This window comes from Polyodon spathula, unplaced genomic scaffold (assembly GCF_017654505.1).
Source record: "Polyodon spathula isolate WHYD16114869_AA unplaced genomic scaffold, ASM1765450v1 scaffolds_829, whole genome shotgun sequence".
Classification (NCBI taxonomy): Eukaryota; Metazoa; Chordata; class Actinopteri; order Acipenseriformes; family Polyodontidae; genus Polyodon; species Polyodon spathula.
This window is the reverse complement of record NW_024472316.1, coordinates 12-56,125: the sequence shown is the minus strand read 5'-3', so window position 1 is coordinate 56,125 and position 56,114 is coordinate 12. Positions and strand designations below refer to the sequence as shown.

The following is a 56,114-nucleotide window of genomic DNA, read 5'->3' as shown; positions in this document are numbered from 1 at the left end:
AAAAAAAAAAAAACATTTTTAACAGAAGCGTAGGGAGTTGTTTAACGTATTTCTTTGACATTTGCATTAATCAAAAACTCCACAGTACCTACTTAACGTTTTAAATATTGCATAATTATATGATTTATGATTTTTAAACTAGTTTTATTACTTTTTTTTTTTTTATATTACTGTATTTAACACACAGGAACCCGGCTCTCAGAACATTATATTACTGTATTTGTATTATTCAATTCCAATATATTCAAACTTGAATGACAATGGATGATAGACTGTGATACGCTGTTGCTTATCATATAGAGATAGACACATCAGCGGTGTAAAAGTCTCTGCATGTGCACATTTCTTGAACTCCGTTTTTTTCCTTTGGCAACAAAATCTGTTATTGATTGAAGCGCTGTTTCCTGAGCATCACTGCCTTTGTGTGATCTCTCCTACTTACCACAAACATTGATTTATTTATTCATTTACATTTTAAGTTTAAACAAGATGCTACAATCAAGAAAAATGGGTGAATAAAGAATGTAAGTTATTGGGCTGGGGTGGGGTGATACAGATGAGCTGCTAATATGAAAGCAGAGGTCCAGAGGGTAGGTCAGGGGTCAGGCAAGCAGGGTCATAACAGGAGGTCACGGGCCAGATGTGTCAGTAGGATGGGCTAGGGAAGAGTTTTGAGGGAAGAGCAGAAACTACAGAGTGTGGGTGACTGTCTATGATAAGTGGGAGTCTATTCCAATGAAGGGGAGCAAGAAGGGAAACGGGATTGGGCACAGGGCGAGGGTGGGACAGAGAGGGACAACAGTGATTGGGAGTGTGAGGGACGTGGAGGAACACAGGGGATCAATGCAGCCAGATAAGGTGGACAAGACCATGGAGAGATTTATGCACAAGGGTAAGGAATTTGAATGGGCAACAATAATAGGCAGGGAGCCGGTGTAGCTAGAGGTGGCGAGGGGAGGTATGGAAGGAGCTGGGGAGGTTGAACATGGTACAGGCAGAGGCGTTTTGAATTTGCTACAGTGGTGCAAAGGCATAGAAGGGGAGGCCAAGGAGGAGGGAGTTACAGAGGTGGGTGAAGACGAAAAAGTGTACCAGGAGTTTAGTAGCAGAAAGGAAAATGGAGAGGCATTTTTAGCCGATGTTGAACAGATGGAAATGGCAGGTGCGTGTTATGGCCGAGATATGATCAGAACGGGAGAGGGTGGAGTCGAAGATGACGTCAAGGTTACGAGCAGAGAGGGATGGAATGAGGGGGAACGGAGGGAATGAGATGGTGGGGCAGGGCGGGGGTAAAGAGGGGAAGAAAAGGATTTCAGTTTTTGAAGGGTTGATGAGGAGGTATTGTTGCGCCATTCAAGACTGGATAGCAACCAAGCAAGCTGATATATGGGCGGCAAGGTCAGGGGTAAAGAAGGGGAACGAAAAGAAAATCTGGGTGTCGTCAGCAAAGAAATGATGGGGGAAGTTAAATGAGGGAATAAGAGCTTCAGGGGGAGAGGTGTACAGGGAGAATAGCAAGGGTCCCAGGACAGAGCCCCAGGGAACACCAACAGAGAGGGGAGGGCAGGGAGTGAAGCTGTTGAAAGCAACAGCAGAGGTCCATGCAGACAGGTATGACTGCAGCCAGTCAAGGGCTGAGCCAGAGATACTGAGGTTAGAAAGAGTGGAGAGGAGGACGGGGTGATCGACCGTGTCAAAGGCAGAGGAAAGATCAAAGAGAAGGAGAATTGAGGAGAGGTCAGCATGGGAGGAGTTGGCCAGATGATTCTGGGCAGTGAGGAGGGCGGTCTCAGTGGAATGGGAGGGACGGAAGCCACATTGAAATCGGGGGTAGATATGTAGCGTGATAGGCATGGGTGGACTAGGCACTCAAAGAGCTTAGAGAAATATGGGAGAAGAGAGATTGGGGGGTAATTAGCAGGACAGGTCGAGTTAAAGTGGGGGTGTGAAGGAGGCAGGGGGACAGGGTCCAGGGGGTAGGGTGGGCCTTGGAGATGATGGAGGAGAGTTCAGGTCAGGATGTGGGGGGAGTGTGGGTGTGTGTGGGTGTGTGTGTGTGTGTGGGGGGGGGGGGGGGGGGGGGGGGGGGGCAGTAAAGAGGGCATTAGGAGCAAGTGGAAGTGGACTGGGAAGCTGGGGGTGGGGGCAAGTCTGGGGGAGAGTCAGGAGGTGTGGGTGAATAGCACTGATTTTGGTAGTGAAGGTGAGGGGAAGGACTTCCAGGGTCGCTATGTGATAACATGTTGTCGTACAGGAAGCTGTAAATTTGCATCAATAGTTTAGTTTTCTTTATCTTAGGGCATGTTTGTTGATGGTCAGGTATGTGATCTTGCCTGTCACAGGGCTGCCCTGGGTCCTAAACCTTGCTGCCTGTGTGAGATGGAGATTGCAGTGGGGCCGCGTTTTTTTCGGTTTCAACATTTCAGTTCAGTTTTATGTTTACATTATCATTTAGTTTTAGTTTCAATTAGCTCAATTCGGACAGATGGATTTCAGTTCGTTTTTTTTGTTGTTGTTTTTTTTTTTTAAATTCAGTTTCAGTATCTGTACATATTTTAAGTTCACGCTGAGTGATAGTTGCTGTGATATTTATTTTAGTGAAACTATATTAATACAACTCAGAATATTCGTTTATCATGTTTATTTTTTTTCGTTTCAGTTTCGTTTTTTTTTTTTAGTAATTCAAAAATATATATTCATTTTTGGACATTTTCGTTAGCTGAAAAAACACAGCAGTACATTACTTGTGCAGAAATTAAAGTTTTTCTGATATAAATGGGGTTTAACTGTAGTGTTTTTAGCAAAATACAGGGGGCGGAGTCTTTCTCGGGAGTCGTCCGGGACCAGTGTCCCAAAAACGGGAGAGTCCTGGCAAACACCCGGGAGAGCTGGCAGCTCTGACTTCACTGACGTAGGCATCGTCTCCGTGGCACCTCTGCGCGCTCCCGACCTGGGGGCGGGGACGGGGGGGCGGGGTTTTAACCCATCCCTGTGCGCTGATTGGTTGTACTCGTTTAAAGGCGGGGGCGCGGAGACGCGAACGAGCACGAAAGGGGCGGACTGTCTTAAGAGGGAGCGTGGAAATGACGCGCGTCGCAGGCTGAGGAGAGAGAGAGACGGAGAAGCGGCGATAGCGGGTGAGAGATCCTGTTTAAATTAAAAAATACAATGAAATAAAACACGACTGTTAATGTTAAAACTAGCAGACTAGACAGCGGAGGCGAGCTGCAACAGCTCCCTGCAAACAGATGCGCTGTTAGGGAGGGGGGACGCGTTTCTGTGCATGTCACGGATTTCTGTGTTTGGAGGATAACAGTAAAATCTGTGTGTGATTTAAAAAAAAAAAATCATTGCAGCGCTTAAAATAAGAACTGAACTACTACCCCCCTGTATGCACCAGCTCAGGGGCGAATAATTCACGCTGTAACGACGCTGTTTGAATTTATTTGATCCCTTCTTACTTTCATGGGGTGTTTGTTTTATTAAGTAGCTCACAGTATGTGATTTTCTAACGCAGTGTGTGAGTTGGTTGGGATACTCCTGTCTTGCTGTCCGGGGGAGGGTGGGCGATTTCTTTTAAATTCAGTGGGGCTTGTTCTCTCGTTTGTAGAGAGCAATATTTAGCGGCTTTGCTCTTAGGAATGCCCTGTTTGCTGTTGGGGTATTGCTGGTATATTCTCACATTGCAGTGTGTGGCGGTACTGCAGGAGTGTGTGTTTGCGTTTTATGGTATAGAGTCTATACAGACAGTTCAGAGACTGCAAGCTACCACCGGGATCACTACCGGCCTCAAAACACGGTTACCAAATATTAACTTAATCACTTTTTATCTAGTATTTTAAGAAACTGCAACATTGCTTTGCAATGGCCAACTCCCTGTACTAGGGGTCTCCAGCCCTGGTCCTGTGGGGTCCGTGGCGCTCCTGGCTTCTGTTCCAGCTGTACCCTACATTAATTGGACCAATTAAGTAATTTAGAGTACTGTTGGAACTAAAAACCAGGAGGGATGGGATTGGTGACCCCAGCCATGTGTTAAAATACAAGTTGGTCAGCTTTCCAGGGGGAGTCCATTCCCAGTCCTGGAGGGTTGTTCCACTGCAAGTTTAACAGGTACAGTGAGATAATCGGCTACTTCAGGGTCTGGATGGAGTTTAATTGGTTCAGTTTAACGAGTTTAAGCTGGGTTGGAACAAAGACCTGGAGTGGAAGAGCCAGCTTTGGCCAGCCCTTGTGAAAGGAATGCAGGTCGCTCACAGGTCGGCTGTAGCGTTTGTACACTCTGTGCGCACAGTGGCGGTTCTTTTCCACATGCATGTAGCCTTGCACACATTTCATTTTGTAGTGCATTGTAAGCAAGTAACAGCACTCTATGGAGAGGTCTTTGTGTTTCCTTTTTTTAGTGGTTAATGTTTAAGCGTGTTGAAACATTTATAAAATGAAATGCAACCCTAAGAGCCATAGTGTCTGAAATACACTCTGGGGAAAATTCAGATCACCTGGGTAGCCCTCACTGTGACTTCTTTTTTTGAACACTCTGTATCTATGCACTTTAGCTGTGGGGCTACAAAAATGAAATAGGGTTTCAATATAGATTAATTTTAGATCCAGCTGAATTTCAGTCTTTATTTTAAGATTTGAATAACGCAAGACAAGTTTCGACTCTCGTACAGCTGTAGCTAGTTGGCTTAGTGTTTTGCAAAAGAAATTCAGCTTCTAGGTGGCGCTGCTGGTTTATTCACTTGCCTGCTGCCTCTGAGGTTAAAATCTGACTGAGTAGCATCCTACCAAAAAATGTAGCTGGCTTTCCATTTTTGTTGGTTTGAATAGGGTCCTTATGCTTGCTTTGAGAGAACTGAATCTGTTTAGCCTTCAAAGAAGAGTTGGGGGGAGGAGGTTGAAGTGTTTCCAATCTGAAAGGGAGTTGATTGAGTTAACACTAGCCAATACTTCAAGCACAGCACAGAAAGCAGGATCAGAGGACACAGCTGGAAGTAGAGAGACTTAAGACAGGAAGGAGACACTACTTCACACAGAGTTGTGAGGGTATGAAATGGACCACCTATCCCTGGGATCCTTTAAGACCAGATTTGACGAGAGAGATGAAGCCGCTCCTAAGAACGTGACGAGCGCGGATGAGCTGAATGGCCTCTCATTCGTAACTTTTCTTATATTTCTTACACAGGTTAATGTTTCCTGTTAAGTTATTTTACTTCTCGTGAGAAGGCTAAAGAGGTCACCTAGTTACGCAAGATTAGCACATAACTGAAGTCACTTTACGAATACTAGAAGCTAGTGTGAATTCACTCATTTGGTATCACATTTTGCTGTTCTGAATAAGAACTTCCCCACAATAGAGAAGCACAAAATCAACCCACTTCAGGCCATGACCTTCCAGCAGTAATCCAGGATATATGTTTTTTTGTTATTTATAATACCAGTAGCACAGCATGACTACTGGTAAATGCATGGCAGGTTGGACGGCATACTCTCTCTCTCTCTCTCTGGGGACTGACGCAGGTGGTGTTTACTGTGGGTGTGTTTTGCTAATCTGCTTTAGGTTTCTATTCCCTGGACTTGTGTGAGGAAACGAAACTACGCTTGGAGCGTCACTGCAGCAGGAGTTTGCTGTCTTGCTTGTTCAATTTTACCGGGAAGTGAACTCTTGAAGGTGAGTGTCATTAATTCAATGTTGTATATCCACAGAGGGATAGGAATAAGACTCCTGTTGCATAAGTTTCCATGTTTTGATACGAGTTTGATTAGCTACAGTGTATATAAGCAGTTGTGTTTTGCAGAACCGAATAAAATAATGTAATAAAAAAATATTTTAGAAAGATTACATGGCTAAAAAGCAAATTTATTGCAAACTGTAAAATGCATCAAGTAACACAAGGGGTTTTCTAATAGGTCTGTGCTACTCCTTCCCTTGCAAAACAATGGAAAAAAATTCTCTCCCAAGATCACCAAGGAGAGGAATCATAAATAACATCAGTAACGCATATATATATATAAGGTTTATTAAACCCACGTATTAATTTACACAATGCGCATCCAAAATATTACTCTGTAAATAAATCAAATGAATAAACAATATAAACCCATACTGAATTAGAAAAATAGCCTTTCCGTCCTACTAGAGAGACGGCCGTGCGTACCGCGCGCCCCTTCCCCAGAGACGGCCGTGCGTACCGCGCGCCCCTTCCCCAGAGACGGCCGTGCGTACCGCGCGCCCCTTCCCCAGAGACGGCCGTGCGTACCGCGCGCCCCTTCCCCAGAGACGGCCGTGCGTACCGCGCGCCCCTTCCCCAGAGACGGCCGTGCGTACCGCGCGCCCCTTCCCCAGAGACGGCCGTGCGTACCGCGCGCCCCTTCCCCAGAGACGGCCTTGCTTGCAACCAGGCAACACCGCATCCCTCTGCGCCTCCCAGCCCCACCTAGCACTCGGACAAGCCACAGATTATCTAACAAACCCAGTAAGCTTACTTTTTTACCCAGTCTACAAAACACATACAACCTGTGTCTTCGATAAGTGTGCACCCTTCTAAAGAAAATAAAACTGTTGCATTTAGTTTTTATAATTTTTTTTTTTTTTTTTACAGTGTTTACTTCATTGCGGTTTACCAGAAAGTGTTTTATCCACAGGTCCAAAACAAGCACAGAACACATAACATCTTTGATACATTTTACATAGGCGCCTGTTAGTATACCAGATTTAATATTCAATGTCCAATTTTATTAACTAGTTTTATACAGTCCTGCCAGCAGTGCACCATTGTTTGTAGTATTATTTTTTAGATGGTGAGGGAGAAAGATAATGGTTCCCTCATAAACTCTTAGTGAAACCAGGATTGGATCAAACTGCTCTCCAGTGGGAATTCTGCTTCCCTCCCTGAGTCTGGCACTAATCAGTCACTGAACTGTTAATTAAAGAGTACAGGCACACCAAGCTCTAAAACATCACAAACTGAAATGAACTATTGCAGTCTTGAGTATCTGTTAGTGTGGAGCGGAGAAGATCTTGCAGTGCTGTCTGTCGGCTTTATGATTCAAAGCAGTGCTGTGTGTGCCCTGGTGTGATGTGCAGGGTGGGTTCCAGACTTTGAAGTTGCTGGTCTTCGCCGTGGATTCTGCAGGGAACGTTGCATTGATTTGTTGGTCACTGCTGGCCAGGCACCCAGTGAGCTCAGAGTGGAGACCTGCAGAGCTGGTCTTTGCCCTCCAGTAGGTTGTCCGTGGTTACTGTGGAGCTCTGGGTTGACTGGCTCGGGGATCGGAGGACGACCCTTCTCTCCGGTTGTCCTGAGCTGCAGTAGGGGTTGCTGTGGTGAGGAATCCTAACTGAACATTGTATATTTTAAAATGACTGCCTCAAACCTGTTATTAGTTAGTCATATAGGTACAAGGCTTTGAGATTCAAACCCAGTATCTCCTGTTCCTTCCCCTCCCATTTATCAAGCTTCAGCTTCTGTACTGCCTACAGATATAGATGGGGGAAAAGTTGCTTCATTTAGTTTTGATTTCTGTTTCCAGGTTTCTGCAGAGCGGAGTTGAGGATCCAGTGTGTGTGAGAGAGGACGAAGTGTCTCGCTCTGAGCTGCAGTGCATGGCTTCTGATTCAAGATTGTGAGCTTCCACGGTTTGTAATACGAGCTGCTTTTGGCATTGCGCAGGGCAGTTCAAACGACAACCACAAGCCAACTTGAGAAGGGGGAAAAGAGGATTTTTTTTTTTTTTTTGTAACATTTGCTCCTACGAAACAATATACGAAAGTTTCAGGGCATTAGTGACTCTGAAGCCTTTTGGAAACCCCAAGGAGTCCCAGTGACACTTCTGTGGCCTCAATCTGGTCCTCATCTCGGAGTGAAGGAGAGCGAGGAAATTCGAAAGCCAGGAAGTTCATTTAAGGATAGCAGCATCCTGTTGGGCGCGTGTTCAAGTTGTGGAAAGCAGAATGTCCAAGAAACCTGCTCAGAAGGGTAAGTAGATTCCAGAAACACTCTCTTGAGGAGATCTGCTCTTCGAAGCCAGAGGAGAGCAAGGGGGAACTTTGAGGGAACAGGATTGATTTGTTTGGTTCAGAGACTAGTTGATTTACAGGCTTATATTTTATAGTTTATAGTTCAGACACTTCCCTAAGGCTTTAAATATGTTTTGATAGACTACATGTTTATTTTATTTGCTTAAATTTTTTTACATGTATTTGGAATCGCCAATTACTTTTCAAAGTGTGCAGCCGTCCGCTTCTTTTCACTCTGCGGGACCGTCATGCAGCCACCTCGGAGCTACAGTGTCAGAGGACCATGCAGTTCTGGGCAACTTGCAGGCAGGCATCTCGGCCAGTCCACTAGGATCACTGGTGCGCGGTGAGCCGAGGACACCCTGGCTGGAAACTCCCATCTGCTGTCAGCAGTGGAATAGCCTGCACCTGAACCAGCGAGCTCCAGGCTATAGGGCTCGTCCTGCAGTCCACGCGGAGCGCCTTTACTGGATGCGCCACTCGGGGAGCCCAAGAATGATTAACGTTTAAACCCTTACAGCTTTACACACTTATTTCAAAAGTTCAAGAGCCATTTTATTAATTTTAAATTACACAAAACTGTCTAATTTCTGACGTTCAGAAACTGTATTGCATGTAAGATTTAGATTCCAGCAGTGAGCAGTATTGCTGTGAAGAAGCTGGTTGTAGGAAATGTAGTACGTTTTGTCATGTGTGCACCCTGAAGCTGATGTTGGAAACCTGTGCGGGGCTTTCAGATGCCATCCTGGCAACACAGTTGGGTGTAGCCGGATCTAAACTGTGATTGACGTGCCAAAGCCTAAAAAAAGGTTTTGTACCTTCCCAAAAACAAATATTACTGTGCCTGTGGAATGGAGACCAACCCGTTTCATGCAACCATGACCAGTTTCCACCGCCTGGCACTCCCGGCTACAGCTGCCCACGACAACAGAAGAGGGTTAAAGTTCTGAAGAGAGAGAGCTAGGAGGGTCCTTTCAGTGAGTCCATCTCTGGAAACGCAAACACCTTGTCTCGGTCGGTGCACTCCTGTCCAGTGGCTCTGGTCCCTGTAAGAAGTGTCTTCTGTTTGAGTGTGCAGCCCGGATGCTTCGCTGCTATTAATACTGCCCTGGAAATCTGAAATAAATATGGAAAACAGATGTTGAAAAACAGAAAAGGGTTTATGTGCTGCGTTGGATTTATTTTTTTTTTTTCAATTTTTGGGCTTCGGGAAGAGTTTTTTTTGGTTTGTGCCAAGTTCAATATTCATGCAGTGCTTTTTTTTTTTTTTTTTTTTTTTTTTTTTTAAACCATCTACCAGTTGTCCATTACCCGTGTGTCATTTTTGAACACAGTGACTGTTTTAATGGCTGGGGGGTGTAATGATACACTAATGTCCTGGTACTACTAAGTGAATCATTCTAGGAGATGCATCACAATAGGATCTTTTAATAAGATTAAATGATTTCATGGCAGACCATTTCGTTAAACTGAAACGGGACGGGGACAGTGTGTAGTCTTGCTCACTATTAAACTCGCTTCGTTCAAGAACCACTTGGTGAACTGCAGTGACCGACGTTGCTTTTGGTCTTGTATCGTGATCCGTACCTCTGTTCCGGTACGATCCGTCATGCAGCGAAAGAAGTAAGAATATAAGGGCACATCTTCTCTTTCTCACTGCGTTTGGAAAATGGCTTCTGAGAATTTTTCAGTTAATACCAGAAATACCGTTTCTTGTAAACTACTGTAAATAGTGTGAAAAAGTCAACCAAGCAGCATTGTCCATTGCAGTCCAGCTTCTCCTCTATATACTGGTCAACCAGTTTTTATAAAACATACCAAAGTTGGAAAACAACTTTTTAAATAGTAGCTACATCCTGAGTACGGTCCTAGTTTTTGTGACTTCTTAATAAGTTTCTTGTTGGCTATCTCTCCCGCTTCACGTCTGTCCTCTCGGCCAAACTGCACGGATGACATGTCCTAAAACAATAAGACGCACAAGAGCAAAACTTGTACGGTGACATTCTATCACCTGCTTTTAGCGTTCCATTAATATCTCAGTGACGCAGGTACAATGGAAAACATTTTTGCAGATTTCCACTGTTCTTTGAAAGCACACTTTTAAACGCTGTGTGCTGTATGGAGATAGTTCACTGTGCAATGTACACGTAGGCCACAGCATGGGGTGGGGGCAGAACAATGACACCTGTTTCAGTCACGGGGAATTCTACACAGTCTAGGTACAGTAGGTAAGATCGTGGCTGAAATTTAACCATGACCTAGTTGGAAGTGGAGACTTATGAAAAGTTATGGAGTGGGATACCTAGCCATATTGCTTCTGCTCAGTCATTGATCATTTAGGGACTGACTTGACAGTTTTGAGATCAGTCCGCTCCTGGGAACTGGATGGACTGAAAGGCCTCCTCTGGATTATAAATTCTTTTGTTCTCATGTTATAAACAGCAGCTGTTATAAACGGTAAACTTGCCTATCATTTAGTACCTACTTTTGCAAAGTTCCATTAGTCAGTATTGCAAAGTTTAAAAATGTATTTGCCAAAGGTGCTCATTCCATCTCCACTTGTGATGCTGAAGGCTGTCTTCTATTAAATTTAACGAGAAATGTGTCATTTCACTTCAAAACATGCTCGGGTGCCGCTGTGACTATCAATTTTTAAAAGTTTTACTTTTAAAATCAGCATAGCAAACCTGATTTTAACGCCTTCAGCAAGGATCTCTCTGGGCGGGTGTGTGTGTTTTTGAAGGGTTTGGATTTTTAAAGTAAAGAAATGAAACTTGCCTCTAACCCTGAAACGGCGGGTTCTCGTGGTCTGCTGCGTACAACTAAGTGACAAACATATTGACTGAGGTCTAATCGGACCTCGAGCAGGGAAAACAGGATCCTGTTTCCTGCACTCTCCCCATTCGTCAACAAAGACGCAAAAACAAATCCAATTATTTGGCTTTGGCACCAGAGACCCTGAACTCCTTTCGTCTTTAGTGACAGCTGCTACCAGCACTCGGCTGCTGTTGAGTGAAGCAGGAGCTGATAAACCTGAAGGCATCCTTACACCCGCTAGTGAGCTGGGCTGTGTCTTTAGCCCTGCTTTCCTGCGCACGCTTTCTGTTCAGTCTTTCAGAAACTCAAAGGGTTTTGGGTGGTTGTGTTTTGTTTCTCTGCCTCTGCTCGTCAAAGACTTGTTCCTCTGATGGTTTTAACACCTGCTGTGCAGACCCAAAGCAACACGCTGCTTCTGAAAAGATGACCACACTGAGCCTCGTTTCATTTGGGTGTTGTGCTGCAAGGCACTCTGGGGAGGGAGGGAGGAGGGGGGGGGGGGGGCATGGTTGATAACAGCATTCTTTTGAGCCTGCTGTGAGCAGGACAGTCGCAGAATATAATGGGATGGGACCTTGCTGCCTTGTATCAGAAACACATGCTTATGTTCTGTATATTTATTATCCCTGGCAGGGGGATGTAGTGGAGGGCCAGTTTTATTCTCTGTTTTTAATGAGGAGACTCCCACAAGTGCAGTGGTACCCCCAGATATGACCCCCTTTCTACCAGTGAGGAATGATCGTGTATGATATTTTCTCTTTTTACACTCAAAACTGGGTTTCTGGCTAAAGGCTTCTGAGGACAAGACTACAATCCCACTTCCCTGTCATTCTGTAAATCATTATTTCTTTTCTAGAAGTTGTCTTGGTACTATGTAGTTCTCCAGCGTATATATTTGAATCCACAGAGTGTCTCAAGTCAGGCATCATAGGTTACTCCCCTAGTACTGACTCCTAGTGTATTTTATGAATCGCTTGTCTGATGCGAGCAGCTGTTTCAAATGATGACGGATTGTATTGGTCTGTTTTGTGCTTCTCTGCAGTGATCTTTCTCTTCATATTGATGACTCTTGTTCTGTATTCACCGCTATGGTGGGGGTGAAAGTTACTGCTTTATGTCTCATCACCACTGGGCTCAATTCTTCACTGGGCAGATTGCCCGTATAATACAGTAACTATGGTGGAGGCAGTTTGCTTTTGACGCGACCATAGGGGAAAATATAGGCCGTTCTCATTTAGTCATGTGATGTAGCCTAGAGTCCATGTACTCTTGAAACCCTTAAAACCGGTCATAAAATTATTAATGTGTCAGCACCATAAATGTTATACAATAGGCTTTGTGTTCTATATTTTAACCTTTCCGTTTCCTGGATTGCATTCAGCACATGCAAGAGGCTCTCTCTAATGGGAGCACGGCTCTTCAGTTTAATACTGGTGCCTTTTTTTAAATAGCTCTTCAAACTGCATGACCCCACAGTGCTCTCCCCTGAAGTGACTGAATCAAGGACACATTCAGGCTGCTCTCCGTGTACAGCCTTGTTTTCCACTGCATGTGTTTGATTTATCTGCTGTGGCATTTTATTGCACTATTCCTACAGTATAAATCGCTGTTAACCCTTGTGCCTCTGGGGGGGTCTGGGTGTGATCGGTAGAGTGTGGCAGTGCCAGGGGGCAGACTTGAGCTCGGTCACAATCGCAGCATAGCAGTTTGCTGAAACTGCATTTACAATCAGTGCTGTTTTGTTCGATCAGTTATGCTGCAGTAATTATATTTTACTAAAATAGCAAACTACATGCGTTCACATTTTAACCCCTATTTATTCCAAGCAAGAATCGCAGGCATAAATTTAGGAACTTCTAACTTTAAAAAAAATAAATAAATAATTCATCAAACAAATGGGGTCTCTCTTAAAAAATGGTTAAATCCAAGATTAATGATTGTGTGACAAATGCACAAGTGAACTGCAATTGATTGGCTTTATATGGAAGAGTGACAGTTTACACAGGTGTTCCAAGGTTTAGCTACATTTGAATTGCAATGAATTGCAGTCGTGAGTGAGCCCAGGTCTGCAGTGAACGATGGTCTGCAACACAAAGCTGCCGCCGCACAGTTTGTGACACTTGAGGGCAGAGGACCCGGTGGCAGGCAGGGCAGGTTCAAGTCCAGATTGATTTGCAGAGCCGGAGGGGGGAAGATGTCCTGGGGTCTGCTGTACCTGGGCCAGTCCTGACAGCAGCTGCCCTCTTGCATCGCATGTCATGAACATAAAATTCACCAAAACCTGAAAATAAAATAAACGGGGTGAACAGGCTTACTCTGCACAGGCACTCCTGTGAATCTCCAGACTGTAAGAATAGTTGTCTGTGCCCTCCTCAGTAGACCCAGACAGCGGAGAGAGTAACAGTAGAAAGCGCCTTCATCCTGGTGCAAAGTCCATCCAAACCCATAAACTGGTCTTTCGAAATGTGAACTAACAGAATCCTGAGCGAGACCCTGACGCAGTGCAACCCGCTGCAGTCGCTCGGAGTGTGAGGCGATGTAGCAGAAAAAAAGACCAGATCTGGTCTAGTTAAGGCTGTGCCTTCAATTCGGAAGCACTCGACAAGGACGTCTGTTATAAGAAGATATTCTTCACACTGCAGCTTTCATTCATTATTAAATGAGGAGCTGGCTGTGCTGTTAAACTCTGGTCTATTTTAAGGATCTAAACCGTGGCGGATCTTTATACCGTCCTCGTATTGGAGTAACCAAATGACCTAATTTTACTGCATTTAGCACTATAGAAACACAGCTAGTATTTATACACCTTCCACGATTTGTGTTCTGTGTCTGGATGACCTCTGTTTCGTGGGTCTATAAATCACCCCAACGGGGCCACAGTTTAGGTCATTGAAATAGATCCCGATATCTTGAACGGATTGTCTGATTCTAAACTAGACTTCTAGAGAACTGGGGAATTGCATAAGATGCTGTAAGATACTTACATATTAATATTTATCGTCTGTCAGCACAGTTGTGGGTGTTGCTAGGTGGACACGTTTATCGATGCTGTAAATATCCAATGTGATTTGATAAGGCTACCAAGTTTAATGACGGCTGTGTTTTTTTAGTGGTGTTTTAATTGAAGACGCCCATATTCTGATTGCGTTCACTATCTGCTCTGACACGCTCTCGGGTACCTTGTTCCCTCAGCGTTCTGTCTCAGCTGGTCAGGCTTCGTTTGCAGTCAGCTGACGGAGTGTGACGGAGCTTATCTGCAATGCAAACGGCACACTTTCTGAGCAACAGGTGCTGTATTGCGTGCAATGTATCTGTGAATGCTGGGTGGGACCACGGAGCACAGCTGTGCTGCGTCATTCCAGGATCTGCACTTGCAGGCTCGGGAATTAACCCTGCAGTGTGTTTTGTACACCATTGTGTACCTTCATCTTGTAACCTGAATGTCGGTGTCTTTAAACACTCCACTGTAAGATTTCAGTAGTACTAATGTAAACCCTAGAAGTAGACGAATGAAAGCCAACATGTGTGTCTAAGTGCGATGGGGAAACAGTCCCACGGACTGCTGAGGCTGTTTCAAACGCTGTCCTGAGTTGACTTTTTAATTTATGAAACAAACAATTCACTTTTATGGATCCAGTGCATTGCAGCGAGAGAGATCTCTCTTGGTACTTGTCTAATGAGTGTGTCCACTAATGTGTGTTCCTCTATGCTTGGGTGTTGTTTTGTGTACAGTTTGGGCTTGAATGTTTATTTTCCAAATCTCTAATCTTTTAAATGTGAGTTAGTAGTTTAAGCTGTATTTGCATCCTAATAGAGACCTACTCATTTTAAAGACTGGGTTTAAGAATGTTTCTCTTTTGCTACAAATCAAGGAAATTTTAAATGGTCTTGCTGTCCGTGTAAACTTCATACTCTGTGTTTTTATACTAAAGGTTAAATGAGTGGAAATAAAAACACAGCGATAAACTAGGCGTCTGCAACAGTGAAACGCAGTTTGGATCAGTCAAGATATGAAGGTAAAAAAAAAAGTGATTTTTGTAATTGACAGCTTTTTCTGATTTTTTTATTTTTTTTAATTGGTAAACCAAATAGGCTCAAGTTTATTTAACGCAACGTCACGTGATCAAAAATAACTCAAACTTCAAGACCTATGTATAGTCAGCTGAATACCGGTTTTGTGTGTGTGTTTATGTATAAATAAAATGGTGCTACCTATTCATGTCTTTATTGTCACGGTCCATAAATAAAGTAGACCTCAACATTGCTTCAGCAGGACCAATGTCATTAAGAATGCTTCCTGCAGCTACCGCAGCAGAGCTCCACTCCCTGTGTTAAATGCATGCTCCTGCATGATGTTATACTTAACAAAACATCGGTGTGTCTGCACTGGGTAACTTGAATAACAGCCTGGGGGTGCAAGTGTGTGTGTGTATGCAAAGAATGTCTATACCTTTTTAGGAATGACCCGAAGCCTGAGGGAAGGGATCCCCTGTAGCGCGGTGTTTTTAAAAGCTGCATTGCTAGTTTAAGTTTATTGTTCAGGCTAGCGTTGCTCCTGCTGACAGCGTGCGTTTTGATGGACTCTGGCAAGGCGGCCCGCTAACCCGAGGACGTGTACGATTGAAAACCTTGCCTGTGCTTCACGGGCTGTTTTGATTATGCCTGCTTGTTCAAAGAAAAACCTTCTGCACAGATGGAGGCCGTTTCTCTGTCTGCAACAGACATGGTGTGCAAGATAACTGCCTTGATTTTGTACCAAACTTCTGTTGTACACTCCTGACCTCCTGCAGAAGCTTTGTGTTGTATTTGACTGTAGTTTCAAACTTTTAAACAAATCTTTGCCCTTTTTCAGGTTGAGGACCCTCTGTTTGTGCACTTTTGACATTTTTCATGCATCGCAATGGTTCTGTGTAGCAGGGCCTAGAGCAACATTCTGCCTGTGGCTCTTGCTAGGTGGCATTATAGCGACTCGTGCCTCCCTCTAGTCTGGTAGGCTCGTGTTAGGGAGTGTACCTATTTCTTGAGCTTGTAACCTTTTTTTAATAAGCTACTGAAAAAGGAATTTGTTTCGTTGTAGCCAGGAGAGGCTTGGTATACTGAAACTGTGCTCTCTGTCTGTCACTGGAGATGATCTAACGAAGCAGGTCTTTGTCGCGTGATTTAATGTGGTCCTTAATTTTTAATGAAATCTTAAGTAGCCATCATCTTTCCCAGGGAACTGTGCAATATGACGGTTTCCAGTACAAGATACTGGCTGCAGACACCAGAGTGTGTGAAGTTTTTATTCAAATGGGTTTAACCAGGTAGTCTTGATAACATTAGTACTTTTCATGACTGCTGTAATTGAATTGTGTGTTGACATGCAAACAGATTTTTTTTTTCTTTTCTCTCCTAGATCCTACAGGAGTGTTTTTTGACACCCACTCCAAAATGGTGATGTCTCAAGGAGGAAGCTTTGAGAAAATGAAGGAAAAGGTAAAGCGCTGGGCAGGAAGTGATCTGGCTGTTTAATAAAGGGGTTTCAGCTAACCCAATAATTCCCTAACTCTTACCTGTTGTGCACCTCCAGATGTTATATAGGTCTCAAATGTGGACCGTCAAACTATGATTTATTGCCTTTTTTTTACGAATAAATCAAGACTAAACAAGTCCTTGATAATGTCGTGACTTTTGCAGTGAGCTCCAAACTACCTGTGTTTCAGATCGGCGCTGTGAGAGCAGTCGTGCCCAACAGAAGCAACAATGAGATTGTTCTGGTGCTGCAGCATTATGACAACTGTGTGGACCGAGCCGTGCAGTCCTTTGTGGACGGTAATGCCCTCTCCCTCCTTCATTACCCCCCTGTGACTCTCCCAGCAACAGGGATACAGTGGGGCTGCAGTTCAGCTGCATGCACTTTGTGATGAAACTTGCTATAGGCTTGGCACAAGCTGGTGAGGGTGTCTGAATCAAGGTCATGATGACGGTCTTTCGGATGAGTTCTGGCCTGATGTGGGGGGACCTGAAAGAGGAAGGTATTCGACTCCAAGGCTCGTTCGGATCCCAGTAGCTAATTGATCCCAGAACTTTAGCAAGTCTTGAACTTTAGGATCCCAGTGAGCTCAAGTGGGCGCCTGCAGTACTGGCTTCCTGAGGCTGGCAGCTCCGACACCCGCTCCTGGGTGCAAAGAGGTGATTGTCCTGGCCGCGGAATCGGAGGACGCCCCCTGACCTTCGGCTTTCCTGCGCTGTTGTGTGAGTTGCCGTGGCGATGAGAGAACTTCTAAAGGAGAAATAACATGTGGTCCTTTAAACCATGGACACAAATATTGACAGAGTCTAAAGCAAACCAAAATCTGACTCTCTGTTTTTGATTACGGAAAATGTTTCAGGTCTCTTATGTTGTACAGAAGTTAAGTTATAACATTTGAATATGGTTTTGAAGGACCAAGCAGGTAGTAACTTGTAAAATGTACGAATTACTATAATGGCCACAGCACAAAGGTTTATACAAGTCCAATGTATATTTTTGTGAAGAGAATAATGTTTAAAGACTATGAATAAACCACACTTTGGCGTGGTTGCAGTTCTCTAGTTTTTTTGTGTGTATTTCACACAAATACATAAGAATGGAGATCCAGTCATTAGTATGCTGTACCACTGCAGAGGGCTGCAGAATCAATCAGTCAGTCTCAAGGTGGAGCGGAGCCCCAGTGTTATGACTTTGCCAAGGGTCTCCATGCTGATCAAAGCCATGTAGGAATGAGTTCAACCAACCCTTCCACGCCTCCCCCTGCCTTCCTCCCCTACAGCCGATGCAGGGACTGAGCGGGAATCGAAATTTAGGATCTTGTGGTTGCTCTAAGTGAGTGTGTGTAATATTTTTGATATTAAAAAAAATTACACACAAAACAGTGGAACTTGCATAAAGTATTGTGGTGTAACATACATCCCCCCTCTGTTGCTGTATCTGCGAAGTAGAGCGGTCCTGTCCGTATTGAGTTGCAATATCAAGAGTGTACACAACGCTATACAGTCTGTAATGTTTTAATTGCAGATATGTGCAAAAATGTGAGCTACAGATGAATGAACGATTCAGATACTCTCTAACTTCTGCTAAATGTTAACAGCAACTTTCATCACAGTTGGATAAGTGTTTCTCCAGATAGATATGTGGAAAATGTAAAAGACAGATCCTCCACTGTATCCCTTTCACAGGATTTTATTCCCAGGGGCGGGCGGGTGGGTGAATTTTCGTTGTGTGTTGCAAAAATATTTGTTAACCTTGTATAGCGTGGCATTGTAGAGAAGAACTCGAATACAGTGCCTGCTTATAGTGTAAAGTGTTGATCAATATCTGAAAGGGTCATTAGGGTTTGAGGAAGTTTTTACATTAATGTTTCATATTGCAAAAATAGTTTTGATTTTAATAACTTTGCATAGCATGTGGCAGTCAACTTAAATTCCACTGCTCTTATTACACATAATGTAGCAACTCTGAAGCATTGAATTCTAGATAATAATGTTACTGTAATGTGTTTAACTTTGTCTAAGCTGTCCGTGTATCCCATTGCATAAATGAATCTGATTTTTGGATGTAGTTTGAATTTACATTAGCCTTACAGTATTTGAGTACAGTAGGGTATCATGATCCAAATTGATTCCACAGGGAGCTTTGGCTCTGGTGCTCCTAAGGGTTAGGTAGACAATCCAGGACTATTACTCCTCGCTGTGCTGCACCAGACCCTACTGGTCAGATGCCTGGGGCGCTCAAAGCGGACACCCGGTGGGCTGGACTTTGTCCTCCCCATGCTGGTACTGGAGATCCGGGGTGTAGGCCCGAGTATCTGGGGACATCCACTGACCTTTAGCTCTCCTGAGCAGTGGGGGGGTGTTGCCGCATTAGGCAGGGAAGACTGGCCACAAAAAAAGATGCTACGCATGATGTCACTACTTTTTAATTTCTAAACAAAAATCCTCTTTCATTTTATTAATACTGTCACTGTGCTGTAGCTTCTGTACACGGAGGGGGTGCCAGGCCTGTTCCCCCTCAGCTCGAGTTCAGGGTCAGGCCAGGCCTCTCGCACGTCTTGTCAATTAATGTTTGTTTTCCCACCCAAACAGGCAGCGCAGTGGATATCTTGAAAGAGTGGAATGTAACTGGCAAAAAGAAGGTGCGTCTCAAATGGGAACATGCGTGCTGAAATCCAAGGGGAGAGTCATGAGAGTAAAATGTAGTGTCCAGCACAGAGCTTGGTGCAGCATTGCTGCAATGGTAATTGATTAGCACATATCACAAGTGTAGCATCTTCATGGTAAGATTCGATCTGAATTGTGATTGTGTGGCTGTTTAAGTATGCAGTGTGTTGGCGCCTGAATCATATGAGAATGCAGGATTGCTGCCCTTGAAAGAAGTCCTTGAAAGCAGGTTGTTAACATCCCAGAGACCGGTCCTGGTGTTAAATGTATCTTCATATAAAATGTAGCTTGTTCTCTTGCTTGCATTCTTTTAGATTCAGTCCATGTGCAGTTTATGCTGTTTCATGCAAATTCAAAAGATGTTTTTACACATCACAAAGAAACCATTTTACACTTTGCTTCCCGTTGAACTTAAGTCTGTGGAATCAATTCTGTCCGTTTCAAATGTTTAATTTGAGTGAATCATTCCTTCCTTTTAAACACTCCGTAGTGATGAATTTAGAAATACTAAAACCAATTCAGTGACGGTCATTTTGACTGGAGCTCTATTTGCAGACGTTGAAAAAGACTTCTAATTGAAACACTTGTCATTTTGAATTGAAATTTCTTTTAGCATTTCCAAATTGAAGTGAACGCAAGATAGATTTCAAAATGAGATCTGGTAAATATATATTCGCTCAGGACCACCAAACTTAATTATTCTGGATCTCTCAACGCTTTTTGTAAAAATAAAAGAAGCTACATACTCCTAATCAATTCAGTGCAGAGCGCCATGGGAATACTAGCTGTTTCACTGAAACCCACGGCAAGCTCCAGCCATTATTGTGAAGTGTCACCGGATAGTGTTCAAAGCCTTGGCTGTTCCTGCAGTGACGTCTCCCCTCTCCCGTTTCAGCCCAAGAAGAAGAAGAAGAAGCCCAAGCCAGCTGCAGTGTGTGTGGAGGGGCAGACTGACCTGGGACAGGCACTCAATGGGCAGCCATGCCATTCCGCTTCCCAGACAGACAGGGTGAACGGTTACCATGCCAACGACTCCCTGAACGACGGGGAGTCTGTGGACTCTCTGAGCGAGCAGCTGGACTGCGTCTCTGTGGACGCCCGGGACCTTGAGGACTTAGAGTCGGCTACACCAGAGTTGCCGGACACTACAGGTGAGAGGGAGGCAGGGGACAAGAGGATTTAGACTTGGGAAGGAGGTGCTTCTTCAGAGTGGTGAGGGTGTGGAATGGGCTCCCTAGCCACGTGATGCTGAATCTTTGGGGCAAGAGGGCTACAAAACGAGAAGATTACTCTTCTACCAAGAGATCAGCTGCACATTAACTTGCTATAAACAACCATTTTAAAAAACGATACAGCTAACTCTGCTATCCGTGCCTTTAGCGCACAAGACAAGGGTTATAGCAAGATAATAACCTAGTGGTTTTTGATTTGCTGAGTGGCTTTTATAATGTTATCAATCCCCTTAAATGTATATTTAGGAAGATGGGAAGCTATGTGGCCCATGCTAATGCCATCGGCTCTCTAGGTGGAGGGTTCTTGTAGAATGGCATGTTTGTTCTGCTGCCCGAGTGGAATTGAGCAGAACTGTGCCGGTTTTGTCTGGCTAAGTAGGGTGAGCAGCAGCGCATCTTTCACCCGGACCCTCGCTAGATCCCTGGGCTGTCGCAGTCCCCTGGCTATGCTGTGATTGAAAGTTTGAGTGTTTTTACTCCTCTGATGTCTCAATTCTTCCTCCTTCAGGTTTGGTGAATTGATATTGCAGAACAAGGATTATTCCCTTCACTCTGTTATATTCCTAGAGCTTGAGTTCAAAGTGCCCTGGATAAGCACTGGATATTGATTGTGTGTGGGCAGCCAGCAGTGGACTAGATATCTGTTCCATGAAGTCTGCTGCGAGTCACTCGTACTGTAAGACTGAGACCTGCAGCACAGGAAGTAACATGGTGTCATGGAAGTCGGGCATCGTTGGTGTAATGTCGGCAGTCTCTTTCGGGTGTGAAATGTCTTTTCAGCAAAGAGGAATGAATTCAGATCATTTAAAACATCCTGATGGGCAGAATATGTCTGTGATGCCTGATTCATAGGAGAACCTGTGCGTTCAAAACACCCGTTTATGGGAACAACAAATGTTTCCTCACTCGTGCAACCCCTTGCTTATTAAATATCTTGGTATCGCTGAATAGATGATCTCTTTATTAAATATTTGCATGAGCACCCCAACTCACAAGTATAGCGGTACTGGAGGAAACCCATACAACTCAACCAGGAGTGACAGGGCTGCTACAGTATTCAGTGTCGTTTTGTCTGGCAGTCCTTCGCCAGAAACCTGTTGGAAGGTGAAAGCAAGAGAAAAGCATCGCTGCAAGTGTGGGACAGGAACTCCTTTTTATTTATCTTCTCTCTCTTCTAGTTGCGGATTTTGAACACGGCAAACCTGGAGTGGAGCTCCAGAGCCAGCCCCCTCAGCAGCCCCATGCGTCCCGGGTTCACCAGAACCAGAGGAGCTCCAATAAACAGCACTCCCGGACCAGCACCAGCACCCAGTCCTCCCCGGCACTCTCCCTGCCCCTCCCCGAGGACTCTCTGCACGGCAGCGCAGCCAACAAGAAACTGGGTGAGTGCCGATGACCAGATACACACGGGGCAGCCTTCTGAAACTGCTGTAATATACAGCACACCCTGATACATACAGCGCAGCCTCCTGAAACTACTGTAATATACAAGTTTTTTTTTAAATGTATATGTGATGTTCTGTAGATGGCGCAGCTTGATTCTATGATAGTATAACCCCCCCAATTCTGTAAGACTTGCACAGCAGTGATGGCGTGGGGTATATATTGGCGTAGGGTGCTGTTTGACACCAGCTTTACACACAATCACGGTCATCCAGCAGAGACACTGACAGGGTTGATATCAGCTTGTGTCCTACAGCACGCTATACTGTACAATGCAGAGCACAGTACTAGTGCTTGACTGACTGCACTATTGAAGCCTCTACTGCAAACCCTTTTATATCCATGGTATGCTTTTTAAATCTTCAAGTAACTCGGTACAAGCTTCTGCCATAGCAATGATGGACAAACTGCACGACTGTTCTACGGAGTTTAGTTTTAAAGTTGTCTTAAATGCACTTCAAGGTATTCTATCCGTTATCGGGGTGAAATGATCTCTGATGCGGTTCATAGGGCTGAACGAGTGCATGTTGAAGTAAGCACGGTGGCGTTTCATACATCCTGGTCTGTAGCCTGTGTGCCGGCTGAACCTCCTCGCTGAATGTAACTTGTTGCAAAGTCAGCTGGTCGGCACAAAACTACCACAGAAATTAAATATCGTTCTCGGAAGCGGTCGTTTACATTTTCATTCGTCAGTCTTAAGCTTGGACTGAAGAGGCTCGATATGTTTATGAATATTGCGGGAGTTTCTAAACCGCCTTTGTACTGAAATGGCATCTTTAACTGCGGTTTCAACGCAAGTGTAAACATACACCCCGTTTCGAACTAAATAATAATAGCTAGGGATTATATAAAATGAGGTCTGCTTGTTTCAGTGTCCTTTAAGAAACTGGCTTCAATTTAATGACACGCTCATAACAGGAGTATCGTGGGAACGGCTTGTTTTATAGAAACTAATGAAGACTGTATTCTATTCTACATCACAAAACATGGGCATTGTAATGTGTTTCCTACTGGAGCACCCTTTTGTAGACTTTTTGCAATGTAGTAATTTCTTGGCATTTGCGGTCCTGTATCATATGAACAGTAGAAGCATCCAATAGGCTGCTGAAAGCTGGTACATGGCACTAAAGTGCCCTCTGGTGGTTGTGTATTGGTACAGCACACTCTATTCTGTGTGTCCAGTGTTACTCTTGTGTGTTTTGATTCCCAGCTTCCAACATCGACAAGTCTGTGAAAGACCTGCAGCGCTGCACGGCCTCCCTCACTCGCTACCGCGTGGTGGTGAAGGAGGAGATGGACTGCTCCATCAAGAAGATGAAGCAAACCTTCGCCGAGCTGCAGAGCTGGTACGTTGTCACTTCTCACCCCAGACACAGGGCCATGACAGTCGGGAGAGAGAGAGCGAAGCTGCTGGATGCATAGAAGTCTTCTCGCATTAAGGCTCCTCTTGATAGAGGGAACGTGTCCAGTTCTCATGCCCCTTGTGCGTCTTGTATATCGCGGCTTTCCAAACCGGTCCTGCTGTGTCTGCTGGTTTTCAATTTACTGAACTAGAACCCTTCATTCAACTGCATTTTCTAAATTAGACCTTTTAATTGTTTTCAGATCCAGAACAGTTGCATATTTCAAGTTGGCTATGACATTTTATAAGTAACCTGAACTCGGCAACTCTGTCAGAATGGAAAACAATTAAAGCTCTAATTAAGCAAACGATCGGTTGAATTGAGGGTCTGGTTAAGTAATTGAGAGCTCGGTTGGAATGAAAACTAGTTGTGTAATTCTTGGAGTTATATGAACTAGCACGTGACAGGAAGTGTAATGCTAATTCTGAAGGGAATACGTTACTACAGTAAAGTGTCGTCTGTTTCTGATTTTAGTTTTTTTGTTTATGCAAGCTTGGAAGAAGTCAAGCAGGCAGACTGTGTGGTGAAGCATTAGCCTAAATGTTTTGCATCTGAGTGTTTTGAAGCTGTGGGTAGTTTTATTTGTTTTGGTGGGTTTTTTTTTTATTGTAAATCCTGAGAAGGCTGTAAAACAAACGTGACAATGTGAAAACACTGCAGCGCCTTGCAGACCGTGCCTCTGCCGGAGTTGTGCTTTCACTTGGGTCTCTCTGGTCCTGCGGTTTCCCAGAGTTATTTCTCGATTTACATTCTAAATGAATGAATAGTCAAATTGTGGGGATGTATGGAGGTGTCCTGATTTTTGAATTCGCAGCATGGCAGGGGGTGGGCGTCTCTGACGTACTTTTTTTGCAGCTTGTGTTTTGACTGCCTGGGTCGACAGCTTGCAAGGCCTGTCCCTAACGCAAACAAAATCACAAAGCATGACAGAGTCCCAACGCCTGACCCTACAAACCTGCACTACTGAACACCAAGCTGTAGTGCTTTCAAATGCTGAAGCGCCTGCTGGATTCACTCTGTACTTCAGACATAAAGAAAACCCTGGATTTGGTGCCCAGTCTGCTGCTTTGCTGGGCTAGACTTCACTTTGAATAACAAGCCAGTATGTGCCAAAATGCTGTCGCTGTGGGTTTAAATTCTCAAGTCCAGGTTTCTGTTAAACGGCAATAAAAAGGGGTCAAGGATATTGTACGACTCTCTGCCAGGAGCTATACAATATCTTAATTGAAGCTTCAGATTGTATCGTGATTTGAAAGGGAGTGGTGTTTATTGTACAATAATTTTTTTCTTTTAATTAGAGTGCTGTGCTTATCCAGTGAAACCCTGCTAGGCAACCTCAGTAAGAAGGTCACTTCACAATTGAAAGTCCTGCATTACTGCTGATCACATTATAAGGTTGTCTCTGTTTCCACACTGGAGACCCACTGTAAAGGGGATGTGGAGGCGGTTGTACGGATCTTGCATTTCACAGATGTGTCTCTATCTGGAGAACCGCTTCTACAGTTGTTAGGAAACTTTGGTATGCACATTATTGCTAATGTCAGGGATTTAGGGTTCCGAGTAGGGGCTGTCTTTGTCTGTCTGTCCATCTGTGTGTCACGCTTTCAGTGTGTTTGCATAGATCTCTAACTGCTTCTCAAATTGTCATCCTTCTATACTGTGCTGTACTTGCTGTTGATAGTCATGGTTGGTGGATAAGTGAAAGCAGAAGTTTTAAGCAGCTTGAGCTGTGGCTCGGATTCGAAAGCACGCTCCATTAACCCTGCACAATCCAGTATTAAACATCAAGAGGTTTAAAACAAGACGTTATCAACTGGGCTGAAGTGGGTTTAGTTTCAAGTCAAACACACACCAGAGCAGATTGCTTCAAGGCCCAGCAAGTGTGTTTAACACTCCAATTGCTCGTCCGTGTCGGGACTGAGATCTGTTCTTACCAAATACGATCTTCACAAACTCGGATTATTTTCAAATGGGGAATGTATCCAGAGGTTGCTTCTCTAAAGAACATGTTGTACTGGGGCCTCACAGTAACGCGGCGTGGTTATTGGGGAAAGGTGTGGTTTTAGCAAGGCTGCAGTTTCCACGGCTCTAACTTCCCTTTTGTTTCTTGTCAGCTTGATAGACCGGGAGGTTGCCTTGTTGGCAGAAATGGACAAAGTCAAAGCAGAAGCCAGTGAGTATAACTATGCCTCCACATTTCCAGCAACGCTCAGCCTGTCTGAAATACTAAAAGACGCTCAATCGTTTCAGTGAAGTGTTTTTGACAAAGTTCTGTTTTTTTTGGGGGGGGCCCTTGTGACTGTTCGCTGTGGTTGTGAAGCTGTGTTTGTGTGTGTTTTGCTGTGGTTCTGAAGCTGTGTGTGTGTTTGCTGTGGTTCTGAAGCTGTGTGTTTGCTGTGGTTCTGAAGCTGTGTGTGTGTGTGTGTTTGCTGTGGTTCTGAAGCTGTGTGTGTTTGCTGTGGTTCTGAAGCTGTGTGTGTGTGTGCTGTGGTTCTGAAGCTGTGTGTGTTTGCTGTGGTTCTGAAGCTGTGTGTGTGTGTGTGTTTGCTGTGGTTCTGAAGCTGTGTGTGTGTGTGTTTGCTGTGGTTCTGAAGCTGTGTGTGTTTGCTGTGGTTCTGAAGCTGTGTGTTTGCTGTGGTTCTGAAGCTGTGTGTTTGCTGTGGTTCTGAAGCTGTGTGTGTGTGTGTGTTTGCTGTGGTTCTGAAGCTGTGTGTGTGTGTGTGTTTGCTGTGGTTCTGAAGCTGTGTGTTTGCTCTGGTTCTGAAGCTGTGTTTGTGTGTGTTCGCTGTGGTTCTGAAGCTGTGTGTGTTGCTACAGCCCCCAGCTACAAACTGATGGGAGTTTTTGCCTTGGTTGATAGTAACTATCTTTCTAGAAACCAGCTTTCCATTTCCCGTCCCCTGGAGAGCTGGGAACTGTTCTCTGGGCTTGATTTGTCTGTGAAAGCAGCTTCCCTTCTCGGGTGTCTCCCTGTGAATGCTGTCTTTGTGCAGAAATAATCCCAGAGCTCTGCATTCCATCATAGCCTTCCTTGCTGGGGACTGAGGGAAATCCAGCCCCCTCTCGGCACTCTGCGGGAGAGTAGAATCCCATGGAGAGTCGCTCTCCTGTGCTGGAATCAATTTACTGGCACCATGGCTAATACATCTGTACCTGCTCAAGCAATGTGGCGTTTTGATATAGGGCTGTTTGCCAGAGTCAAAGTATAAAATGGTCGACCTAGTAGCCACTTGTAATTTAAAACTGCATGGAGGTTTTTTATTTGGTTTTTATATAGATGAATACTGTTCTAAAATGTCATCCCAATGTTTCTACATGCCTTTGCAACCCATTCCATCCCCTCTGTACTGCCTCCTGCCCTCTACTGTCTCTCTCCACTTCGTTTCCAATGGACAAACCCTCACCATTGCTTTTTTTAAAGACTTTTTTTAAAGCCCACCCCTAATTTTTATTCTTGCTTGTGTAAATGCTTGTTCTCCATATCCCAGAACAAACACAGCCCTACGTTTACCAGTCCCATTGTTCTGTGCCTTTTTAATGAGCTTTAAACTGACCAATTTAAGCAAATCATACTTTTTGAAGCTGGACTCATTGGGAGCTCTTTGGTAGTAGTTCCAAAGAAAAAGCCACGGCATGCAGATTGTGGTGATTTTCTGTGCTTTTGAATGGGTCTCGCATCTAGTGAATCATTAAACTTGGCACGCGCTAGCAGATCTCTGTGCGAAAAGCAGTTTGAATGACTGTCTGAGTCCTGCCTGCAGAGTGCCGCTCTAATCTACATACATGAAACGAGTGGCTTCAGAAATATGAACTCAAAATTCAATGACTAATGTTTTGACCATACATGGACCAGAAGCCTCAACCCCAGTGTGGATGGGTTCTGGACTCCTGCTGGAGTAAAGCCCCGGTCACACCTAGAATGAGAACAATCACTGTTGACGATGGTTATCGTTTCGATTTTTTTTCACAGCTGGCTTACCTCTTGAAATTTGAGGGGTGACCCTGTAGAGGCTATATCTTGGGGAACCAGTCACCTGAAATTGATCAGATCATGGACCCTTTGTTACAAGAAGTTATTGAACAGCGATCGCATCACGGACGTCTAGTTGATAACTTTTAATTTTTGTTTGTCATCTCCATGGAAAGAACCGAATTCAGATTATTTTATTAGAATGAGATTGACAGGTTCCGATGGACATGCGGGCATGTGCACTACGAAGGAGCGTCGGGGGTTGACCCTGCGTCTGTGTTTCAGTGGCGATCCTGGACAGCCGTCAGAAGAAGGCGGAGGAGCTGAGGAGACTGAGTGAGCAGGCCGTGGTCATGTCTGTGGGACAGCTGAGTGAGCTCCGGGCAGATATAAAGGTAGGGCCGTGGAGGAGCCTGCAGGGGCTGTGTTCTACACTGGAGCACCCTTTCTGCTGGGGGAGTGAGGGAGCAGTTCAGTCTCCATGCTCAAGCCTGCCCTGGACTGGAGGGAGAACATGTTGGTTTCAGAGTCCTGCACTGTGTTTAAAGGTTTTTTTGGGGGGGAATCAAAACTGATGTCTGTTTCAATAGTCTGCCTTCCTTGTCATCTTGTTACTGCAGGAGTTATTTCCCTGCCAAAACTATAGAATTGCAGAACTACTGTATTCTAGCATGGTTCTGTGTTGACAGACCCAAACATTGAGCTCCACCATTGCAAATTGAAGCGCAAGAGATTTAACTGAAATAAAAAGGCCTTCAAAAGAAGTATAACAAGTACACATTTTATAATAGGCTGATACTAACAATAAGGGACTTGAGTTAAAGGTGATGGCAGCAGAGTTGGGGTCATTTCCTTTTTAAAAATCGATTTCCAATTCCATCGAAGGAGTCAAATTTATATTTTAGAGGCATGATTGGTGCGATTTGTTCGAATGCTTTCATTTGGAGCCCATTTAATTCTGAAGCAGTGACTTCAGTTTTAATTAATTTGTTGCCACAGCGAAGCTCATTAACAGAATACTGCTGTTTGCAGTTTTGATCAGCTGTGTGTTGGAATGGATTTAAAGGGAATGGGAATTTGGAATTGATTTTAAACAGGAATGGACCCCGACCCTGGGTGACAGAATTGGAGTTGCATCAATCATAACAAAACGCTGATATTAATATTGGTATTCATCTTTGAGAACGAATACCCAAACAGAATGTGCCCTGCAGATACTTCAGACTGGAAATGTTAATTGCATGTGTTGTAAGGCTGACTTGGATCACAAACCATTTTAATCTCCAATACAATACTCCAATACTCTATGCTAAGCGTTGCACGTTTTGGTGGAATGATACGATCTCAGTTAGTGTTTAAATCTGTCACGGATGGAGTTCAGTCCGCTGTGCTTCCTTTGCATGTTTCATGCAATATTACCCGTACAGTGCAGGAGTAATCTGCAGGAACACACATTGACCTGTATGTGTTCTTAGAACACTGGATCACGTGTTTTACCGGGAATGTTTTCCAATCCGCTCGGTAAAGTTACTTAATTAGGCTTTGTAGTTCCGGAACTCAGTTTTCATTCTTTGTCAAGATGCTTTTTTAAAAAAATAAAAAAAAAAAAAAACGTACATAAGGTACGAATTGTATCTTGATTGTGTATTTGAAAAAAGAAAGAAATACGTTTCCTAGCGCTCTGTCTGCTAGTTACTGTCTCAGCAATGCCTGCTGTGCCCCTGTCTTTTTGGGTAATGCAGGGTGCAGCTGTAAGCCTGACGCGGTTTCTCTTCTCTTGCAGCACTTTGTTAGCGAGCGGAAGTATGATGAAGACCTGGGGAAGGCTCTCAAGTTCACCTACGAACTGGAACCAGCTAAGAAAAGCATCATGACGTTTGGACAAGGTATTGTGGGGATACTGCTGGCCAAGCTGCCAGCGTCGTCCTGCTTTCCAGTCTTGCGCTTCATTAAGAGATGATGTGACTCTGTGTGACGTCCAATATAAATACCAGTGCACACTTCGCATAACATCTACACAACACATTTTGATGTCTGCGATCGCTTTTAAAAATGTCACCTGTACATGCACACCTCTCTTTAAAGAGTTCTGTAAAGTTCCTGTTTCTTTTTCCCCCATGTAAATAACATGTCCCGACTGTCTGGAAAGATTCAGATCCATTTTTTATATTGCAACCGTGCCTGCTTAATTAATTTACTGGTGCAGTGTGACTGATTTTGTCTTGGTTTACTGCACTTCCAGGATACAAAGGCTAAAATAACATTTTCAAAGCTTGTCCTTAGTCTTTCGTTATCTGACAATCCTGTTAATCTCTGAAATGACTACATTTGCTACATTTTCATGGTGACTGTCTTAGAAAAATATGCTGAGGGAAATTTTTTTTTTTTAAATCTATTTAAAGATGGTTTGCGTACTTGACAGTTTTTTCTCTGCTTCTACGTTTCTATGTACAGCCACACTGTCTCCTTGACTCTGTTTCTTCTGTTTTACCTTTTTTAATTGTGATTTGTTTTAAAGTTATAGCTGCGCCTCTCATTTAACAGTTGCTAACCATTTCAATAGAGCAAGGGGCCTGTCGGAGGAACTCTGTACCCATGCGAGCAGGTCTGTACCTCCTGTGCTTTCTCTCCCTCAGTGTACCATCCCCAGACTGGGTACTCCAACCGCTCCCGCTGCAGCTCGGTCTCCTCTGCCTCCCTGTCCTCCCCGAGCACCCAGGACTGCCCGCCCTCTGTGCCCCAGGCCTCTGGGAACAGCCTCCCGAGCAGCAGCAGCAGCAGCCCTCGACAGCCCGCACAGCCCCAGAGACAGGTGAGACTGAACCAGCTGCATCGCAGCGCTCCCTGGCCAGGCTGGGTCTGTGTGCTGTCCTGGAGATGCCTCTCCATGACTAACACTCCCTGGGGCTACATTTTTAAAATGCTAAACTTAATAAATTCAATGACATGTTTCAACTGGTCTTTTTCTGGTTATTAACATTATTAAAAACATTAAAGTAATTCCTGTATGATCCAGCACCTCTGCAAACAGACATTCTGTATTCAGAAACCAACTGGGATTTGTCCCTGTCAAATCCTTATTGAGAGGAATGGTGTGATCCTCTGTACAGTCTGTCTCTTCTAGAATGCAGCTCCATTTGTAAGTCTTGTGTGCTTTAAATCAATGCAAATCTGACTGTGCAAAGTCCATGTCATTTATTTTCTTTCCAAGTTTAATCAAGTTCTATAGTTTTGATACATCCTAATCTATATAATGGAGAAATGTATCCAATCCTTGAATTGCTTGGCCAGCTCTTCGACTGAAACTGACAAGGTATTTTTTAAACCAGCAGACTGTAATTGCCAGTGCCAAGCGGTGCCTGAATTGACAGGTTTTACTGTAAATAAGTCCTCTTGAGATTCACTTTGACACAATGAAGCACCGCAACGTTCAGGCAAAGCTCTGCGGCTCCGTCACCCGACATGCAGGCAAGAAGGGCTTGTATCTGAGCAGCTTGCAATATTCGCTTCGTTTTTATACGTCTTCTACTTTCAGCTTGTCGTGTACAAGAGCCTAGAAGTGTTCAGGAATGTTTTGATTTGGGTGATTTTGAGTGTTTCTAATTTTGGTTTTCTCCTGGCAGGGTTACCAAGGTAATAGAAGGCCGGGTCAAGGTTACCAGCCTCCCGTTCAAAGGTCGAACGGGGCGTTGTACCAGGGCCGCTACGAAGACCGGAACAGAAACATCAACAGGCCCAACTTGCGCTACCAGAACAGAGCCCCGCCCAGCACGGCCAGCCCGGCCAGCCCAGCCAGCCCTTACCCTCCCACCAACGGGACTGCGCCTCCTCGCCCCAGACAGGACCAGCCCAACGGGCTCCCCCAGCGCCCTCCCCGAACACACTGCCCTCCGCCAGGCCCCTGAGACACCAGCGATGGAAGAAACCCAATCGAAGTTTACATCTTGCAGCTGTTGTGCCACTTTAGGCCCCTTTTTCTTCTTTTGAACCCCTGTCCCCTATTGCTCCCTTCAGCTTTGGTTTGTTGCGTATGTTTCAATCTACAGTTATTCACGTAAAACTACATCTATATACCTTGGTACCTTTTTTGTCTATTTTGCCTTTCCTAGTTTTTTACAACCACAATGGATATTTGTATCCAAGACTTTCATTCTTGCAGTGTCTGGAGAACACCTCTGTACCTTCTGAGTGTCGCATTGCATTCAGAGAGATAGTGGAGGTGTGTGAGGGGAGTGAACTGATTCCAGGATGTCTAATGACCCACATTCTTAAAGAAACAGCGAGGGACGTTCATTAGCACTAACCCCTGCAGAAAATGTCCTCGCCCCAGATCCGATTTCAGTGGGTCTTGATTTGAGTGCATTAATTGGCCTTGCATTCCTGCCTTTAACAGGGAATGAAACTACCTCTTCATTGCCTTGAACACAGAGCTGTTCTCTGCTCTCTGTCTCACTCTCTCACACACACCTCCAGGACTCGCTCACTGCACGAGGTAACGGCTCATTGATTTAAATCCACAAAAACAGGACCCTTCCTGAAATATTCTTTCAGACCTGAGACTCCACTGTTTCAAACCCCTGAAGTGGAAGTGCATTTAGCCACATGGGTGGTGTTTGGATCCAGCCGTTTCAGATCAGTTGAATCGCACCCTGTTCGTGTCTATTGAAGTCGTCTTGGTAAAGGTTTGGGATGGATTCACTGTAGATGGAGAGCAGGTTTATTTTGGAAAAGGCATCAGTTCTGGGGAGGAGTGTATCTTGTAAAGACCCTGTGGCTCCCCCTGGTGGTGCTCCTGCAGCAGTTCAGCCTGTTGGTGTAGAACTGTGTGCCAGTCTTAGGAGGATACTGTCTTAAATTTTTTTTTTTTTTTAACATTATACTGAAGAATAATGTTGAGCTAGTTGTGGTTTTCTTGTATTTTGTCTTAGCAAGTACAGATTGGTTAAAAACTGGAGTGGCTCAAAGTGTTTGCTGTGATTTATATCATTGGGATCAAAGACCGTTCCTGCCTGTTCATTGTAGAGAAATGCTGTGTAAGCATGGCAGTAGATGGTGTTGATCCTTAAGGAAAAGCATTGTTAAGACTTCAGTTCATTATCTGGCTCCACAATGGAGACTCTGGTATAGATAATGTAGCTCCATGGTTCGCCTGATGTGGCATAACTGTTAGGGGAGTTGGAATTCGACAGTTCGATAAGTTAATTAAATCGACAGTTAGATAAATTAATAATAATCTACAGCTGAAGTGTAATAAATGAAGATATGAAAAGCTTACAAATTGCAAAAAAAAAGGACACATGAACACAAACATCTAGAATTGCATCAAGAAATACTTGAACTTTCTGCTTCCTTTAGCAGACTGGGAGGAGGAGAATTCGCTGTTCTTTTCCTCCTGTCTCCAGTGAAGCCGCTCTCACACTTCAGTGCCTTAGTTACAGTCTGCATTGAATTCCACTTTATCTGTGCTGGGTATTTCTTCAACTTGATTGTGTTTTTGTCTGTGCATTTAAAGTATGGTTTTGTGGGGGGAGAAGCAACAGTAATTCTCTTGAAGGTGTCCCTTTTTATATCTTTGGAACCCTTTTCAGCCCCCCCCCCCCCCTTGTTTAGTAAGCCCCTCTGGTCCATGCTGCTTCACAGCTATCAGAGTCCTGCAGGGCTGTCTGTGCTGGACAGCTGTAAAGAAGCAGTGTGGCACAGAAGAAAGCTCTGTAGGAGGGTGTGTGCAGCGTGGAGGAGAGGGGTCCTCTGTACTGCAGTGCTGTCAGTGATTTTGAAAATGTACAAGTTCAGCACTCTGGGGAAGCAGTGAACATGGAAGCTAATTGACAGTAGAATGGGTTTTAAAACCGGTCCGGTTTGTCTTTCAGTGCAGATTTGGATAGAAATTATTGGGTCACAAGGATGTGAATTATTATTATTTTTTTTTTAAAAGCTGGGGAACAAAACAAGCATTGTAACACTATATTACGCATGCCACTTTGTAAATGATTAGGCTCAGAACAGTAATTGGTGACGTTCTGGTTGCCAAGTAATGAAAAAGCTGTAATTAGCTGTTCTGTTGTACTGCTGTGGATCTGACAGTAACAATAAATAAATAAATAAATAAATAAAGCAAGCCGCAGATAGTGATTGGTGCACTCCACTGGCATTCTTCAGTTTTGCTCGAATAAAACCAAGCTGTAGGTATTGAGAACCGCAGCTGTTAAAAATCCAACACACAATCTACAGCTGTTGCACAGACCTGCCACCAAAAAATAAAACAAACCCACACTAAAAACAATAACAATACCAAAAAAGAAAAAGGGTGTTTTGGGGTCTTTTGAAGTTACTGCTGGATGCAAAAAGGCACCTTTTTGAAAAGCTTAAGCAAGGGCTGAGCGCTGGCATTCAGGATCAAACTTGTCACTAGATCACAGAGAGTAGATCGGATTTCCTCCTGTGTGACAAGTTGCATGACGTCTGTAACCCAGTGAACATATGAGGGTGGGGCAGTGTGCTTCCAATTGAACAAAATAAGGCTTTGGCTGCAAACGCCAGGGTGCTCGTGGCCAGAGGGATATGATCAGGCAGGCATGGGGTCTAAATCAGTACAGTAAATCTGTTTCACTTGGAGAAGAATAGAGTCCCAAATATGATGTGGAAGAGGGGAGTTTAAATCCTGCTTCCAGGCAGTCCTCAGCGTAGTCAACAAAGGGGCAGGATAAGGAAAAGACAGAAAGGTACCTTTTGTATAACATGCCCTTACTATCCTCCTTTCAAGTAAAGAATCAATGGGGGATGTGGGAAGGAATATGGGCACAGGATCTGCAAATAGCAAAAAAAAGTGTCCTTTGTTAAATTTTACTGAAGGAAGCAAAGTTACTGTCAATGTAAAGATCTTTCAAACATTGTAGACCCTTTCTATGCCAGGTATAGGAGGCGGCATCAATGGGAGAGAACATTGATATGGACTGGAAACCAGAAGGCTGCCTGCACTGGTTCCACGTTTTAAGGGCATTTTTTACTAACGGGTTGTTGCTAAACTGGGGAATGGAAAGCGGTGGAGAGGAAGTTGGCAGTGATGGTAAGGAAGGAGGCTGACGAGAAGCAGCTTGGCTGGGCCCGCCTGCTGTAGATGGGAGTGCAGCCACTGTGTAATACAACAAATATTTGCTGACTAATAATAAAAGTGGAAATTAGGCAGAGCCCACAACCTAGGTGCTTTGGTCTCTGAAGGAAGGACGTGTGAATTCAATGATTTTTTCTTGTTCCATGTAAATGTCGAGGTGAGTTTAGTGTTAAAAGAAAGAAGAATTTTGGGATGAGGCTATATGAATTTAGGCAGTGTATTCTTTTTAACTGAGTTAATACGGCAGAGCTGCCCAGTGTGCAGTCCTGTTTTATATGCTCTAATAAAGGAGTGGAATTGAATTGGTTGGCATGGGGTTGTGTAACAGTAATTACTAATTATGTAAACTTTTCATATGAAATTTTAAAGGCTGAAGTTGTAAATTGATCATAAATTCACTTTTATGTCAATTGAGTTTATATCCAGAAGATTTACTAAATCTATCAAAGATCGACAGAACACGAGGAAGGGCCGAGGTGGAGTCAGACAGGTAAAGAAGATTATCAGCGTAGAGAAATGCCCTCTATTCCAATCCTACCCGAGCCACACCCTGACTCGTACATAGGGCATTCATGAGCTTCTAATTAAATACTGGTTTGGGGCTGGAAATGTATTACTTTATAATTGTGTGTTTTAATAAGAGCATAGCAACCTTATGAAACACCAAGCTGTGAGGTCTCAGATAATAAAGGTCACTTAATTGCAAAACTCTAGTGTAGCTTTTGAACAATAATGTAGCATGCTCATTCACAGCGGCAAGGACAGAAGAATGTATTGTCAAACACAAAACACCTTTCTGGCGCAACACCTTTTTGTTTTGTTCAAGAAACAGTCTGATTGTGTACAGACTCCTGCAGCTGCAGCACGATGGCACACACTGTGCAGCTCTGAGTTTGCCTGTTGCAGGGGCAGCTCTCAAACAAGAAGTGCCTTCCGTTGTCTCCAGGTCCTGCCACCCCCCCAAACATGGGACCAAAGACCCCTCGTCCTCCCCTCCCTCAGTGTCTGGTTTTCAGTGCACAGGGCAGTACTGGACAGCATTAAGAGTCTCAAGTCATTCTCCTGATTAGGAATGATACTGTTAATAAAATGATGTTCGTAAATGCAAACCAGTGTCCAGGACTGCTTTATCCTGCATGCACTATAATAATTTCTTGCTAGTTTATGTCCAGTGCTGTTTTTAAAAGCAGGTCTGCGCTGGTTACTCGATTATTTCTAAGGTAAACTCAAAGGCAAAACTGAGTGGGCACTTCAACGCTGACCTGAACAGCTGCCCTTCAGCACTGGGTCTCAAGCAATTGTGCTGTTTGGTGGTTCTCCGGCTTACTGGGAGGCAAGCAGAGACCATTTCACATGTGGATCATATTCAAACCACAAGGAAATTATATTATGATTTGCAAAGAAACACATTTGTATGTGATGAAACTTGGTCTGGGAACATTCTTGCATTTCATAAGGGCATCTTGAGCTAGTTATAAGTTTTGGCCTATAAGGTTGACAACTGTCCCTCTGTACAGTTGAAGAAAATGAATTCAGTTAACTGTATTTTGCTACCCCTGGTATATATTATTTATTTATTTGGCGGACGTAGCATTTTCCCCTCATTGACACAACATTTTACAAACTTCTTACCAGGAAATTGAATTGTGATACCTAAGGTTGTATATTTCAGATTGCTTCTTGATGGGAAAGTGTAAAACATGCACGTTTAGAAACCAATATGAAAGCTGAAAGAAGATTCTCTTTCTACCTCAGTGTGACTCACTGTGTTTGAGGGGGCATAATGCTCTGTCATCTTTCTTGTTAAACTTTTGGTAACACGCACAACACAAATTAGAGTAGCCCAAAGTCATTTATTAAAAAAAGACACCAAAAACATCTGTACAGCGTCCACTTTTGCAACTGCCCAGAGCGCTAGCACAAGAGATCACACGACGAGACAGGGTGTGAAGTCCTTTTATTTGCTCTTTACAAAGGCGTTGCTTTTGCTCCATGTTAAACCTGCAGGTGTATCCCGCGCTGTCAGGAAATCCTGCCAGCTCCACCTGCAGGGTCTCCTGCTTATCGCACGCTTTCAGAATCAACAGCACCCCCTGCTTATGGGTTGATGGAGGTGTGCAAGATAGCAGAACAAACAAAACAGTGCCACCTTGTGTTCAGTTACAGCAATGCTGCTTCTCTAGTAAATGTCTTCCTTTTTTTTTTTCAGCACCTTGGAATCACAGCCAAATTCTTCAAGCTAGCCCCTAGAATCTTCAATTTTTCTTCAGCAGGTTTTCAAATTATTTATAACACTCCGCAGTCTTTTGAAGCTCATCCACACACATCCTCCCATACAGACGCAGTGTCATTCTTTCAGAATATTTCCTGACTTGGAAAGGCATTTGGTTTTCTTCATTTGCGAAAGTAACTCAAGAACTTTTACAGGTGGACGTCAGAGTCAGAATTGCACTAGTTGCTCTTAATATTCATCTCAACGCCTATATACATTCTTACACAAGACCACAGATATACTCTCCCACACACACGTGTCTGCTCAGACTGGCTGTGACGGCGCCCCCTGCTGCCTCACTGCAGGCTGATCTTGGCTGCCTCTGCCTTGATGAGAGCAATGAGCTCCTGGTTGATCAGGAAGACAAAGCGAAGGCCAGCAATCTGAGAGAGAGGAAGACAGCAGTTCAGGGAGTCCGCTTTACAAGAGAGGTCTTGAGAAACATAAAATCAATCGCTGTTACAGGTTTGTCAGAATGCCAGCATTATCTTATCCTGTGTACAGATGCCACCTTCTGTACAGAACATGCCAAAAAACATGAAGTTTGAATGACCTGGGTTTTAGCACGAGTCCTTCTTGTTGCCCAGAGTCCAAAAAAACTACTTGAAAACATCCTATACTCTCTTGGATCCTAATCTGCATCATGTCAGGCAGACAGGCTCAATGCAGCGCATGGTATCACACCATAAAATCCTTTGTATGTGCAAAGCAACTTCTGTACAAGACACTCTCCTCTAACGTTTGAATCACGTCTTAAGCTAGCAGGTGCGTCTAGCGGAACCCTCAGTCGTCAGTGTAAGACAGTCTCTAGTGTATTTCACTTTAAGGGGTCTCGCCTTCTAAGTAACTTTTTTGACTCATGACTAGTTTTTTAGTTTCTTAAAAAAAATACTAAATTGTTTTTATATGACTTCATGGGTAATTATTAACCTTATAAATTAAAAGCAATTTTTAGTTTTTCTTTTACCAACACGATCTGAAAATGCCACCAAAAAATAAAAAAAAGAAAAATAAAAGAAATCCGAATCGTCAGTAACACCTAAAAGCACTTTTTTGTGTACCTGTGTACAGATGCCACCTTCTGTACAGAACATGCCAAAAAACATGAAGTTTGAATGACCTGGGTTGGTACTAATCTTCAGCAAAGCTAACATTAGCCCAAGACTAGTACGAATCAGGACATGCGAAAGAACCCTTTCTGTTTAATAGCAGTTGGTATTTATAATCAGCTGATACTCTGCGTGTGGAGTCCTCATTGCATCATTCAGCACAGCTCAAGCAGCCAGGACCACAAAGGAAGCCGTCCTGTGCAAAGCAACTCGTAACAAGACACTCCCTCCACACAATGCGTTTAACTACAGTGCCAGCGGCCCTTCGCAAGGGAAACAGCCAAGGCTTTCAAAACCTACGCCCCGATTTTGTCAGTAGATTTAGTTTTATCTTTGAATCTTATTGCTAATGTGCGGCAAAGGGAATTCAGAGTTAAATACAGCAAAGAAAGAGTTATACCAAACAAATCCAACAACGGATTTTTAAAAATAAAAACTGTGTGATACAATAATCAGAAGGATTGCAAACATTACAAAAAAAAAAAAAAAAAAAAAGGGTCAGTAAGAAAGTTGAAAAGAAAATGTTTTGTGCAGCACTTTTTAAGTGCAGCTGCTGGTTTAAAGATGCGCGTTATTAAAATGAGCAGCTTGAGCACAACGTGAAGCAAAGCCGATGTGAGAACAGTGCTGCTGGCTTCCCCTCTCCTCCCTCACCCTCCTCTCCTCACCCTCCCCTCCTCCTCCCTCACCTCCCCTCTCTCTCTCACCTCCACCACACTGTTGTTGTTCAGTTTCCACTTGTTTCCAGACAGCACCGGTCTGCCGTCGATGTAGATCGGTCTCCGGCCCTCGTTAGCAATGAAGAAATCCCCGTTGTTCTTCAGTTTGATGATTCCTGCAGCCACGAGGATGGAGCGTGGAGATCCACTTTATTACTCATTAGAAACACTGAAAGGCCTCGTTAGGAGCTTTAGAATCACTCGGGGTCACGGGGGGGATACATTTAGTGTCAGAAGCGTCGCTTAATATTACCTCAAACTGCTCCATCAGCAGTCATGTAGGTCACAGAGGTCTGGAAGATGAGAATGCCGCCCACATGCAAAACTGAAATATTTCCCAAGGAAGCTGTTGGGTTTTCTCTTTGAATCCATTTTTAATGTTAAACAATATCATCTTTTATTATGTATCTCAATGCTGGGCAACATACTGAAGACTGAAGAAAGACAAATTGGCAATAGACATAACTGTAAAACAGTAAGTGGATTTGCATAGAGTAATACTGAAATAAACTTCATTCATGGATCATTTCATTAGCTGGAATCTCTTTAAACTCATTGCACTGTTTATAAAGACAGTCCCGAGTGGATTTCACTGCACACACCCCCCACCCCCGATCGCTCACAGTACCTTGTTTTCGGGAGATCTTCCAGGCCGGTCCCTCCAGAGACAGGTCCACATCTATCTGCCTGTCCTTAGTGGCTCGACCCAGAGTGATCTGCAGGAGAGAGGCAGAGCATCCATTCAGACAAAGCAACTGGTCAGAGCAGGGGTTCAATCACACACAGCAACGGGTCAGATCAGAGCGTCCATTCGCACACAGCAACGGATCAGATCAGAGCGTCCATTCGCACACAGCAACGGATCAGATCAGGGGTTCATTACTATGTGAAAATCAAACACCGAACTGTAGTGAGTGTATTTCTGTCTGCAAAACGACAGGGAAAATGTCTCTCTGCAGTGCGCTGTCACGTCTCGCGGCGTTTAATCGGTTACCTCTCGTGACCTCATAAGGTAGCGCACCATCCTCCCTCGCAGCGCTGCCAGCGTCTGATTGTCGAAGTCCGGGGAGTTCATCCCTAAAAACAAGACCACATCCATCTGTCTTACCAAACATCTTAGTACAGCGACCGTCTTCAATCGATTTGCACTAGCAATCTGGCTCAGTACTAGCCGTCTACCATCAATACATTTTACTAGCTGCACACAGAGGGTTTACTGTGACTGGCAAACAACCGCTTCGGAATTACAAAATTAAAAACAATTAACACAATCAAATCTTAGATCGTCAAAACAGCGATCTGTTCGTCTGATCGTCCACCGGACACTACATTTACATTTCACAAGCCTGAAGCGCAATGCATGCTGGAGACCGCAACAGAAACTCGCACTGCAAAAAAACTGCAAACACACAAAGCCTTTGAGGCACACGAGGCTGTATGCTACGCAACGAACCCAACTGCGTTGCTGTCAGCATGGAAGAGGTCAAGGAGTCAGACTGGTCACTGGCTCAATGTTATAGTTAAATGGTTATTAGTAAGGCACTAAATCAAACATACTAAAGCATCACTGATTCACTTTCAGCCTTTTTTTAGCATATTTCTGCCGGTTTTGGCTCACCTGTGATGCTGTCCACCAGCACCTGCCAGCGTGGCAGTTCCTGCTCCAGCTGCCTGATCTCCCTCTTCTGGTGTCGATCTGCGATCATCAGCTCTGGGAGGGAAGAGGTTAAAAAGTAAGGGGTACACAAAAACACAGCGCCCCCACATGCTGCCACAACTGATTCAATAATCTACTTGGTGTGTTTAACACCCTGACAACGTTTAACACTTAGAACTTTGAAGTCCGTTTCAAATCTTTTCTGTTCTGTACCTCATCATGGATCGCTATTGCTGTGTTACTGGTTTGACAAATGTGGGCAATAACAGACTATCAGTGCACTAGAGCGGGCATTTTGAAACAGGGTTTAAAGTTAGAAGTGTAAAAGGTTGTCAGGATGTTAATGAAACATGACAGATCCGTTATCTAAACAGTTATAGCACACGACGTGGAAAGCTAGATTTTTCAGAACCCCTTGCTCATTAATATCACCACCGAGCTTCCATCATTAAGATTGCAAACAGACAGGCTGCCTTACCGTGCTCCAGGACTTCATCCCTGCTGTCCCTGCACAAAGGAAACACAGCGGTTACTCGAGAGGCGACTCAGACAGGGAAACACTCTCTCGGGACGGGGGGGGATCGGAACTCACTTGAGCTTGGTGTCGTCCACCAGCTGCTCTGCGTCCGAGAAGTTGAGCACCTGGTCTCCTCTGGGCAGCGGCTGGACTGGAAACACAGCAAGAGCCAGTGAGCGCAGGTGCAAACAGTCGTACACCAGAGAGGGAACAAATCAACTATAAAATCAGAGCACTGATTCAAACGCAAAATGCTTGTGTGTAGACTCTCCACGTCTTAAAATACAGCACATTACACAGAGCAACAGGATATATCCAAATCACTGTTAGAAGCAAGAAGAGATTCAGTAGATTCCTGCCATTTCTCATCTCAAGACAAATACAGCGCTTTAGTCCAGCACTGTGTAAGGACAGAATGTGTATCTGGGTAGCTCGCTGTGTGAGGCTCTAAACAGGGAGCTGGGAGATTGATCAATCAGTTTAATTGAGGCACGTAATATAAAAGCCATGGAGATCAATAATCGATTCAATCAATGCATTGTTACATCGTTCAGAACAAAATCCTTCCTTCGACAAACGAAATATTAATAGTAAAAAATACCTTTCTTTTTTTACACCCTATCGACTCACTTATTTTTCATGAAGTTGTATTTGTCTAAACAAAACGTTTGTAATCATTATTTTTCAAAAGCTGTTGAAAAAAAAAATTTCACGCATGTCATTCATAATTTCAATACACGATGAAAACTATAAGTGTTTTCATGCACAGCCACATTTGCTAAGTGGCATTAATATCAAGGTGAATTGCAGCATTTTGCATTGAAAAGACATGACGGTGTCAATAGTTTTGAGCACCACTGTGCATATATAAATATACTTAGCAACAAATATAAAGCATTCATAATAAAACCAGGGAGCTCTTGGCACTTGGGTAGGAAGTCCCACATTGTGTTTAAATAAAAGACCTTTACACAGCATTCTAGAATCACTAAGAGAGACTAAATTTTGCACTGCTGTATGTTTTATAGTTACAGATAAAAACTTGTCTAGCTTGTCTTTTGAGTGTGTGACATGTTTGCCGGATTCGATGGAAAGCCAGTCTGGATTCTGAGCCTGCGTTGGGGAGCAGGTGGGGCTCACTCACCGGCCTGGTCCTCCAGCAGGTAGTACTGTTTGAGGAGCTGCCAGTGCACCTGCAGGCTGCGGGCTGTGCGGGACGGGTAGAACACGCCCGGGTGTTTGCTCAGCAGCTCCTGGAACACATCCAGCTTGGGCTGGCTGGTCTGAAACAAACAGGGGAACAGGGGGAGCTGTCAGCACCAGCAAGGAGGCTCGGAAGCAACCTTAACTAGCGATACAGTCCGTACAGCACTGTGGCAAAGAGACAGGCATGAGCATTCTTGTACCTCACCCATGACCGAACCTGGAAAAACAAACAAACAGTCACACGACCCCAACACACAGGTCCAAGTGAAGAGAGCTGCTGGGTTTTGACCGAGGAGTTACTACATCTGAAGATTTAGTTTTCACACTGCCCTGAATCGCAGGAGCCCGGCTCCATTAGGGGCGCTCGCGCTGTGGACTCACCGAGCCAATCTGGGACAGCAGCGCCTCCTCTGACCTGCTGAATAAAGCCTTGCTCTGGATGGCAGCGATGGCCTCCGGGTGCAGCTGGCGCATTGCCTGCCACGCCAACCTGGAGAGAGGGGAGAGGAAAAAAAAAGTGTTGTGCATGCATTGTAATGTCAGCTTTGTACATCAGCCATGCAGTGTAAACAGTGACAGCTTAATGCCAACAATACCAAGGTGAACTGCAGCATTCTGCACTGAAACGACACGAGGGTGTCAATGCTATTGGCCACCACTGTGTGTATATAAATAGATTTCCTCATAATGAAACCAGGGAGCTCTCGAAAGCTGCACAGGAGCTCCCACGCTGCGCTGAAATGTGCCCTCTTACTTGGAGATGACGGGGTCGTACAGCAGGGCGTACCAGCGCTCCTGGACCTCTCGCAGGGTGAACCTGCAGCTGAACTTCACTCCCAGGTGAACTGCGGTCAGGTCTGTGGTCTGAAACACAGCACAGACACGCTTCAGCTACGCACAACCACATGCTAGTGAGACTGCAAGTTTAAAAAAAAAAAAAAAAAAAGAAGTATTCTAGATAGCCTGGACACTTTTAGGACCTGTCTACAGGACTGGATTGGGGTGTGTTCTCCTGGCCCTTGATTACTCTGGAAGGCTGAAAGAACGGTACTTGGGTAATAAAGTCTACCAATGCTGCATTTGTACCCTGATTGTGATACTTAAGACAATGCACCCCAGCTCTGTGTCTCAATTAAATAGTTTGAGGAGCATGACAGAGACTTGACCATCACAATGCTCACATCGAGCAGAATGAAGAGTCGTCCCAACCCTCCGATCTCGATGCGATCGAGCAGAATGAAGAGTCGTCCCAACCCTCCGATCTCGATGCGATCGAGCAGAATGAAGAGTCGTCCCAACCCTCCGATCTCGATGCGATCGAGCAGAATGAAGAGTCGTCCCAACCCTCCGATCTCGATGCGATCGAGCAGAATGAAGAGTCGTCCCAACCCTCCGATCTCGATGCGATCGAGCAGAATGAAGAGTCGTCCCAACCCTCCGATCTCGATGCGATCGAGCAGAATGAAGAGTCGTCCCAACCCTCCGATCTCGATGCGATCGAGCAGAATGAAGAGTCGTCCCAACCCTCCGATCTCGATGCGATCGAGCAGAATGAAGAGTCGTCCCAACCCTCCGATCTCGATGCGATCGAGCAGAATGAAGAGTCGTCCCAACCCTCCGATCTCGATGCGATCGAGCAGAATGAAGAGTCGTCCCAACCCTCCGATCTCGATGCGATCGAGCAGAATGAAGAGTCGTCCCAACCCTCCGATCTCGATGCGATCGAGCAGAATGAAGAGTCGTCCCAACCCTCCGATCTCGATGCGATCGAGCAGAATGAAGAGTCGTCCCAACCCTCCGATCTCGATGCGATCGAGCAGAATGAAGAGTCGTCCCAACCCTCCGATCTCGATGCGATCGAGCAGAATGAAGAGTCGTCCCAACCCTCCGATCTCGATGCGATCGAGCAGAATGAAGAGTCGTCCCAACCCTCCGATCTCGATGCGATCGAGCAGAATGAAGAGTCGTCCCAACCCTCCGATCTCGATGCGATCGAGCAGAATGAAGAGTCGTCCCAACCCTCCGATCTCGATGCGATCGAGCAGAATGAAGAGTCGTCCCAACCCTCCGATCTCGATGCGATCGAGCAGAATGAAGAGTCGTCCCAACCCTCCGATCTCGATGCGATCGAGCAGAATGAAGAGTCGTCCCAACCCTCCGATCTCGATGCGATCGAGCAGAATGAAGAGTCGTCCCAACCCTCCGATCTCGATGCGATCGAGCAGAATGAAGAGTCGTCCCAACCCTCCGATCTCGATGCGATCGAGCAGAATGAAGAGTCGTCCCAACCCTCCGATCTCGATGCGATCGAGCAGAATGAAGAGTCGTCCCAACCCTCCGATCTCGATGCGATCGAGCAGAATGAAGAGTCGTCCCAACCCTCCGATCTCGATGCGATCGAGCAGAATGAAGAGTCGTCCCAACCCTCCGATCTCGATGCGATCGAGCAGAATGAAGAGTCGTCCCAACCCTCCGATCTCGATGCGATCGAGCAGAATGAAGAGTCGTCCCAACCCTCCGATCTCGATGCGATCGAGCAGAATGAAGAGTCGTCCCAATCCTCCGATCTCGATGCGATCGAGCAGAATGAAGAGTCGTCCCAATCCTCCGATCTCGATGCGATCGAGCAGAATGAAGAGTCGTCCCAATCCTCCGATCTCGATGCGATCGAGCAGAATGAAGAGTCGTCCCAATCCTCCGATCTCGATGCGATCGAGCAGAATGAAGAGTCGTCCCAATCCTCCGATCTCGATGCGATCGAGCAGAATGAAGAGTCGTCCCAATCCTCCGATCTCAAAGTTGATATTTTAGACACACAATGATTGACCGCTTTCATTTGAAGCCGATTTAATTGACTGACAAACAGTGACTTCAATGTTAGTAATTTGTTGCCACTGTGAGAAGCTCATTTTAACAGAATACTGAACATTGCAATTTTGATCAATGGTGTGCTGGAATTGATTGAAAGGGAGTTGAGCCCAACCCTGATGATTAATCCCTGGAGGGCTCTCCCAGCCCCTTGTGCAGCCTGTGCCATGTCAAGGCTGTGATCAGGGGACACGGAGTGTGTAGGAGTTGCTTACCTGTAGCACTGCGTTAATGAGGAGCAGGTCGTCAGTGGGCTTCCATCTGCCCAGGTCTTTAGTGATCTGCAGGGGCTGCTTGCTCTTCTTCACTCTCTTGGTGATGGTGGGAAGGGTGGGGACTGTGGCCAGAGGGGGCGCTGGTGTGCTGCTAGACTTCGACACCTATGATAGAAGCAATTTTAGGTTTGCAGAGGCCGCAGATAACACAAAATAATTGTCCTAACCAAATGTCTCAATTGTGATGTCTTTTCAAGGTCTGCCATGGGAGTCATCCTGTCTGTCTCGGCACGGTTTCTAGAGCTAGTTAGATAATCATGTCAGTGAAGTTCTTGTACAAATGTCAGATTTGGAGGAGTGGATCTGAAGATAGAAGTCCCCAATCGCAAAGCAAATAAAACCATTTGAATAGTCTAATAGCAGATAACTACAGGTAATAACAATGCACACCAAAAAAAATGTTTACAATTGAAGTTTAACATAACTACCATTATATATATATATACACATATACACACATAAAAATCAGGGCTAGAAGTTAACTTTTTAAGGCAGTAGTGAGGATTTTCTACCTGTCTAAAGTAGGTTGTAAAATGGTCTTATTCTGTAGTGGTTTATTCAACTAATAATGAATGTGTTGGGTTGTTTGTATAAGTGTCTCAACTATGTCCCTGTTGCTAGGGAGAGTAGGAAAGGTTTTACCTTCTTTTTCTCATTGGACGAGGGCTCGCTCCCGGAGTAGCGGGCTGGCTCAATCACAGGCGGCCCTTTGACCCGGGTGGAGGATTTGGCCAGACTGCTCTCCACCAGCTCATCATCAAACTTCTTGCGCTTTATAGACCTGTGAGCAAACCAGTGAGAGACGACTGCACCTGGATCCATCTGGGAGGCTCCGTGCCATCTCTTAATAAGCACTGCGGTCCGGGTTACCAGACCAGGACTACAATACTGAATGCTTTACCCTGGCCTGTGCTGATATTCGGCTCTCCCAAGTAACTCCTTCAACATGCTTTAAATCAGCAAGTAGCCATTAAAACAGAAGCCTGAGTTCACTTATAATAATGCTTTTCCTATCTTTTCCTATTATACTATTACCGTATAATAAAGCTTTTCCAATCTTTTCATATCTACTCGTATTCAGTGCCAATCAATGATAACAAGCAGGCCAGCTCCTTTTCAACTCTGATTCTTTAATGAAACTTCATGAAACCTGAGCGCTGGGTTGCAGGGGCTTTGCTCCTCAATGCCATCATTTGCAATGTATTCTGTGCTTCTGACCAGCAGCTGCCCTAATATGGCCGGAGATTTCCAAGCTGAGGAAAATCGAATGAAACGGGTGTCAATCATGCCTGACGCTTTCCTATTGGTGGATACCAGCATCTCCGTCCCATCCAATCACAGCTCAACTGGTCAGAAACCACTCACTTGTACAGAACTTCATTAATTAACACTACTCTAATTAAAGCAATACCTAGAACCCCATTTCAAGTTCCTTGGCAAAACAGACCTACTTGACACCTGACGTTTTGTGTTTAAACAGTTCTTGGTGAACTGATGAGGTCTCCATGTTTGCTGAGTGAAGTGTTATTACAGGCTCCACAGTACAAGCAGTATTACAGGTTACACATGTCAGGGATGGCAGCTGAGTAAGAAATTCATCAGTGCAAGTTGTGCAAGTGTGTGCTGCATAGTGCATGCCTGTGCGTGAGTTTAGCTCTGTACCTGGAGGAGCTGCGTCTCTTGGGCACCCCCCCGCTGAAGGCCTGTGCCACTGTTCTCTTGATGCCCTTGCCCCCCGCCGGCTCCTCATCCTCCGAACGAGAATGCACAGCAGCGCCCCCTACAGTCAAATGCAGGCCAGACGCACCTTGAACATCTACAGGGAGAGAGAGGAGGGGTCAGCCAAGAGAACACCATAGAACACCACCTATCAGAAATTAAAAAAAACTGGCACAAGCAATTATGAGGGGGGTTGTGGCAATGCTACTGAAGCTAACTAAGGGTACTTCCTCTTCCACGGTTCCTGGAATTGCACGATCACGTGATTCACAGAGGCACTCTGATTGGAAGGCCGTGCAAATGCTCTTCCAAGATTTACCTTTGTCCATTACTCCTCTTCAGTCAGAGCGCTTCTCATTTATTCTTTGGAGCTGCGTGCCTGACGTCTCGCAGTCTCTCTTCTGTTCACCCGAGAGCACCCCCTGGAGGAATAAAAAGGCAGCAGCACCACAAATCAGCACACTACTGCTTCCAGTAGGGCTACTACAAAGAAGGAACATTTGGACCATCATCTAAGTCACAGTCCAAGACTTTATAATGATAAAAGGTCTGTGACTATAGATCCATTACCACAGAAACCTTCATGCAAGTGCATGGTAAACCCCTTTCATTATGTTCTTAGCTCTGGCAGCCTTGTACCTCTCAGGCAGACAGCCATTGCCCCGAATGATGGTTTTGTGACAGCAAGGCGCTAACCACCAAAACTCGTTTCACTTGTCTCTCAGACTGAAACCCAAGGCTACTTGTAGTGAAATTCAAAATACTGTACATACATTTCTCTGATTCTAACCCAGTTCCACATCCCTACAAAGCACAAGCACTTGCGGATCCACCCACAAGGTCACCATGTGACTCCATGTACACATGGACAGTGCAGGCTTCTCAACTCTCCCCCAATGCATTCTGGTAAGTGTAGTCCTGCGACGTGACTTCAGATCAGCCTTTAGTGTCCTAGCAGTGACGTCCACATGGGAGTCACAAACCTAGATCTTTATTAATATAAGTGGTAATGCAACTGTACAATAATATTATTAATAAGGTACAGCACCCCTATATTCTGGGGTAGTTTAACGCTTCTTTAAACGAATATGATTCAAAACAATAACAACATAAAATGCGCACTTATTATTTCCACTGAACCGTCTGCATTATACAGTAAAGCAATCATTAGAAGTTAATAAACACAGACAGCATCAACGAGATCCTTTCAACGTGTAAAAGTCGATGCAGTTCTTAGCGTTTGTATTGTTGGGACTGGCGGTCGCGCCTCACCGCCTCACGATGAGTCTCGGTGTCACCCGGGTCTCCTCCTGCCTCGCCTCGACTGCCCGACCGATTGATTCTGTTTAACGCAACTGAATTTTAATTTAATCCCAAATCTGGTAACAGAGCACATATAATCCCCCCAAAAACAGCCATCTGCAATAATTACTTCCGCTCGGGTGAGGAAGTGACGCCAGGCAGAAGCTGTGCTCAACCCCAGTCAGGTGATGCAGGCGGTTCGCTAATGATGTCATTGCCAGTATTGCTCAGTGTATGGGGTGTAGTGTTTTGAAGGAGAGTAAGTGGTTCTGGTGCTTTACTACAAGCAATGCAGTCCTATGCTGAGGTTGAATTGTAGTAAACTGTTCACTTTTCATTGTGCATTTATCTTCCTGCTGCACAATGTTAGAGTCAGTGCTTAATCTGTGAAGAAAGAGGTGCCCGGGGCTCAAGCAATGGCAATAATACGTTCAAAATCAAAATTGAAACAGTATTGTGCGTGCTGCTGTTCGATGTTTGCAATCACGTATCCACGTCTTTAGCGCACTTGCTGAATGGATATGTTGAGAATATTAAGAAAACTAATTTGAAAGCAAGAATTTGTATGAGATTTTGTACTTTCATAACTGAAGAAGCGCCGGGCGGGGCTGCGCCACTCTGCAAGCCCAGAGGCGCCGGGGATACAGTCTCAAGAAAGAATATTGGCTCCCTACACTTCTATATCAGACAATTCAAGAAAACATGTGAAACACAATTATTTACTGAACATTAGCCACCAATTAATATGACAAAGACCAAAATACAGTTCTGATAGTTTACAAACAATCTTTAGATTTAAAAAAGCACTCGAGCAACTTCAAATATTTGTTCAATTTGAAAACGTGTAAAAATGCGTTATAAAGTCAAGAGCCGCAGGAACAGGTCATTATTTCCAAGAACGGAAAGCCTTCAATGAAGTGAGCCTTCTTAATCATCCGATCTCAATCCAACAGAAATGCTTTGGACTGAACAAATATACAGCCAAGCATTGTGAATCCAACTGTCTGAGCTGAAGGAAATATGCAAGACAGAATGAGCCCAGAGTTCACCAACAAGATGTAACACACTGGGTAAGAATGATTATAAACCGTAAGCCATAATAAAAGCAAAAGGAGGACAAACTAAAGCAGGGAGGTAATCTTTATATAGCACCTTTCATAGTGGACCACCATCACAAAGCGCTTTGCAAGATACGAGACTAGGGTGTGTGAACTACGCATCAGCTGCAGAGTCTCTTACAACAACGTCTCACCCCAAAGACGGAGCACAAGGAGGTTCAGTGACTTGCTTGGGTCACACACAGTGAGTCAATGGCTAAGCTAAGGTTTGAACTGAGGATCTTCCTGATTACAAACCCCTTGCTTTAACCACTGGACCACACAGCCTCCTAATTCGGCTGTTGTCAGCGAATACTGTAAATGAAATAAGTCTGTTTTTTTTTGTTTTGGGATAAAGATCATTTGTTAAATTACTGTTGTGTGTTTCGCTTTTTGTTTTGTTAAAAAGTGAACGAAATGCTTGTCCTTGATCTGCTGCCTTAATTCTGGTTAAATACGCGCAGGCTGCAATGCCGTTCTCATACTGCAGGTGTCATGCCTGTAAATTAAGGTAGAGTAAGACCCCTCTCCTACTAACCCTTATGAAAGTTTTCCACGGTAAATTTGTCCTGTCATTTGTGATGTGGTGTAAAAGGAGCTAAATGTTGCTTCTTTTCCCTGTTGTGTCCTATAAATGATGAAAAGACACTGATGAGTGGTTTTGAAACGAAATTAGACCACTCAGACTCTTTTAAATGAATTATGAAGCGACGAGACGCAGTTCTGTTGTAAACGAGCTTCTACAGCGCGGTTTCCTTGTGTTAACGCACTTTCCACAGCGCTAGATATCATCATTCCCAGCAATGCTTTTAAAGGCACTCAAATCCACATCATTAAAAAGTATCTAATGGGTTAGTTGTTAGTTTGCTGGCCCGTCCTTCTCTGAAAGCGTCGCTTGTGCAGAGCTGTATATGAATGTCTCATGACGGTACAGTACTGTAGTGACTTTGCTAAATACAGTATCGCCATCAAAGAGAACTGCCTGCAAACCAGAGAGAACACCTCATCTTCAACCTGAACACAGGTACATCTTATTATTATTATTATTATTATTATTATTGTAAGTTATTAGGCTGGGGTTACAGGTTCTGTGCTGTGATTAAAGTAACGGGTTGGGTTCATTTTGTCAACGCCTTTTAAGATTTTAAAGACTTCAATCAAGTTCCCCTGAACTCTCTTTTCGGCTCAGTTAATGCAGTTGCATTAGTCTTGTGGTTTAAATGTAATTGCAGTTTTGAATGTACAGCTATAGGCAAATTTTTTTGTATCACTCTGTAGAATGAACACATTTCGCTTGGTAAAGTCGAATGAAAGCTGCTGAATGATGTTACGTTAACATATTGAATTACACACCGCTTTGTAGCTTCCCATCCTTAACGAAAAACGAAAAATGTGACATTTCGAAATCTAACATGAAACACTGAACTGCTGTTATGGCTTCCGGTAGACTTTTGCGATCTCATTTTGTTCATAGAGTTTTATTTTTAATTTTTATTATGACTCACTCCTAAAATTCTAGGTGATAGAAAACTTTTAGCCAGAGCTGTAACTGCGTTATTTATGCTAACATTTCTGCCTGTCTCTGTCTGTCTGCCTGTCTGTGCCTGCCTCTCTGTCTCTCTGTCTGTCTGCCTGCCTGTGTCTGTCTGTCTGCCTGTCTGTTGTCTGTCTGCCTGCCTGTGTCTGTCTGCCTGTCTGTCTGTCTGTCTGTCTGTCTGTCTGCCTGCCTGCCTGCCTGTCTGTCTGTCTGTCTGTCTGTCTGTCTGTCTGTCTGTCTGCCTGTCTGTCTGTCTGTCTGTCTGCCTGCCTGTCTGTCTGTCTGTCTGTCTGTCTGTCTCGCCTGCCAATCAACTGTCGTTCTGATGTCTGCCTGCCTGCCTGCCTCTCTGTCTGTCTGTCTGTCCGTCTGCCTGCCTGCCTGTCTGTGTCTGCCTGTCTGTCTGTCTGTCTGTGCCTGTCTGTCTGTCTGTCTGTGCCTGTCTGCCTGTCTGTCTGTCTGTCTGTCTGTCTGTCTGTCTGTCTGTCTGTGCCTGTCTGCCTGTCTGTCTCTCCAGAGTCACCATGTCAGAGCTAGAGAACAGCATGCTGTCCATCATCAAGGTGTTTCGCCGATACTCCGGGCACAAGAGCAAGCTCAGGAAGGCAGAGCTGAAGGAGCTGATCAACAACGAGATGTCTCAGTTCATACAGGTCAGGATCCCATCCACACGCCGCAGCTAACATGCCGTTGCCTGCTGTAATATTGCGGTTGCACCCTGTACCCAAAACACCTAGACTGCGCGTTATTAGGACCTGTATTTAATATCGGGTTGCCCTGACCACAGCCATGGCACTGACTCCACAAGGTGCTGCATGGTGTGTCCAGGGGTCTGGTCAATATTTCAGACAGTGCAGATAGGCAGAGAATCGTAATGACAAAGCGTTCAAGTTCATCCCAGGCGTGCTCAGTGCTCAGCACAGAGGTCTCCGGGAAGCTCCTCAACCCATTCAGTTCTGGAACAGTGGATGGATTCTATTGAACGTACGTCAATGTGAAAGACTAACTCTCTCTCTCTCTCTCTCTCTCTCTCTCTCTCTCTCTCTCTCTCTCTCTCTCTCTCTCTCTCTCTCTCTCTCTCTCTGTGTCTCTCTCGGTTTCCCGTTAGAAAATTGAGGACTCGGAGACTCTGGACCGAGTCTTCGCGGATTTGGACGAAAACGGCGATCTGGAAATCGACTTTCAGGAGTTCGTGGTGATGGTTGCCATGGTGACCTCGGCCTGCTACGACCTGTCCGAGCCCCAGCACCACGCGTCAGGTTGAGACAGACAGCGCTGTAAATCTACTGCACTTTTACCACAGCGGCGCTTTGTGCTAGAAATGGTTTGTTTTTCAAAATAAAGCCGATTGAAAGTTTACCGCAGTTTGGTCTTGTTATTGGAGGCGGTTATAACTCACACATGCCAGCAGTCCCTATATGCTCGGGACAGTCCCGGTTTCCAAGCACATGTCCCACGTCCCGATGAAGAGGATATTTATCCTTGGAAATTCTTCACCGCTCCAGGGCATCATTCAAACCCTGGGTTATTAAACATTTAGAGATTTTGAGTGGCCGGCGAGAGATGGGGGTTGGATTAGTGGTTTTGTTAATGTCTTCGTTGACTGTGTGGCTGCTGTTGTGGGTTTTAATGTAAGCACGGGTGATGCTGCAGAAGATAGCTGTCTTCCATTGAAAATGAGCCTCAGTTTGGACCCTTGGGGAAGGCTGCACGGATTTCAAACCCTGTTCAGTGCAGAGGGCTGAGTGGCGCAGCAGGCAAACACATCCTCCTCTTTTAGAGGTTCGGAACGGGCTTCTCTTGTTGGGTTTGGTACTGTAGTTCACACATCACAGAACATTACTGTTTATTAATGATGTCATTAACACACACACACACACACACACACACACACACACACACACACACACACACACACACACTTTTTACTGTGTTACTATGCATTGTTACTGGAATCATCTCGCTGGCCCCAGTCCAGTCCAGGCCCTAGTTAATGCATCGCTGCTGTTGTAGCTGGGATGAAATCTACTCATATTGCCTATTTAATAAAGAATCGGTTGTTTCTACACTGTGGTCTTGTCAGGTTGTTTTCAATCAACACACACGCACGCACACACACACACACACACACTAACACATATATACGTGTGTACCCTTATACAAGTTTCCAATAGTACAAGCATACCAAAGTGTAATAAAGCATGGTAAAGAATTTGCATTGTAAAGCCCAGGGAGGTGTCGTAAAGCATACTAAAAACACACATGGTAAATAGCATAGCCTTGTAAAACGCATGGGGGGGAAAAAAACTGCAAAATTACCCAAATCCTGCATCTCAAAGAGGTAAAACCGCTAGCTGCAGCGGGATTTGAACCCCTCCTAGTGGTAGCTAATGTAATTGCAGGATTCGTTCTTGTGAGTCAGTTACATTCACGACCCCTGGCATGCACATGACAGCTGTCAGTCAGTCAGCTGCCGTGATAGTTTGACAGGAGCTAGATCTACATCGCGGAGACAGTAGCAGGAGCAGGGCTGCATTAAATTCACAGAGTAGAAACGGGTCTTCACGGAAGGGCGTCCGTCAAGGGATATAAACGAACTGGAGCGCAAACCATGCCTTCTTTTGATAAGGTACAGACTAGAAATGTTTTTTGTTTTTTTTTTAAAGAAAACGTTGAAAATGTCTATGATATACACTATGTCGATATTACATGTTTGTAATAATAATCAATAGCGCCGGGGACAGTGAGAGAATGTGATTTGACGTGCTGGCAAGCAGCCTGATAAACTGAAGACTGTTATGAAACTGCATTCCTTTAATCTCCATCTTGGCTCCGGTTGCGCCGCAGTTCAACACGAGAGGCGCCGCCCGCAGCGGAGCCGCAATGGCGTCAGTTTCCCCAGCCCTCTGTTTTAATGAGCCCGCCTCGGCTGCAGTGCCGCTGAGCGGCCAGCAGGTGTCGCCGCGGCCGCTCCCTGCAAGCTGTCCGGCGGCGAACATGGCGGTGCGGAAGAAGGACGGCGGCCCAAATGTGAAATATTTCGAAGCCTCCGACACGATCGCGCAGTTCGACAGTGTCCGCGTCTGGCTGGGCAAGAATTACAAAAAGGTACCGCTCGTTTTGAACCCTTGGAAGTGTCTGATTCGCACGGGTGTGAGTGTGAGCAGCGCGGAGAGGAGGAGGAGGAGGAGGAGGAGGAGGGGGTACAGCCCCCGACACAATGAAGAGCAGCTGGAAGCAAAGACACACACACAAAAAACACCCAAAAAACTAATCCAATTCCACCACCTCCCCAAAAAAACAACCGCTGATGAGCGACTCCGGCCCGCCGTTACCTCTTCTTGCATGCTTGAATAAAGTAGCATCGTTTTCGGCTGGCATTCGCTTTTTTTGTTTTAAACATCTGTCACATTTGCCCAGCGTGTGTAGCCTCTTGTTGAAAAAATACATCATTAAACGAGGCCTACTAGATTATTAAAAAAAATCAGTTAACATCCATAAACATTATCCAGCCTACTGTAACAAACTCGGCGGGTTTGTGGCAATTAAAACGGCTTCTGGGGTCACTTTCTTTTCTTAAGAGGAGGATAAGACGCAGCGGTGAGCCAGCTGACACTGTGTGTCGTGACAGTTACACAGTATTGCGGTCTTCACTAAACGCTTAAAATGCCGTGTAAGGTGTGTGCGCGTAATAAACACAGCAATGACTGCCGTTTCCACGTTATTTTATTCATTAGTTTTTAGTTGCACGCCAGGCTGAGGGGGTTGGGTTGTTTAATGCTGTCATCCACGGTTGCAACAGCTTTGCAGCACGAACGCGATCGCTGTTCAACACTGCAATATTGACTGTGACCTGATGTAAGCGGTGCTGATCGAGTTCGTCTGCAGCTGTCTGCATGGGCTTTGCATGGGAAATGATGGTGTGCAATGACCGTTTTTCATCTAAGCATACTAGTGAACGGAAGAGATTTCACCTCTGCGGTGTAGTTTTGCTTTTTAATTCAGTGTGTGTGTGTGTGTATATATATTACACTTGGTAATAAAAAGGTAATTTTGTTCTTAGTCCAGTTTGTTCAATCACTATTCTTAATGTTGCTGCCAGAGCGATAGCAGAATAGCGTAGTGGCAGGCAGACAGGGTTTAAGGAGGTTTGGGAATTATGTAGAATAGATTCCAAATTGTGTTTTAAAAAGTGCTGCAAATCGGGGTGGTAGACCGCCTGCAGCGTGCAGGGCAGAGGGGAGAATGATAGAAGAAAGTTCATGTCCCTCAGAGGCCCTGCACACAGCTGGCTGTTCTGTTTGTGTTGTCCAGTATGGTGGACCCAGAAGGATGTTTAGGTATAGAATGGACAGACTGTGTCTGGTTCACGTTTACACGTTAAGAAATCTTCTTTGAGGTTGATCGTCACTATCGGCTCCCTGTCGTCTTGCTCTGCAGAAGGGGATTGTAAAATAAACGGGTGTCACAGCAGTTCAGTGCATTCCAGCTTTTACAGTGAGCCGACTCCCCACCCTGGCGGTTTACACCACAGCGAGCCAGACACTAGCAAGCCCCACACCAAGTTGGTGATATTCCTTCTAGATTGTTCTTTTTGAATGTTCTAGATCAGTGTCAACAGGGGCAGTACCGCCCCCCCCCCCGCCCTGTTCAGAAGCCAAAGGGGGCATTTAGCAAAAGGAAACTTTTATTTCAAAATGTTGATGTTAGTCATCAGCATTTTGAAATAAAAGTGTACCTTTGCTCAGCTGATCCTTAGGGGGCGTTGTTACGAAAAGCTCGAGAAACACTGACTGTTCCTTCTCTCCCTCCCCAGTGTATCCAGGCCAAGCCTTCCATGAGTGCACATCTAGCAGTGCAGCTTGCTCAGTTGTCTGTGCCACTGCTCTGCACTCAGTGTATTCTACTCTCCCAGTGTATCCAAGCCTCTCATTTGCTGTGATGCAGCTTTTTCAGTCCACAGTCCTAAACCATTCTGCACTCCAATTGAAGTCTTGTAGTGAGAGAGGCTGCTGGTTTAGAGTGGGATCCCTGTAGTGAGAGAGGTGTTTAGATTGGGATCCCTGTAGTGAGAGAGACTGCTGGTTTGTACTGGTGGAAGTGTACTCAGCTCAGTCTCACTGCAAATGCAGCATAAACTTGCCTGTAAAGATAAGTGGGAGCGGTCTGGTTTATTTTATTTATTTATTTATTTTTTATAAAGTGCATTAATATAATTGGCGATTTTATTCTCTATAGTCGCCCCTGTTGTTGTCCAATGGTACATAGGGTTAGCGCAGACATGAGCTGACATGAGTGTTACATGCAGAATACCTCCAAGCCCCTCACAGCAGCGTTCGTGCAAATGGATTGATCTCCCAGTGTGGGGAGCATTGCTTTGTCAGGGTCACCTAGGAGAGAACAGTTTTTGCATGTGCTATGGCCCGCTGTAACCGTCTCTTGACCCTCAGTTTGGGAACCCCTATTCCTTTATAACCAGGCCAAGTTTTCCACTAATAAGTCCCCATTCAGCCTAGTGGTGCTGCTTCTTAAGGTATCTGTTCTAGAGCATTCTAGGGTGTTCTAGACCATTCTCAAGTGTCCTCTCCTTTTCTTCAGTATATCCAGGCGGAGCCACCCACTAACAAGTCTCTGTCCAGTTTGGTGGTGCAGCTGCTGCAGTTCC

General features: G+C 44.8%; 3 protein-coding genes across 10 annotated transcripts; 2 read left to right on the top strand and 1 right to left on the bottom strand.

Moving 5' to 3' along the window:
* Positions 1-3,052: 3,052 nt before the first annotated feature.
* Positions 3,053-33,192, top strand: spats2 (spermatogenesis associated serine rich 2). Of its 6 annotated transcripts, XM_041241912.1 has the most exons (15): positions 3,053-3,137; positions 5,558-5,668; positions 7,085-7,324; positions 7,531-7,976; positions 16,230-16,309; positions 16,537-16,645; positions 18,938-18,987; positions 19,908-20,163; positions 21,423-21,626; positions 22,898-23,033; positions 25,205-25,263; positions 27,346-27,455; positions 28,844-28,946; positions 29,697-29,872; positions 30,684-33,192. In XM_041241912.1, the coding sequence occupies exons 4-15, from the start codon at positions 7,952-7,954 to the stop codon at positions 30,963-30,965; spliced, it is 1,590 nt and encodes a 529-aa protein (XP_041097846.1). In that variant the 5' UTR covers positions 3,053-3,137; positions 5,558-5,668; positions 7,085-7,324; positions 7,531-7,951; the 3' UTR covers positions 30,966-33,192. The 6 variants fall into 6 exon arrangements, with proteins under 6 accessions (XP_041097846.1, XP_041097845.1, XP_041097848.1 ...); XM_041241911.1 differs by lacking the exon at positions 7,085-7,324; XM_041241914.1 differs by lacking the exons at positions 7,085-7,324; positions 7,531-7,976.
* Positions 33,193-36,004: 2,812 nt separating this feature from the next.
* On the bottom strand, positions 36,005-47,960 carry mcrs1 (microspherule protein 1). Of its 2 annotated transcripts, none has more exons than XM_041241924.1 (15): positions 47,786-47,960; positions 46,833-46,935; positions 46,457-46,610; positions 45,437-45,575; positions 44,735-44,899; positions 42,406-42,515; positions 42,033-42,141; positions 41,590-41,728; positions 40,521-40,596; positions 40,407-40,435; positions 39,890-39,982; positions 39,266-39,348; positions 38,900-38,987; positions 38,260-38,387; positions 36,005-36,826 (listed from the first exon to the last, which is right to left on the bottom strand). In XM_041241924.1, the coding sequence occupies exons 2-15, from the start codon at positions 46,840-46,842 to the stop codon at positions 36,740-36,742; spliced, it is 1,410 nt and encodes a 469-aa protein (XP_041097858.1). In that variant the 5' UTR covers positions 46,843-46,935; positions 47,786-47,960; the 3' UTR covers positions 36,005-36,739. The 2 variants fall into 2 exon arrangements, with proteins under 2 accessions (XP_041097858.1, XP_041097859.1); XM_041241925.1 differs by lacking the exon at positions 47,786-47,960 and adding an exon at positions 47,636-47,765.
* Positions 47,961-49,302: 1,342 nt separating this feature from the next.
* LOC121309060 (protein S100-B-like) lies at positions 49,303-52,345 on the top strand. Of its 2 annotated transcripts, XM_041241927.1 has the most exons (3): positions 49,303-49,936; positions 50,967-51,102; positions 51,558-52,345. In XM_041241927.1, the coding sequence occupies exons 2-3, from the start codon at positions 50,974-50,976 to the stop codon at positions 51,711-51,713; spliced, it is 285 nt and encodes a 94-aa protein (XP_041097861.1). In that variant the 5' UTR covers positions 49,303-49,936; positions 50,967-50,973; the 3' UTR covers positions 51,714-52,345. The 2 variants fall into 2 exon arrangements, with proteins under 2 accessions (XP_041097861.1, XP_041097862.1); XM_041241928.1 differs by lacking the exon at positions 49,303-49,936 and having other exon boundaries at positions 50,905-51,102.
* Positions 52,346-56,114: the final 3,769 nt, after the last annotated feature.

Bases quoted from the DNA above. Each gene is read 5' to 3' on its own strand.
- LOC121309060 (XM_041241927.1), top strand. From the start codon at position 50,974: ATGTCAGAGCTAGAGAACAGCATGCTGTCCATCATCAAGGTGTTTCGC. The intron at 51,103-51,557 runs GTCAGGATCCCA...GTTTCCCGTTAG, and splicing joins AGATGTCTCAGTTCATACAG to AAAATTGAGGACTCGGAGAC.
- mcrs1 (XM_041241924.1), bottom strand. The intron at 40,436-40,520 runs GTGAGTTCCGAT...TCCTTTGTGCAG, and splicing joins GTGGACGACACCAAGCTCAA to GGACAGCAGGGATGAAGTCC. The intron at 36,827-38,259 runs GTGAGAGAGAGA...CCTCTCTCTCAG, and splicing joins ACAACAACAGTGTGGTGGAG to ATTGCTGGCCTTCGCTTTGT.
- spats2 (XM_041241911.1), top strand. From the start codon at position 7,952: ATGTCCAAGAAACCTGCTCAGAAGG. The intron at 23,034-25,204 runs GTACGTTGTCAC...GTTTCTTGTCAG, and splicing joins TTCGCCGAGCTGCAGAGCTG to CTTGATAGACCGGGAGGTTG. The intron at 28,947-29,696 runs GTATTGTGGGGA...TCTCTCCCTCAG, and splicing joins CATCATGACGTTTGGACAAG to TGTACCATCCCCAGACTGGG.